At 42.3% G+C, this 72,089-nt stretch overlaps 2 protein-coding genes across 2 annotated transcripts; one reads left to right on the forward strand and one right to left on the reverse strand.

Moving 5' to 3' along the window:
- Positions 1-5,089: 5,089 nt before the first annotated feature.
- LOC139563496 (uncharacterized) lies at positions 5,090-5,737 on the reverse strand. The gene has a single exon (XM_071382208.1). The coding sequence runs from the start codon at positions 5,735-5,737 to the stop codon at positions 5,090-5,092; it is 648 nt and encodes a 215-aa protein (XP_071238309.1).
- Positions 5,738-17,752: 12,015 nt separating this feature from the next.
- LOC139563698 (thyrotropin receptor-like) lies at positions 17,753-59,340 on the forward strand. The gene is made up of 11 exons (XM_071382562.1): positions 17,753-18,009; positions 18,660-18,731; positions 18,966-19,040; positions 24,023-24,097; positions 30,352-30,426; positions 33,238-33,315; positions 33,671-33,739; positions 34,762-34,839; positions 36,127-36,315; positions 54,890-56,048; positions 56,551-59,340. The coding sequence occupies exons 1-11, from the start codon at positions 17,801-17,803 to the stop codon at positions 56,803-56,805; spliced, it is 2,334 nt and encodes a 777-aa protein (XP_071238663.1). The 5' UTR covers positions 17,753-17,800; the 3' UTR covers positions 56,806-59,340.
- The last annotated feature ends 12,749 nt before the right edge of the window (positions 59,341-72,089 follow it).

A 72,089-nucleotide genomic window follows, 5' to 3' on the forward strand; every position in this document is an offset into this window, starting at 1 on the left:
AGTGGTGGTCTGTGTTAGTGTAGTAGTGGTCTGTGTTAATGCAGTGGTGGTCTGTGTTACTGTAGTGGTGGTCTGTGTTAGTGTAGTGGTGGTCTGTGTTAGTGTAGTGGTGGTCTGTGAAATCTAGTGGTGGTCTGTGTTAATGCAGTAGTGGTCTGTGTTAATGCAGTGGTGGTCTGTGTTAGTGTAGTGGTGGTCTGTGTTAGTGTAGTGGTGGTCTGTGAAATCTAGTGGTGGTCTGTGTTAATTTAGTAGTGGTCTGTGTTAATGCAGTGGTGGTCTGTGTTAGTGTAGTGGTGGTCTGTGTTAGTGTAGTGGTGGTCTGTGTTAGTGTAGTGGTGGTCTGTGTTAGTGTAGTGGTGGTCTGTGTTAGTGCAGTGGTGGTCTGTGTTAGTGTAGTGGTGGTCTGTGTTAATGTAGTGGTGGTCTGTGTTAGTGTAGTGGTGGTCTGTGTTAGTGTAGTGGTGGTCTGTGTTAGTGTATTGGTGGTCTGTGTTAGTGTAGTGGTGGTCTGTGTTAGTGTAGTGGTGGTCTGTGTTAGTGTAGTGGTGGTCTGTGTTAGTGTAGTGGTGGCCTGTGTTAGTGTAGTGGTGGTCTGTGTTAGTGTAGTGGTGGTCTGTGTTAGTGCAGTGGTGGTCTGTGTTAATGTAGTGGTGGTCTGTGTTAGTGTAGTGGTGGTCTGTGTTAGTGCAGTGGTGGTCTGTGTTAGTGTAGTGGTGGTCTGTGTTAATGTAGTGGTGGTCTGTGTTAGTGTAGTGGTGGTCTGTGTTAGTGTAGTGGTGGTCTGTGTTAGTGTAGTGGTGGTCTGTGTTAGCGTAGTGGTGGTCTGTGTTAGTGTAGTGGTGGTCTGTGTTAGTGTAGTGGTGGTCTGTATTAGTGTAGTGGTGGTCTGTGTTAATGTAGTGGTGGTCTGTGTTAGTGTAGTGGTGGTCTGTTTTAGTGTAGTGGTGGTCTGTGTTAGTGTAGTGGTGGTCTGTGTTAATGTAGTGGTGGTCTGTGTTAGTGTAGTGGTGGTCTGTGTTAGTGTAGTGGTGGTCTGTGTTAATGTAGTGGTGGTCTGTGTTAGTGTAGTGGTGGTCTGTGTTAATGTAGTGGTGGTCTGTGTTAGTGTAGTGGTGGTCTGTGTTAGTGTAGTGGTGGTCTGTGTTAGTGCAGTGGTGGTCTGTGTTAATGTAGTGGTGGTCTGTGTTAGTGTAGTGGTGGTCTGTGTTAGTGTAGTGGTGGTCTGTGTTAGTGCAGTGGTGGTCTGTGTTAGTGTAGTGGTGGTCTGTGTTAGTGTAGTAGTGGTCTGTGTTAGTGCAGTGGTGGTCTGTGTTAGTGTAGTGGTGGTCTGTGTTAGTGTAGTGTTAGGTTCCTTCCTGTTTGGTTCCGTCTAGTTCTGTTTGGTTCCTAGTGAATACACCCCTTGTCATAGGAACAGCTCTAAGGCATCATAATTGCAGGGAGGATGATGAAGTTGCCTTTAGACATTAACACTGATCTAAGATCAGTTTGTGTTTCTCCATCTCGACCCAATGGTTATGATGGGAATATGGAACAGTAAAATGTATCCCAACTAGAATCTACTGGAATGGAGTAAGCTATACTGTCATAATACTGAACTATTAGAAATGGCATTGGAGGTTTTATAAAGAGAACAAAGCATTGGTTTCTAAAGAAATCCCTGGCTGACATGGAGGTGGTGGACAACTTTGTCTGTGGTCAGGTTACAGAGATCTTATAATAGATCTACTGGACTTGGTGAGTTCCTCACAGGACTGACCATTTGCTTGCTGACAGTTCCCTCTAGTGGCCAGGGCCTACTATTTTCTACATTGTAGAAAAGACATTGAAGACATCAATACTATGAAATAACACATATGGAATCATGTAGTAACCAAAAAAAGTGTTAAACAAATCAAAATATACTATATATTTGAGATTCTTCAAAGAAGCCTTTATGACAGCTTTGCATACTCTTGGCTCTGGCTGGGCCACTCAAGGTCATTCAGAGACTTGTCCTGAAGCCACTCCAGTGTTGTCTTGGCTGTGTGCTTAGGGTCATTTTTTTGTTGGAAGGTGAACTTTCGCCCTAGTCTAAAGTCCTGAGTCCATTGGAGCAGGTTTTCATCAAGGATCTCTCTGTACTTTGCTCCGTTCATCTTCGCCTCAATCCTGACTAGTCATTCCCACAGCATGATGCTACCAACACCATGCTTCACCGTAGAGATGGTGCCAGGTTTCCTCCAGATGTGACGCTTGGCATTCAGGCCAAAGAGTTCAATCTTGGTTTGATCAGACCAGAGAATCTTGTTTCTCATGGTCTGAGAGTCTTTAGGTGCCTTTTGACAAACTCCAAGCGGGCTGTCATGTGCCTTTTACTGAGGAGTGGCTTCCTTCTGGCCACTCTACCATAAAGACCTGATTGGTGGAGGGCTGCAGAGATGGTTTATCCTTCTGGAAGGTTCTCTCATCTCCAGAGAGGAACTGTAGAGCTCTGTTAAAGTGATCATCAGGTTCTTGGTCACCTCTCTGACCAAGGCCCTTCTCCACCGATTGCTCAGTTTGGCCGGGCAGCCAGCTCTAGGAAGAGTCTTGATGGTTCCAAAGTTCTTCCATTTAGGAATGATGGTGGCCACTGTGTACGTGGGGACCTTTAATGGTGTAGAAATGTTTTGGTACCCTTCTCTAGATCTGTGCCTTGACACAATCCTGTCTCAGAACAATTCCTTCGACCTCATAGCTTGGTTTTTTCTCTCACATACACTGTCAAGTCTGGGACCTTATATAGACAGGTGTGTGCCTTTCCAAATCATGTCCAATCAATTGAATTTACCACAGGTGGACTCAAGTTGTAGAAACATCTCAAGGATGATCAATGGAAACAGGACGCACCTGAGCTCAATGTCAAGTCCCATAGCAAAAGGGTCTGAAAACGTTAATTAATTAAGGTATTTCAGTTTTACATTTTTCATAAATTTGCTAAAATTTCTAAAAACGTGTTTTCGCTTTGTGATTTTGGGGTTTTGTGTGTAGATTGATGAGGGGAAAAAATCATTAAATCAATTTTAGAATGTGGAAAAAGTCAAGGGGTCTGAATACTTTCCGAAGGCACTGACTGAGCAAACAGTGGATTTGAAGTTTATTCATAAACAGTAACGTATTCATTTGTTTTCCATCAACCATGGATAGGGGTAAACCCGGATCCGGGAGCACCCCCATCAGTAAAAAAGCTGACTAGCATAGCCTAGCATAGCGTCACAAGTAAATACTAGCATCTAAATATCATTAAATCACAAGTCCAAGACACCAGATGAAAGATACACATCTTGTGAATCCAGCCATCATTTCTGATTTTTAAAATGTTTTACAGGGAAGACACAATATGTAAATCTATTAGCTAACCACGTTAGCAAAAGACACCACTTTTTTTACTCCACCAGTTTTTTACTCCATCAGTAGCTATCACAAATTCGACCAAATAAAGATATAAATAGCCACTAACCAAGAAACAACTTCATCAGATGACAGTCTGATAACATATTTATTGTATAGCATATGTTTTGTTAGAAAAATGTGCATATTTCAGGTATAAATCATAGTTTACCATTGCAGCCACCATCACAACTCTCACCAAAGCGACTAGAATAACTACAGAGAGCAACGTGTATTACCTAATTACTCATCATAAAACATTTCTTAAAAATACACAGCGTACAGCAAATGAAAGACACAGATCTTGTGAATCCAGACAATATTTCAGATTTTCTAAGTGTTTTACAGCGAAAACACAATATAGCGTTATATTAGCTTACCACAATAGCAAACATCACAACAGCATTGATTCAAGCTAAAAATAGCGATAACGTATAAACCACCAAAATATATTCATTTTTTCACTAACCTTCTCAGAATTCTTCCGATGACAGTCCTATAACATCATATTACACAATGCAGTCCTATAACATCATATTACACAATGCATATAGAGTTTGTTCGAAAATGTGCATATTTAGCGGCACAAATCGTGGTTATACAATGTGATTAGTGGCCAAAACTTCAAGCAATCTGTCCGGCGCCATCTTGGAGAGGCACCTAATCTAATCGAAAACTATTCATAAACTTGACTAAAAAATACAGATTGGACAGCAAATGAAAGATAAATTAGTTCTTAATGCAATCGCTGTGTTAGATTTTTAAAATTAACGTTACTGCGCAATACAGCGTGCGCTAAAGCGAGACCGCACCATAATTCATGGCGGAATTATTATTTGACATTTGTCAACATAAGTACGAATTAACAGCATAAAGACTGCTTACTATTAGCTGAGCTTCCATCAGAATCTTGGGCAAGGTGTCCTTTCTCCAGAACAATCGTCTTTTGGTTGAAAGATGTCCTCTTGTCCTGTCGAAATAGCCGCTAACGTTAGCCACCCACTGGAGAGGTGTCCAACTCGTGAAAGCGCATCACAAAGAAATCCAGGAAAATCGCAATAAACTGATAAAAACTGCTATAAATCGGTTTAAATTAACTACCTTATGATGTCTTTAGCAACTATAACGAATAAAAACATGACCGGAGATACAGAACTGCTAAAACTAAAGCTTTGCAGGAGGCCATTGTGATGTCCCTGATGCTCCAGGCGCACCGTTGAAAAGAACGGTACTTCCGCTCCACGGTCTTATAAAGGGTCCCAGATTGCGCAATCCACTCCATTCAAATTCTCCCCGCTTACTGACATCTAGAGGAAGACGTATGCAGTGCATGTAGCCCGATGGCTTACATGGGGACTTATAAACTGACCTCAGAACAGGGACCTCGATATCTGAAATCTCACTCCCTGACAGGAAATGTGCTGCAGAATGAGTTCTGTTTCACTCAGAGAAATAATTCAAACGGTTTTAGAAACTAGAGAGTGTTTTCTATCCAATAGTAATAATAATATGCATATTGTACGAGCAAGAATTGAGTACGAGGCAGTTTAATTTGGAAACGAAATTATTACAAAGTGCAAATAGCACCCCCTATTGCCAAGATTAAGTCTGACTGTTGTTAGCTTGCTAGTGTAGTATTGGGTCTGTTCTAGCCATCATGCCCAGCAGTCTCAATTTACCTGAGATGGGGAGAACAGTGCTTCATTTGGGGAAGTAGTGGAGAGGGGGGTTTCTCCGAGGAAGCAGTGGAGAGGGCGGGTTTCTCTGGGGAAGCAGTGGGGAGGGGGTTTCTCTGGGGAAGCAGTGGGGAGGGGGGTTTCTCTGGGGAAGCAGTGGAGAGGGGGGTTTCTCTGGGGAAGTAGTGGAGAGGGGGGGTTTCTCTGGGGAAGTAGTGGAGAGGGCGGGTTTCTCTGGGGAAGTAGTGGGGAGGGGGGGTTCTCTGGGGAAGCAGTGGGGAGGGGGGGTTCTCTGGGGAAGTAGTGGAGAGGGGGGTTTCTCTGGGGAAGCAGTGGGGAGGGGGGTTTCTCTGGGGAAGTAGTGGAGAGGGGGGTTTCTCTGGGGAAGTAGTGGGGAGGGGGGGTTTCTCTGGGGAAGCAGTGGGGAGGGGGGGTTTCTCTGGGGAAGTAGTGGTGAGGGGGGGTTTCTCTGGGGAAGCAGTGGGGAGGGGGGTTTCTCTGGGGAAGCAGTGGGGAGGGGGGGTTCTCTGTGGAAGTAGTGGGGAGGGGGGGTTCTCTGGGGAAGCAGTGGGGAGAGGGGGTTTCTCTGGGGAAGTAGTGGAGAGGGGGGTTTCTCTGGGGAAGCAGTGGGGAGGGGTGTACATCATAGTATCAGGGACCCACACAGTAGGTACATCATAGTGTCCGGGAACATTAATAACTCTTCCCCTATCACCCTATGGAAAGTCTATGGACCAAACATTGATGACCCACATTTCCATCATGTTTTTGATTGACTCCCAGATCAGAGTAGCACTAATCTAATAATCGATATAATCGTCGATTTTAGTTGTTACCATGATCCGTATCTTGACAGACTTTCCACACATACTGCACCAAATATCACCTCTGTCCAGGTTCTGAATAATCTAATCAAATCCAGGAATCTAATGGACATCTGGAGACTGCAACATCCCACAGACAAAGACTACTCATTCTACTCTCCTGTTCACATGTCTTATTCTAGAATCATCTACTTCCTTATAGATTCCAAATTGATACCCAATGTGCTCAATTCGAAATACCATAGCACCTTAATAACTGATCACAGTCCAATTATGCTGTCCCTAAATTTGTCTTTGCCAAAACAGAACTACAGTTGGTGTTTCAACCCCTCCTTGCTCCCAGACCAAGCATTCAATGACTGCATGACAGCCAAGTTGAATGAGTTCCTCGAGACTAATGACACAGGAGTGGTATCTGATTCTACACTATGGGAAACGTTAAAGTGGTTATGAGAAGTCATATTATTTCATATGAGTCTGCCATTAAAAAAAATGGAATCGCATGCAAGTCAAGTCAAGCGCAGAGAGCAGGGTTTCAAGAAAGTGGATTTATTTTCCAGTTGACAGGGAAAACGATCATGCCCTAAACACACGGGCGCATGAAAAAACGAGTCCAAAAACACCGGACTAAGCTGTCCAGAAAAATAATAAATCCAGGTAACAATCCAACACCAAAATAACAGATAAACAAGCCCGCACAAAAGCCAGCGGGCTTACTGCCCTAAAATAGCCTACCCACCAAACTAAACTCAAAACAGGTGCACCCAATCAGCCCAAACTAACAGAAACAAAAAGAAAGGAATCGATGGCAGCTAGTAGGCCGGTGAAGACGACGACCGCCGAGCGCCGCCCGAACAGGAAGAGGCACCATCTTCGGAGGGATTTGTGACACACACTCTCAGGTTGACTACAACAATATTTTGAAATTGAAATATGAATACAATTCTCAGGTCAGTAACCTCCTATTAAAGCTAAGACAAAAACTATTTGAACTAGGGGACAACCTGGAAAGGTTTTCAATCTTGCAACCTTTCGGTTACAAGTCCAACACTCTAACCACTAGGCAACCTGAACAACTGCTTCAAAGAATTGTACTCATAGTTATAGTCTTCCAGATCCAATGGTTCTGGTTCTGATCCGATGCTTCTGGTTCTGATCCGATGCTTCTGGTGGTTCTGATCCGATGCTTCTGGTTCTGATCCGATGCTTCTGGTGGTTCTGATCCGATGCTTCTGGTTCTGATCCGATGCTTCTGGTGGTTCTGATCCGATAGTTATGGTTCTGATCCGATGCTTCTGGTGGTTCTGATCCGATAGTTATGGTTCTGATCCGATGCTTCTGGTTCTGATCCGATGCTTCTGGTTCTGATCCGATGCTTCTGGTGGTTCTGATCCGATGCTTCTGGTTCTGATCCGATGCTTCTGGTGGTTCTGATCTGATAGTTATGGTTCTGATCCGATGCTTCTGGTGGTTCTGATCCGATGCTGCTGGTTCTGATCCGATGCTTATGGTGGTTCTGATCCGATAGTTATGGTTCTGATCCGATGCTTCTGGTTCTGATCCGATGCTTCTGGTGGTTCTGATCCGATGCTTCTGGTGGTTCTGATCCGATAGTTATGGTTCTGATCCAATGCTTCTGGTGGTTCTGATCCGATGCTTCTGGTTCTGATCCGATGCGTCTGGTGGTTCTGATCCGATAGTTATGGTTCTGATCCAATGCTTCTGGTGAATCTGATCCGATGCTTCTGGTTCTGATCCGATGCTTCTGGTGGTTCTGATCCGATGCTTCTGGTTCTGATCCGATGCTTCTCGTGGTTCTGATCCGATGCTTCTGGTTCTGACCCGATGCTTCTGGTGGTTCTGATCCGATAGTTATGGTTCTGATCCGATGCTTCTGGTGGTTCTGATCCGATGCTTCTGGTTCTGATCCGATGCTGCTGGTTCTGATCTGATGCTTCTGCTGGTTCTGATCCGATGCTTCTGGTTCTGATGTATCAGCCTTCTTTTATTCCATCAGCCTGCCAAAACTTGATGATAGCGCCAAAAAAGAATTGAACTCAAATTTCACAACAGAGGAAATAATTGAGGCAGTAAAAGCTTTGCCACCTGGAAAGGCTGCAGGCCCTCATAGTTTCAGCTGTGATTTTTATAAAACATCCAGTGAAGCTCTCACTCAGCTCTTACTCGGGATGATCACTGATTCAACAGAAAATTATATTTTGCCGAAATCATTGTATGAAGCCAATATTTGCCTTATGTTAAAAAAAAAAGGCAGAGAAGTAACAGATACTGCAAATTATAGACCAATAGCATTGCTTCATTTCGATACTAAAAGAATCACCAAAGTGCTTGCTAATAGGATGAACAAACATGTAACAACCATTATTCATCCGGATCAGACAGGGTTTATCCCTGGCAGATTATCTTTTTCTAATGTGCGCAGGCTGCTTAACATTCTATATGCAAATCATGGAAACGGTTCCAAGGTTGCTATTACATCGCTAGATGGTCAAAAAAGCGTTTGACCAAATAGAATGGTCATACATGTTCGAAGCACTGGCGACTCATTTATCGTCTGGGTCAAAATGCTCTACGCCTACCCAACATCCTCTATTCTGACCATCAGCGACACATCCAGTCCCCTTGGAACTACACAGATCTGTCCGGCAGATCTATCCAGTCCTCTGTTCTTTGCTGTCGTCCTTCAACCCCTGGAGATAGAAATAAGGGATCATCCTCATATCCAAGGCCATAAAGTAGGAAACATAGAAAGCCGCATTTCGTTATATGCAGACGATGTGCTTCTATACCTCTCGGACTCAGTACCCTCTGTCCCTAGCCTGCTAGTCCCTAGCAAACTATCTGGCTATTCAATCAGTTGGGGAAAAAGTGATCACGTGTATCTCAGATACTATTGCATCTAGAGAGGATACCATTTAAAGTGAGCCAGAGAGGATACCATTTATAGATGTGCATGACCACTTAACTTACCTGGGACTAAAAATACCTAGAAATCCGAAGCTCATCTTAAAGTTTAACTACAGTGAGTTCAAACAAAACATAGAGAACTGGAGAGTATTCCCTCTTTCTCTCTATTAATACAATAAAAATGGTTTATCTTCCCAGGATCTTTTTTCTTTGCCAGAATCTTCTAACCCATCGTATTTGTAAGGTCCCGTGTGGCTCAGTTGGTAGAGCATGGCGCTTGCAACGCCAGGGTTGTGGGTTTGATTCCGACGGGGGGCCAGTACAAAAAAAAGTATGAATGTATGTACTTGTAAGTCGCTCTGGATAAAAGTGTCTGCTAAATGACTTAAATGTAAATGTAAATGTAAAGCCCACTTGCAAATGCCCAAGGAAAGTGGTGGTTTAGGCCTACCCATCTTCAGGCATTATTACTGGGGACGGCAAATGCCAGGGCATTAGCATACTGTCAACTGGCTTTCCCTGATACATTGGACATGGTTGCCCCCCTGAGGCTAATTATGGAAGTCAGGTCAGTAACAAATGCCTCTCTTCCAACCGTGCTTTTCTCCAAAGCAGTTCCCAAACAAACTGAGCAACAACTTTCTTTGGAGAATTAAACAAAATATATGTATTAAACCAGATTAAGCATGTTTATATGGTGCCTGATATGCTTTAATCCCCGATATGCTTAAATACCCGATATGCTTTAATCCCAGATATGCTTTAATCCCCGATATGCTTTCATCCCCGATGTGATTTAATCCCCGATATGCTTTAATCCCCGATATGCTTTAATCATTATTTTGTTTTATCTCGGTCTGGGTGTTTAATGAATGGAGGGAGAAGGGACTGGCCTCAACTGAAGATTTATACATAGTTAAGCAGTTAGAACCATTCATACAATTAAATAATACATTCAAATTCTCCCATTCACATTCTTCCCATTATTTAGAAGTCAGACACTATATCAAAGGTAAAATTCTAAATGTTGATACCCTCCCTGTATAACAATAGTTTAATGATCTCACTCTCCCAACTCAAAACACCTCATCTCACCGTTTGTCTCCTTTTTCTCCAACTACACAGAGACCTCTCCTGGTCATCTCAAGGACACCTGGGGTAAAGAGTTCCTTATAGACATATCCGATCATCTATATGGAGAAGCTCTGTCTACAATTCACTCCTGTTCCATCAATGCCATACTGTATATTAATTGATAGAACACAAAGACATGCATAGACTTCATTACTCCAAAACCAAATTAAATATACTTTACCCCCAGGTCTCCCCACTGTGTGACAGATGTAAACCCTCAGAGGGTTTATTAACTCAGAACTTTTTTGGCTCTGCCCTCTAATAATCATTTTTCAGAGGAACACCTTTTATTGGAATTCAAAGATATATGAGAGGGCCATTTGAACCTGACCCAGAACTTGCTCTCTTTGGCTGTTCAGAGACAGTTCTAAGATCGTCCTACGAGGAACAACAGGCTCTGATGTTTGGAATGGTGTCTGAAAAAAAATCCTCACAGAATGAAAGTCACCCACCCTCCCTTGCTACCGTAGATGGCTAGCAGAAACTCGTCCAGCAGATAACTCCTCCAGGACTAACTCCTAACTCCTCCAGGACTAACTGCTACAGCATTAACTCCTAACCCCTCCAGGACTAACTCCTCCAGGACTAACTCCTATCTCCTCCAGGACTAACTCCTCCAGCACTAACTCCTAACTCCTCCAGGACTAACTCCTCCAGCAGATGAATTCCTCCAGCACTATCTCCTCCAGCACTAACTCCTAACTCCTCCAGGACTAACTCCTCCAGCATTAACTCCTAACCCCTCCAGGACTAACTCCTCCAGGACTAACTCCATCTCCTCCAGGACTAACTCCTCCAGCACTAACTCCTAATTCCTCCAGGACTAACTCCTCCAGCAGATGAACCCCTCCAGGACGAACTCCTCCCGGACTCACTCACCCAGCAGATTAACTCCTCCAGCACTAACTCCTATCTCCTCCAGGACTAACTCCTCCAGCACTAACTCCTAACTCCTCCAGGACTAACTCCTCCAGCACTAACTCCTAACTCCTAACTCTTCCAGCACTAACTCCTAACTCCTCCAGGACTAACTCCTCCAGCACTAACTCCTAACTCCTCCAGGACTAACTCCTCCAGCACTAACCCCTCCAGCACTAACTCGAAAATCCTCCAGGACTAACTCCTCCAGCAGATTAACTCCTCCAGCACTAACTCCTAACTCCTCCAGGACTAACTCCTCCAGCACTAACTCCTCCAGCACTAACTCCTAACTCCTACAGGACTAACTCCTCCAGCACTAACTCCTAACTCCTCCAGGACTAACTCCTCCAGCACTAACTCCTAACTCCTCCAGGACTAACTCCTCCAGCACTAATCCCTCCAGCACTAACTCGAAAATCCTCCAGGACTAACTCCTCCAGCAGATTAACTCCTCCAGCACTAACTCCTGACTCCTCCAGCACTAACTCCTCCAGCACTAACTCCTAACTCCTCCAGGACTATCTCCTCCAGCACTAACTCCTAACTCCTCCAGGACTAACTCCTCCAGCAGATGAATTCCTCCAGCACTAACTCCTCCAGCACTAACTCCTAACTCCTCCAGGACTAACTCCTCCAGCATTAACTCCTAACCCCTCCAGGACTAACTCCTCCAGGACTAACTCCTATCTCCTCCAGGACTAACTCCTCCAGCACTAACTCCTAATTCCTCCAGGACTAACTCCTCCAGCAGATTAACCCCTCCAGGACGAACTCCTCCCGGACTCACTCACCCAGCAGATTAACTCCTCCAGCACTAACTCCTAACTCCTCCAGCACTATCTCCTCCAGCACTAACTCCTAACTCATCCAGGACTAACTCCTCCAGCACTAACTCCTCCAGCACTAACTCCTAACTCCTCCAGGACTAACTCCTCCAGCACTAACCCCTCCAGCACTAACTCGAAAATCCTCCAGGACTAACTCCTCCAGCAGATTAACTCCTCCAGCACTAACTCCTAACTCCTCCAGGACTAACTCCTCCAGCACTAACTCCTCCAGCACTAACTCCTAACTCCTACAGGACTAACTCCTCCAGCAGATTAACTCCTCCAGCACTATCTCCTAACTCCTGACTCCTCCAGCACTAACTCCTCCAGCACTAACTCCTGACTCCTCCAGCACTAACTCCTCCAGCACTAACTCCTAACTCCTCCAGGACTAACTCCTCCAGCATTAACTCCTCCAGCACTAACTCCTAACTCCTCCAGCACTAACTCCTCCAGCACTAACTCCTAACCCCTCCAGGACTAACTCCTCCAGCACTAACTCCTCCAGCACTAACTCCTAACCCCTACAGGACTAACTCCTCCAGCAGATTAACTGCTCCAGCACTATCTCCTAATTCCTCCAGCACTAACTCCTCCAGCACTAACTCCTAACTCCAGGACTAAATCCTCCAGCACTAACTCCTCCAGCACTAATTCCTCCAGCACTAACTCCTAACTCCTACAGGACTAACTCCTCCAGCAGATTAACTCCTCCAGCACTAACTCCTCCAGCACTAACTCCTAACTCCTCCAGCAGATTAACTCCTCCAGCACTAACTCTTCCAGCACTAACTCCTAAATCCTCCAGGACTAACTCCTCCAGCAGATTAACTCCTCCAGCACTAACTCCTAACTCCTCCAGGACTAACTCCTAACTCCTCCAGGACTAACTCCTCCAGCAGATTAACTCCTCCAGCAGATTTGTCAAGATTGTGGGTCCCTTTCTGGACCTTCTGGACAGAGATTGTGAACACCAACTAGGAACGCTTATTGTTGTTGTAAATGTCATTGTTCCTCTATTCTTGTCCCATGTCCAAGATTTTTTTCATATATACAGTACCAGTCAAAAGGTGGGACACAACTACTCATTCCTGGGTCTTTCTTTATTTTTAATATGTTCTACATTGTAGAATAATAGCGAAGAAATCAAACTATGAAATAACACATATGGAATCATGTAGTAACCAAAAAAGTGTTAAACAAATCAAAATATATTTTATATTTGAGATTCTTCAAAGTAGCCACGCTTTGCCTTGATAACAGCTTTCTCTCAACCAGCTTCATGAGGTAGTCACCTGGAATGCTTTCCCAACAGTCTTGAAGGAGTTCCCACATATGCTAAGTACTTGTTGGCTGCTTTTCCTTCAATCTGCGGTCCAACTCATCCCAAACCATCTCAATTGGGTTGAGATCGGGTGATTGTGGAGGCCAGGTCATCTGATGCAGCACCCCATCACTCTCCTTCTTGGTCAAACAGCCTTACACAGCCTGGAGGTGTGTTGGGTCATTGTCCTGTTGAAAAACAAATTATAGTCCCACTAAGCACAAACCAGATGGGATGGCGTATAGCTGCAGAATGCTGTGGTAGCCATGCTGGTTAAGTGTGCCTTGAATTCTAAAGAAATTACCGACAGTATCACCAGCAAAGCACCCCCACACCATCACACCTCCTCCTCCATGCTTCACATGGGAACCACCAATGCAGAGATCATCCGTTCACCTACTCTGCACCTCACAAAGACACCGCGGTTGGAACCAAAAATCTCACATTTGGACTCATCAGACCAAAGGACAGATTTCCACCAGTCGAATGTCTATTTCCCGTGTTTCATGGCCAAAGCAAGTCTCTTCTTATTATTGGTGTCCATTAGTAGTGGTTTCTTTTCAGCAATTTAACTATGAAGGCCTGATTCACTCAGTCTCCTCTGAACAGTTAATGTTGAGATGTATCCCACTAGAGGGATATCTTCAACCACCAACCTACTACCTTGAGACAAGGCCAAGTATAGGCCACAAAGATCTCCCCCACAGCACAACCCAAGGGGGGGCACCAACCCGGACAGGAAGATCACGTCAGTGACTCAACCCACTCAAGTGACGCACCCCTCCTAGGGACAGCATGGACGAGCACCAGTAAGCCAAACCCTGTAATAGGGTTTGAGGCAGAGAATCCCAGTGGAGAGAGGGGAACCGGACAGGCAGAGACAACATGCTCAGAATGTGATCTGTAGCTTGAGAAAGGTGTTTCCAGAGGGGCGGGGCGGGAGCGGACGCGAAACTCAGTATTCACAGTCACGGGCTTAGCTATATTCTTGGGGTGGCAGGAAGCCTAGTGGTTAGAGCGTTGGGCTAGTAACCAAAAGGTTGCACGATCAAATCCCTGAGCTGACAAGGTAGAAATCTGTCATTCTGCCCATGAACAAGGCAGTTAACACACTGTTCCTAGGCCATCATTGAAAATAAGAATTTGTTCTTAACTGACTTGCCTCGTTAAATAAAGGTAAAATACTTTATTTTAATTCTTCAAGAATCAATATAATTAATAATGAATCCAAACATCGATGTAACTACTGCATATGGCATGTAAATGTCGTTAAAGGGGCAATAGGCCACCCGATTTAATCAGGAGACATTATTCATATTGTTGGATGATCTCTACCAACCCCAAAAAATACCCCCTGGGTTGACTACTTTGAAATGGTGGAAGCCCTCAATGGCAAGGTGTATTCTAAAATGGGTTATATGCGTCTGGAGCCCTCTTTCTACCTCTATGGGACAAACCTCTGGCAAAACAGAATGTCACCTTGTGATATCTGGGCCCCGGTTTCCCAAAAGCATCTTTCTAAGTTTATCAATTGAACCTTCATAAGAGCATCTTTAACTTTCCGAGCCATTTCCCAAAACCATCTTTATTAACATTGCACTTGAAATCTCTTCTTATCTAATGCCTGCCTCAGACCACTAATAGAACTGCTAAGTGTGTCCTTGGATCATCGTTTACCCTCCCACGTCAATGTACACACAAAAGACAGAATGAAGATGTTTATCTCTCTGAAACCAGTGAACCTAGAAGACTTCTTATAAATAGCCTAAATGTTTTGCAATGTTATAAACAAACGAAGCTAGGAAGCATTTAATTAAATCCGAAATAACCAAATTATAATAGCTAGATTATTAGGCTAAATATTGACATCACTTTCAAATACACTACATATGTGGAGAACTGCTCGTCGAACATCTCATTCCAAAATCATGGGTATTAACATGGAGTTGGTCCCCCCCTTTGTTGCTATAACAGCCTCTACTCTTCTGGGAAGGCTTTTCACTAGATGTTGGAACATTGCTGCGGGAACTTGCTTCCAGTCAGCCACAAGAGCATTAGTGAGGTCAGGCACTGATGTTGGGCGACTAGGCCTGGCTCGCAGGCGGCGTTCCAATTCATCCCAAAGGTGTTCGATGGAGTTGGGGTCAGGGCTCTGTGAAAGCCAGTCAAGTTCTTCCACACTGATCTCGACAAACCATTTCTGTATAGACCTTGCGTTGTGCACGGGGAAATTGTCATGCTGAAACAGGAAAGGGCCTTTCCCAAACCGTTGCCACAAAGTTGGAAGCACAGAATCATCTAGAATGTCATTGTATGCTGTAGCATTAAGATTCCCCTTCACTAGAACTAAGAGGCCTAGCCCAAACCATGAAAAACAGCCCCAGACCATTATTGCTCATCCACCATACTTTACAGTTGGCACTATACATTCTGGCAGGTAGCGTTCTCCTGGCATCCGCCAAGCCCAGATTTGTCAGTTGGACTGCCAGATGGTGGAGCAGGATTCATCACTCCAGTAACGCGTTTCCATTGCTCCAGAGTCCAACGGTGGCGAGCTTTACACCATTCCAGACGATGCTTGGCATTGCGCATGGTGATCTTAGGCTTTTGTGCGGAAACCCATTTCATGAAGCTCCCGACGGACAGTTCTTGTTCTGACATTGCTTTCAGAGACAGTTTGGAACTCGGAAATGAGTATTGCAACCAGGTGTAACAGTATAACTTTAGACCGTCCCCTCGCCCCGACACGGGCGCGAACCAGGGACCCTCTGCACACATCAACAACAGTCACCCACGAAGCGTCGTTACCCATCGCTCCACAAAAGCCACGGCCCTTGCAGAGCAAGGGGCAACACTACTTCTAGGTTTCAGAGCAAGTGACGTAACTGATTGAAATGCTAGTAGCGCGTACCCGCTAACTAGCTAGCCATTTCACATCCGTTACACTCACCCCCCTTTCAACCTCCTCCTTTTCCGCAGCAACCAGTGATCCGGGTCAACAGCATCAATGTAACAGTATAACTTTAAACCGTCCCCTCACCCCGACACGGGCGCAAACCAGGGACCTTCTGCACACATCAACAACGGTCGCCCACCAAGCATCGTTACCCATCGCTCCACAAAGGCCACGGCCCTTGCAGAGCAAGGGGCAACACTACTTCTAGGTTTCAGAGCAAGTGACGTAACTGATTGAAACACTACTAGCGCGTACCCGCTAACTAGCTAGCCATTTCACATCCGTTACACAGGGACAGACGAGCTTCACACGCTATGCTCTTTAGCAGTCGGCGGTCCTGTTCCGTGAGCTTGTGTGGCCTACCACTTCGTGGCTGAGGTGCTGTTGTTCTTAGACGTTTCCACTTCACAATAACAGCACTTACAGTTGACCAGGGCCGCTCTAGCTGGACAGAAATTTGACCAACTGCCTTGTTGGAAAGGTGGCATCCTTTCACTGAGCTCTTCAGTAAGGCCATTCTACTGCCAATGTTTGTCTATGGAGATTGCATGGCTGTGTAGTCGATTTTATACATCTGTCAGCAACGGGTGTGGCTGAAATAGCCGAATCCACTAATTTTATGGGGCGTCCACATACTTTTGTATATATATTTTATGTGCAATCGATAGACCAACCTAGTATTAGGTCATAAGGCTATATCAGCCGCTTCAATATGTGTATCTATTGGGCTTATAGGCTACTATCATCTAAAAGCTCACCCATTTCACTGTAGCCTAACCAGTAACTTAAAGGTCAACATATTAGTTTTCATGCAACACGCAACTTGCTACTTCATGTTTACTCATTTAGTATGACTCAATTGTATAATATCTGTAGGCCTACATACGGCTCAATTCCTGCCTGCCATTAGGCTACAATGATTTGTTGATCAATTACGAAAACCGCTGTCATCAGATTCTAGTTTAATCTCATGTTGATGTTTTCGATTTCGATTTTATTCATTCTTGCTCACAGTTTACATAAACTGAAGAAATTCAGAGTTAACATCAATCAAACATTGCACAGAAAATAGCACGAGAAAATACTTAGAATTCATAACACATGGCAAACATATAGAACAGACAGATACATAACAGGCTACAGAACATTTCTTCTGTGTAAAAAAAATAACAAATATTTTAAAAAAGATCACTTTGAATAGGTATCCTCTAAAGAGCTACAGCTAACTCTTTAGCCTTTATTCTGGAATCATTGTCAGCATTTGACAACTCTTGTAACGACACAGGAAAATGTCAGTTTGTATCGAGTGCACTACGTGGTGTTTTGGGAAACGTGTGTGACGTCTACAGCCGTTATTTTGTACAATGCATTGCCATCGGGAAACGGGCCCTGGATGGTTCGTATGAATCTACAAATCTCCTGGCCCCAGATCCTACAATCTGTCCAATATGAAAATATTATTGGAACTGTATATTCCCAATAAATAACCTACAGTACAACGCATTATGCTTACACATCCTGAAAAGTCAGAATGCAACGTAACAGGCTATGTAGACTGTTAAAATACCTCCCCAGCCCCATGCCGTGTGAATCAGCCTTGTTCAACGCACGCAAATTTCAGATGAAAGGAACGCCCCCGTACCGCATCTCTGTCAATTTTGACATCGACTTAACTTGGGAGTACATGTCTACATGAGATGCTATACGGGCGAATACAACTTTAATATACCTTGTCATTGGAAATTATACTTTAATGTGCCGAATATGCGTTCATAGGCTTCACGCAATACCAAATAATGAGTGAGGATATCCATTCAGTAATATATCTGAAAATGAATCTGATTATTCGTATGTTTATACTTTTCATCGCTTCATCGGTCGATTCAACTGATAACATCGACGTTTGCCCAACTTTTTGCGACTGCACCAAATGGGACAGTACGAAAACAGTGTCATGCTTCGAAATTGACGTCCTACCTGCATTCCATCCCAGCACTAAAGAGTTGTAAGTACATTCGTTTCCGTATCTTTCTACAGTTTATTTTTACCGGCCATGTCAGTCAGTCGAAGTGATGCTGATGTAAAGGAATAACTCCGCAAAAGAGAAGTTCACTTAATTGACATACGACGAATATTACCTGGTAGTGGGGTTTAGTTTTAAGCTACAGTCTGGGATTCAAGAAATCTGTTCAACTGGGGATTTGAATTCTGTATATTTACCTATTGATTCTTACCTCATGGGTTTAACACAGCTGTTTTGTTTTTATCATTACCCAACATACCAAGAAGCTATTCTCATCTTGTAAATGTGTATAATCTAATAATAATAATCAGCTTCTATTGGATACTATGTCGACAGAACAATCCCTCTCTCTTTCTGCAGATCTACACTGACCAGTAACCATCATCCCATAGCCTCAAAATATGTTTATATTATCTATATAATGTCTATGGATATGACAGGTCAGACAATAGTTACTTTGTATTTGCAGATAACTAAATTAGAAGGAGAAAAAACAGCTAATGAGTATAATAATGTGTTGTAGGGATATTATAGAGATGTGAAAACTAGAATGGATACCATTACACGCACAACACAAATGAAATGAAAAGCACTATACAATGCAATGGACTATCGATGTATTATCACAACAGGTGGCTTGTGGAGACAAGACTGACCTCCATATCTCAGGATGCCTTCGCCAACTTGATCAACATCTCTCACATGTAGGTTATTGTTTGTAACATATGCTACTATGTTATATCTGTAGTGGTAAAAGTATAATATCATAGAACTGAACAGCCCGTCATTGATTATCTCACTTCCATACACTTCCATAGGGCCTACAGGGGAACAGCCTGGATGTAGATGTAGCTCAGGACTGTATACAATGTACTACTATCCAATCTGTTCTTGCAGTGAAAAAGTTACACATTTCCATTCTATATTTTCCCAATCAGTTACATCTCAGATGATGAAAGTCTGAGGAGTCTGGAGAGACATTCCTTTCACAAGCTGCCCAAGGCTATTCACATGTAAGTACAGTAGATTAGGCGGCCCCGCCACAGTCCCTCTTCTTTCTTCGGAAACCCTTCTCTCTTTTATCTCATATATCTATCTACCTCAGCTCAGGGTTGCAGCACATATAGAGCCCCCAATCTACCATCCAGAGTTTGTGTTTTTGCCCAACGGCAGCCCCGCCATGTGGTTTGGAATTGTAACAGGAGGTGCCTGAATCGTTGTTTAGCCTAAAAGGTTTAGTCAAAGAAATATCAATTACATGACCAAACAAGAGACTGAATAAATATTGGAAAATAACATGCATTTACATGAGTTCTCAACGGCTGGCACAGAGGCAGGGCCTGGATTACCGACCGGGGCACATGCCCCGGGGCTCCAGGTGACATCCACTGATTTTGTCATAATGTTTGAGTCACTCAGATAACATAAGAAAAAGGCATAAGCCATGTCGAAATGTGTAAATCTACAGGAAATATAAGCACATTTTTCTCTCAGCCCAAAGGCAAAATGTGTAGAATTGCAGGAATTCAGTTTTAAAACAGCAAACTTTTCTTTCTGCCACCAAGAGTACAGGGTTCTAAAATGTTATTGCCCAGGGCCCCAGATTTGGTTAGTCCGGCCCTGCATAGATGCTGTTTTTGTTGTGGTTTGAATGGTTGCAGTCTCCCAGACAGCCATGGTAGACATGCACAGACTCTGGGTTGTGGCTTAAGGAAAGGGAAAGAGGATACCTACTCAGTTGCACAACTGACTACATTCGACTGAAATGTGTCTTCTCAAGAGGCAATATACAGCTGCTACATCCTTTCTTTGACTTATAAGTTAATGATATGTAGCCATTGATTCTTCATGAATAGAACTTATAAATGTGTCATGAGCTTAGTTCAGCTGTTGTACCCGATCAGAACCCAAAATATAAGCTTGTTTTACTCCAATGTTTGTAAACATATTAAATGTAAACAAACGCTATATAGCCTCAAAACATGGTTATAACTATACTTTGTATATCATGGACGGTCAGTCCTTGCATCCGTAGCTCTGTCTATGAATTTGAGAGTGTGTACATTTCTCCAGCCCCATCCCTCAGCTTTTTACCAAAACAGGGGCGAGGATTACTGTTCCAACCCAATCTTTTCACTTCCTGGGTGATTATGATTATGTTCCAGTATGGTAGAAATGTGTTTGGCACTGACAACATGGTAACATAGAACATGGTAACATGGCAATATAGAACATGGTAACATAGAACGTGGTAACATGGCAACATGGTAACATAGAACATGGTAACATGGTAACATAGAACATGGTGACATGGTAACATGGTAACATAGAACATGGTGACATGGTAACATAGAACATGGTAACATTGTAACATAGAACATGGTGACATGGAAACATGGTAACATAGAACAGGGTGACATGGCGACATAGACAAAGGTGACATGGTAACATAGAACATGGCAACATGGTAACATAGAACATGGTATCATGGTAACATATAACATGGTAGTATAGAACATGGTAACATAGAACATGGTAAGATAGAACATGGTGACATGGTAACATAGAACATGGTAACATAGAACATGGTAACATGGTAATATAGAACATGGTAACATAGAACGTGGTAACATGGCAACATGGTAACATAGAACATGGTAAAATGTTAACATAGAACATGGTAACATAGAACATGGTGACATGGTAACATAGAACATGGTGACATGGTAACATAGAACATGGTAACATAGAACATGGTGACATGGAAACATGGTAACATAGAACAGGGTAACATGGTAACATAGAACATGGTGACATGGTAACATAGAATATTTTAACATAGAAAATGGTAACATGGTAACATAGAACATGGTGACATGGTGACATAGACAAAGGTGACATGGTAACATAGAACATGGCAACATGGTAACATAGAACATGGTATCATGGTAACATATAACATGGTAGCATATAACATGGTAACATGGTAACATAGAACATGGTAAGATAGAACATGGTGACATGGTAACATAGAACATGGTAACATGGTAGCATAGAACATGGTAACATGGTAACATAGATCATGGTAACATGGTAACATAGAACATGGTAACATGGCAGCATGGCAACATGGTAACATTGAACATGGTAGCATAGAACATGGTAACATAGAGCATGGTAACATGGTAACATAGAACATGGTAACATAGAATGTGGTAACATAGAATGTGGTAACATGGTAACGTGGTAACATAGAACAGGGCAACATGGTAACTTAGAACATGGTGACATGGTAACATGGTAACATTGTAACATGGTAAGATAGAACATGGTGACATGGTAACATAGAACATGGTAAAGTAGAATGTAGCATGGTAACATAGAACATGGCCACATTGTAAAATAGAACATGGTAACATAGAACATGGTAACATAGAACATGGTTACATGGTAACATAGAACATGGTAACATGGTAACATAGAACATGGTAACATGGCAGCATAGACCATGGTGACATGGCACTATGGCAACATGGTAATATTGAACATTGTAGCATAGAACATGGTAACATGGTAACATAGAACATGGTAACATGGCAACATGCTAACATAGAACATGGCAACATGGTAACATTGAACATGGTAACATATAACATGGTAGCATAGAACATGGTAACATGGTAACATAGAACATGGTAACATGGTAGCATGGCAACATGGTAACATTGAACATGGTAGTATAGAACATGGTAACATAGAACATGGTAACATGGTAACATAGAATGTGGTAACATGGTAACATAGAACATGGTAACATGGTAACATGGCAACATGGTAACATGGTAACATAGAACAGGACAACATGGTAACTTAGAACATGGTGACATGGTAACATAGAACATTGTAACATGGTAACATAGAACATGGTGATATGGTAACATAGAACATGGTAAAGTAGAATGTGACATGGTAACATGTAACATTGTAAAATAGAACATGGCAATATAGAACATGGTAACATGGTAACATAGAACATGGTAACATAGATTATGGTAACATGGCAACATAGAACATGGTGACATGGCAGCATGGCAACATGGTAACATTGAACGTTGTAACATTGTAGCATAGAACATGGTAACATAGAACATGGCAACATGGTAACATTGAACATGGTAACATGGTAACATAGAACATGGTGACATGGTAATATAGAACATGGCAACATGGTAACATGGTAACATAGAGCATGGTAACATGGCAGCATGGTAACATAGAACATGACAACATGGTAACATTGAACATGGTAAAATGGTAACATAGAGCATGGTAACATTGCCCCATGGTAACATGGTAACATGGTAACATGGCAACATGGTAACATGACAACATGGTAACAAGGTAACATAGAACATGTTAACATAGAACATGGCAACTTAGAACTTTAGTAACATTGAACATGGTAGCATAGAACATGGCAACATGGTAACAAAGAACATGGTAACATGGTAACATAGAACATGGTAACATAGAACATGGTAACATAGAATGTGGGAACATGGTAACATGGCATATGGTAGCATGGCAACATGGTAACATTAAACATGGTAAAAAATTAACATAGAGCATGGTAACATTGCAACATGGTAACTTGGTAACATAGAACATGGTAACATAGAACATGGTAGCATAGAACATGGTAACATAGAACATGGTAACATTGAACATGGTAACATAGAACATGGTAACATGGTAATATAGAACATTGTAACATAGAACATGGTAACATAGAACATTGTAACATGGTAACATTGAACATGGTAAAATGGTAACATAGAGCATGGTAACATTGCAACATGGTAACTTGGTAATATGGCAACATGGTAACATAGAACATGGTAAAATGGTAACATTGAGCATGGTAAAATGGTAACATAGAGCATTGTAACATTGCAACATAGAACATGGTAAAATGGTAACATTGAGCATGGTAAAATGGTAACATAGAGCATTGTAACATTGCAACACGGTAACTTGGTAATATGGCAACATGGTAACATAGGACTCGTTAACATGGTAACATAGAACATGGCAACATGGTAACAATGTAACATAGAACATGGTAACATAGAACATGGTAACATAGAACATGGCAACATGGTAACATGGTACCATAACATGGTAACATGGTAGCATAGAACATGGCAAAATGGTAACATGGCAACATAGAGCATGGTGACATGGTAATATAGAACATGGCAAGATGGTAACATAAAACATGGTAACATAGAGCATGGTAACATGGCAACATGGTAACATAGAACATGGCAACATGGTAAAATGGTAACATAGAGCATGGTAACATTGCAACATGGCAACATGGTAACATAGAACATGGTAACATGGTAACATGGCAACATGGTAACATAGAACATGGTAACATAGAACATGGCAACATAGAACATGGTAGCATAGAACATGGCAACATGGTAACATAGAACATGGTAACATGGCAACATAGAACATGGTAACATAGAATGTGGTAACATGGTATATGGTAACATCGAACATGGTAAAATGTTAACATAGAGCATGGTAACATGGTAACATTGAACATGGTAACAAGGTAACATAGAACATGGTAACATAGAACATGGTAACATGAACATGGCAACATCGTAACATGGTAACATAACATGGTAACATGGTAGCATAGAACATGGTAACATGGTAACATAGAGCATGGCAACATAGAACATGGTAACATGGTAACATAGAACATGGTAACATGATAACTTAGAACATGATAACGTGGTAACATAGAACATTGTAACATTGTAACATGGTAACATAGAACATGGTAACATTGTAACATTATGGACATTTTGGACTTTGTGCTGTGGTGTTGGTTGTTGTTCAATTGTGTGCGCATCACATTAATTTACTGTGTGTGTGTGTGTCTGTGTTTGTGTGTCTGTGTTTGTGTGTGTCACAGAGAAATAAGGAGTATCAGGAGCCTGTCTTACATTGACCCAGAGGCATTCAAGGACCTCACAAACTTAAAGTACCTGTAAGTGGGGGAAATTATTTCATTTAATTTATTTACTCTTATTTTACCAGGTAAGTTGACTAAGAACCTATTTTGATGCAACCATTAACTGTCATGGCAGCTTCGGACCTTATTCACACAAACACATTTCTACGTTCATCATTTTTAATGGGGTAAGAATCAAAGTGATCCCATGCATAAACCTTGCAGATCGAAAACCGCTTCACACCGCAACGATTATTATTTGTATTTGGATACTCACAAACATTCTAGTCTGTGATGGTTTTAAAAAGACCCAACCGTTTATCAGCTACCCACACCAGCTGTTTATGGTAGAACATTCTGCTGTGAATAAGGTAGAAGAATAGAAGTCAAGTAAAAACTTCCACACATGTTCAAGAAACGGAAGAAGCAGAGAACTGTGAAATGGCTAAAATAATCAGTGGTTCAGTCACTTAGTGAATATGTCTCCCAGGAGCCCTTTCAGCGATGAAGTGTTGTCTTGTTCATGATGGTATTCTCCTGTCCTTTTAGAGGACGATGCATTCGTTTTGGGCTTTACTTAGGCTACCTAATTTATAATAATTGTATTTAATCATTTATGCCATTTAGCAGACACTTTTAACCCAAGCAATTTACTTTCATGTGCGCACCATGCTCCATGCTCTACCAACTGACCTACCTGGTCCCATGGGTGTCTTGGCAGCACCTCTATACATAAAGTAAATTATACTTTATCATATATAATTTACCGGTTAGTATAAGTGGCTGAATGACAAATTGTTGATTATAATGGTGTGCAGGAATTACTTGAATGCTGCAGTTACTTCATGTCTCCCCGACAATATCTAGAATGGAAATCCATTATAGACCGTCTGATTGGTCCCAGAAACCGATGGGATGGGCCAGAGCCAAAACGTACGTGGGTAAAACACTGTTTTAGAAATGTGTCATTGGCTTTGATACTCTAATGGGTTAGAAATGATCCAATCGCTGATGACTTTGTTTTGTACATCCATAGAGATCCTAATCAATTACTCATTATTAGTATTCTAATTCCTAATCCTATTTGTACAACGCCCCTTATTCTGACGTCACCACAAACAACTGCAATGATGTCTGCCTCAGACTGAAGTATGTAGCGGATGATAGAGCAGCAGATTAATTCAGTTTGAGTCGTCAGGCAATGCGGGTCCCCTTCCAACAACGCAGAGTTAAAGATAAAGATGAAACAATTAAAAATAGAAACACCAGGAATAAATACACAGTGAATAACAATAACGAGGAAAAATAACATGGCTATATACAAGGAGTACCAGGTAATAACATGGCTATATACAGTGAGTACCAGGTAATAACATGGCTATATACAGGGTGTACCAGGTAATAACATGGCTATATACAGGGAGTACCAGGAAATAACATGGCTATATATAGCGAGTACCAGTACTGAGACGATGTGCAGGTATACAAGGTAATACCATGGCTATATACAGGGAGTACCAGGTAATAACATGGTTATATACAATGAGTACCAGGTAATAACATGGCTATATACAGTGAGTACGAGGTAATAACATGGCTATATACAAGGAGTACCAGGTAATAACATGGCTATATAGAGGGAGTACCAGGTAATAACATGGCTATATACAGGGAGTACCAGGTAATAACATGGATATATACAGGGAGTACCAGGCAATAACATGGCTATATACAGGGAGTACCAGGCAATAACATGGATATATACAGGGAGTACCAGGCAATAACATGGCTATATACAGGGAGTACCAGGTAATAACATGGCTATATATAGGGAGTACCAGGTAATAAAATTGATATATACAAGGAGTACCAGGTAATAACATCGCTATATACAGGGAGTACCAGGCAATAACATGGCTATATACAGGGAGTACCAGGTAATAACATGGCTATATACAATGAGTACCAGGTAATAACATGGCTATATACAATGAGTACCAGGTAATAACATGGCTATATACAGGGAGTACCAGGTAATAACATGGTTATATACAATGAGTACCAGGTAATAACATGGCTATATACAGCGAGTACCAGTATTGAGACGATGTGCAGGTATACAAGGTAATACCATGGCTATATACAGGGAGTACCAGGTAATAACATGGTTATATACAATGAGTACCAGGTAATAACATGGTTATATACAGGGAGTACGAGGTAATAACATGGCTATATACAAGGAGTACCAGGTAATAACATGGCTATATACAGGGAGTACCAGGCAATAACATGGTTATATACAGGGAGTACGAGGTAATAACATGGCTATATACAAGGAGTACCAGGTAATAACATGGCTATATACAGGGAGTACCAGGTAATAACATGGCTATATACAAGGAGTACCAGGTAATAACATGGCTATATACAGGGAGTACCAGGTAATAACATGGCTATATACAGGGGGTACCAGGTAATAACATGGCTATATACAGGGAGTACCAGGCAATAACATGGTTATATACAGGGAGTACGAGGTAATAACATGGCTATATACAAGGAGTACCAGGTAATAACATGGCTATATACAGGGAGTACCAGGTAATAACATGGCTATATACAGGGAGTACCAGGTAATAACATGGCTATATACAGGGAGTACCAGGCAATAACATGGCTATATACAGGGAGTACCAGGCAATAACATGGTTATATACAGGGAGTACGAGGTAATAACATGGCTATATACAAGGAGTACCAGGTAATAACATGGCTATATACAGGGAGTACCAGGTAATAACATGGCTATATACAAGGAGTACCAGGTAATAACATGGCTATATACAGGGAGTACCAGGTAATAACATGGCTATATACAGGGAGTACCAGGCAATAACATGGCTATATACAGGGAGTACCAGGCAATAACATGGTTATATACAGGGAGTACGAGGTAATAACATGGCTATATACAAGGAGTACCAGGTAATAAAATTGATATATACAAGGAGTACCAGGTAATAACATCGCTATATACAGGGAGTACCAGGTAATAACATGGCTATATACAGGGGGTACCAGTACTGAGTCGATGTGCAGGGATACGAGGTAATAACATGGCTATATACAAGGAGTACCAGGTAATAACATGGCTATATACAAGGAGTACCAGTACCAAGTCAACAGTGGTGTAGAGTACTTAAGTAAAAATACATTAAAGTACTACTTAAGTGTTTTTTGGGGGTATCTGTACTTTACTATTTATATTTTTGACAACTTTTACTCCACTACATTCCAAAATAAAATAATGTACTTTTTACTCCTTTAATTTTCCCTGACACCCAAAAGTACTTGTTACATTTTGAATGCTTAGCAGGACAGGAAAATGGTCTAATTCACACACTTATCAAGAGCACATCCCTGGTCGTCCCTACTGCCTCTGATCTGGCAGACTCACTAAACACAAATGCTTCGTTTGTAAATGATGTCTGACTGTTGAAGTGTGTCCCTGGCTTGCAGCTGTAATTGCTGCAAAAGGTGGCTCTACAAATTATTGTCTTTGTGGGGTGAATAGTTATGAACACTCAAGTTTTCCGTTTTTTTGTCTTATTTCTTGTTTGTTTCACAAAAAAAAAAATGTTGCATCTTCAAAGTGGTTTTCATGTTGTGTAAATCAAATGATTCAAACCCCCCAAAAATCCATTTTATTTCCAGGCTGTAAGGCAACAAAATAGGAAAATTGCCAAGGGCGGTGAATACTTTCGCAAGGCACTGTATGTGGTGAATGTGAGTGTGAAAGTATGTGTGAGTGTTTGTGTTTGTCATCAGTATGCATGCATGTGTGTGTGTGTGTGTGTGTGTGTGTGTGTGTGTGTGTGTGTGTGTGTGTGTGTGTGTGTGTGTGTGTGTGTGTGTGTGTGTGTGTGTGTGTGTGTGTGTGTGTGTGTATATGTGTATTGGGGTGTCAGTGTAAGCATGTGTGATAGTATGGGTAGAGACCAGTGTGTGTGCATAGAGTCAGTGCAAGAGAGTGTTAAAACTTCTTCTGGCTGCAGGGGGAGTATTGAGTAGCCAGATAAAAGGTGCCCATTTCAAACGGCCTCGTACTCAATTCTTGCTCGTACAATATGCATATTATTATTACTATTGGATAGAAAACACTCTCTAGTTTCTAAAACCGTTTGAATTATATCTGTGAGTCAAACAGAACTCATTTGGCACAAACTTCCTGACCAGGAAGTGGAAAGTCTGAAATCGAGGCTCCGTTCTACTTCCTGCCTATAAATGGGCATGATACGTATTAGTATACATGCACTTCAGAGACCTTCCCCTGGATGTCAAGAGGCAGTGAGAGAAGAAATGTAGTGTTTATCTTGGTCTGAAGTGGAATACAAGCTCTTTGTATGACGTGTACCCCATTTCCTGTTTCCTGGAGAGCGCGTCAAGGGACCTGGATTTGCCTTCTGTTTAGCTGTCGTTATAGGCGACTACTATCTCCGGCTTTGATTTTATTTGATACATGTGACCATATCACCGTAAAGTATGTTTTTTCAATATAGTTTAATCAGATTATTGAAATTTTTTCGGGAGTTTTGCCGTGTTCCGTTCTCTGACTTTGTTGACGATGGAGAGATTCGTGCCACTTGGCTAGTGCGCTTGCTAATTCAAGAGGGAAAGAGTCCGTTCTAAATCCAAACAACGATTGTTCTGGACAAAGGACCCCTTGTCCAACATTCTGATGAAAGATCAGCAAAAGTAAGAAACATTTTATGATGCTATTTCATATATCTGTCGTACATGTGAACTAGTCGTGGGCGCCCAACTTTTGGGTACTCTAGCTATACCGAAGCTGGATGTCGTAATGAAGTTATTTTTTTTAATTCTAACACTGCGATTTCATTAAGAACTAATGGATCTATCATTTCCTATACAACATGTATTTTTTAGTTATGTTTATGAATAGCTATTTGGTCAGAATATGTGTGTCAGAAAAAGTGTACGAAAAATATCCGGGCGTTGTGGGAAAAAGTAGCTAAGTTAGCACAATGTATAACCATTGATTTCAGCTCTAAATATGCACATTTTCGAACAAAACATAAGTGTATGTATAACCTGATGTTATAGGACTGTCATCTGATGAAGAAAATCAAGGTTAGTCAAAAATTATATATATTTTACTGGTTCGTTACGATCGCTAACCTTTTGCTACTGGGAAATGGCATGTGTTTCTGGCTATTGTGGTAAGCTAATATAACGCTATATTGTGTTTTCGCTGTAAAACACTTAATAAATCGGAAATATTGGCTGGAATCACAAGATGCCTGTCTTTAATTTGCTGTACACTATGTATTTTTCAGAAATGTTTTATGATGAGTAATTAGGTATTTGACGTTGGTGTCTGTAATTATTATGGCTGCTTTCGGTGCAATTTCCGATTGTAGCTGCAATGTAAACTATGATTTATACCTGAAATATGCAAATTTTTCGAACAAAACATAGATTTATTGAATAACATGTTATAAGACTGTCATCTGATGAAGTTGTTTGTTGGTTAGTTTGGTTGGTTCTTGGTTAGTTAGGTTGGCTTTGTGCATGCTACCTGTGCTGTGAAAAATGGCTGTCCTTTTTTGTATTTGGTGGTGAGCTAACATAAATATACATGGTGTTTTCGCTGTAAAACATTTTAAAAATCGGACTTGTTGGCTGGATTCACAAGATGTGTACCTTTCATATGCTGTATTGGACTTGTTAATGTGTGAAAGTTAAATATTTCAAAAATATATATTTTGAATCTCGCGCCCTGCACTTGAGCTGGCTGTTGTCATAAGTGTACCGACGTCGGGCTTGCAGCCAGAAGAAGTAAAAAAAAAAAAATTGTTTCGCAGTCTTATCGCTTCTTTTTTTTTTGTACATAATGTAGAAAATCACTTATTTTATCAATGAGAAACTGGGTATATGGTGCTGGAAATAATGAATGTGAAGTTATTAGCTTGAGCTTGCATGCCCAGTTAGGTAGAATTTAGCCAATCACAGATGTTGATCAATTAGCTCAGTTGGTAAGTCATTAGCAGAGTTACGTGTGCATGGTGCTCGTTTGTAAATAAACCCTGCCTTGTCACTCCAAGACCGTGGTCATGCCTGCAGGGTTGACACACATAACACTAGATAAAACCCTAGAATGGAAAGTGTCATCCCGGCGACTACACCACGGCCATCTTGGTTAATATTGTATCTCTATGGGTAGCCTAGCCCTGATGGAGACTGAAACAGTATGTGTTCCACTGCAGGGGTATCTTCAACACCGGCCTGGCATCCTTCCCTGCTCTGGGCCAGATCCGTTCCAGCCAGGACGACTTCATCTTGTAAGTGTGTTCGCTTGTTGTCTCCTTCTGGTTGGGCTTTTCTATTATATCGCCCCCACACCACCACCCCAATTATCATCACCACCACCACGACCACCACCAACACCACCACCACCACCACCACCACCACCATCACCACCAAATTGACATCTAATTGCCCAGCCTTTGTGCCGCTGTTTTTTCCCTTAATGTGAGTGTGTGTGTGTGTGTGTGTGTGTGTGTGTGTGTGTGTGTGTGTGTGTGTGTGTGTGTGTGTGTGTGTGTGTGTGTGTGTGTGTGTGTGTGTGTGTGTGTGCGTGCGTGCGTGCGTGCGTGCGTGCGTGCGTGCGTGAACCGCATACAGACAGAGATAGGAAGAGTGCTGCGATGAGACAAATGATGGGGATCAGATGAAAGGGTTATTTATAGGAAATGAATTATAAATAAAAAGTTTCATCTTGTTATTATAGTACAGTCCTCATCACCTAACAGTACAATCCCCATCACCTAACAGTACGGTCCCCATCACCTACCAGTACAGTCCCCATCACCTAACAGTACAGTCCCCGTCACCTAACAGTACAATCCCCATCACCTAACAGTATGGTCCCCATCACCTAACAGTATGGTCCCCATCACCTAACAGTACAATCCCCATCACCTAACAGTATGGTCCCCATCACCTAACAGTATGGTCCCATCCGTGTGAAGTTTTAGATTCAAGATCGGGACAGGAGATGGCAGGATCAACAGTCCACAGTAATGGGCAGTACAGGAATAGTTATAAACTTGTAATGTAAAATGTAAACTGAGGGGGGGGGGGGGGGGGGGGGGTTCGAAATACGGTATGGGGGGTGTAGAAATACTGTATGGGGGTGTAGAAATACTGTATGGGGGTGTAGAAATACTGTATGGGGGTGTAGAAATACTGTATGTGATGTGTGGAGCATTCTTTGAAACATATTAACTGTGTAGGCCTAATATAGTGGATTTAATAAAAATCGGAAAAAATATTAATGGTAATTTCCCCCTCCCCTTCCGTCGGCTCACTCTCGCTCCTCACTAGCCAGTCACTAATTTACGTCAGTGAATGTCGCAGCCAAGGACCCATCAATAACATTAAAGCCATTTAAAAGAAAGAGTATTGTTGTAACAAAATGTATTAGAGTTGTCTTTGGCATGAAGGAACCGAGTACGCACCAGCGGTTTAATCAAATAACAACCGGAGAGCGGGACAAGCGCCCTGAAGCGGCATAGCTAGCTGTTCTAATACCAACAACGTTGCCGGTCAAGCCTAATTGTTCCTTTGAAATGCACTCGGAGACAATTGCACATGTCCATATCATGAGTTCATCTGACTCTGAGTAAGTAGAAGAGGGCTGCCTTCATTGCCAAAAGCTGGTAATGTATTTATTATCAGCGGTGTGTGCAGGGCAGGCTACTGTCTTGTGAGCACTGAACAGCAGCCAAACAGAGCAGTTGCTATGGTTACTCACAATTCTGTCAGGGCAGGTCTGCCGGTTTTGTTTAGCATCTTGCTAGCAGGTTAGGAGAACATACGCAGCAGGTTAGGATCATTAGGTTAAGGTTAAGAAAAGGGTTATGGTTAGGGTTAGCTAAAATGCCAAAATTGTCCACGACGCCACTTAATGTAACTAGCTACAACCAGATCTGCTCTGAGAACTGTCTTGGTTCTTGATTCTGCACGCAGAGCGGGGACAGAGGAGCAGCTGCAGAGGAAGTTATTTCTGATGGGATGGGAGTGATTTTTATCCGGACGGAGAAGAAAGTATAGACCTGTTGCGGGATCATGACCATACGGGATTTTTGTTTGACAAGAATTCTATTTTTACTCCCTTTGTGTCAACCTCTAGACCCGATGTCTTAATGTCTTGCTACTCCAGCCACTTAAGCCAATTGTAGACAGGTACTGTAAAATAAAGGCCGTGGTGCTGAGACCCAGGAGTATCTCTATCCCGTAGAGCTCCTATTAAATTACTAGAGGGGCTATGTCATAAACCCTCATATTGGTCAGGGAGAAATCCAAACCGGTCAAGTTGGAATGAATGGCAGCAGAGGCATAATCCTGATTTTACTGATGCAGGAGAATACAAGTGATGTATTAGAAATGGTATAATATAATTATCGTCAACTTAATATTGTCATATAATATAAATATAGTTTATACAGGTTTTATTTAAAAAATCTGTATAAGAACATACACTTTGAGCTAATTGAAGCAAAGGTAGCCTACTCTTTTCACACGTGCAAAATGTTATGATCCTATAACGGTCTGGCAAGCTAGCTAACAAACATAGAGTGCATTTGAAAAAACCATGGTTTACCAATATGGCTGACCTTTACTTACACTTTAGTCATTTAGCAGACGCTCTTATCCAGAGCGACTAACAGGAGAGATTTTTTACCTAGTCGGCTTGGGGATTCGAGACAACGACCTGTGTTTTACTGGCCCAACGCTCGTAGCAGCTAGGCTACCTGCCGCCACATTTATCCCGTCATAAGAAGGTTGATGATCATTCTACTATTCTAATTCCAAGCTCTATCCCCACCTCTGTTCACCGTCCACCATGGAATTTCTCCTCTTTGTGAAAGAATAGGATCTGTAGTTGAGGCAGTGATATACAACAATGTTTCCAGTCATTGCATCAATAACATTGTTGCATTACTAGCTCAATAAAGATTGGCCATTGGGACTGGTAGATAATAATCAGAACAGACATTCACCAACAGACATTGATTGTATGTCATATTTCTCTCTCTCTCTCTCTCTCTCTCTCTCTCTCTCTCTCTCTCTCTCTCTCTCTCTCTCAGGGAAATTGTGGATAACCTCTTCATCAGAGAAATTCCTGCCAACTCATTCAATGGGATCTCAGAGAATGAAATCACCCTGTAAGTGAACTGTGGATTGTTTCATCTGGTTCTGAGTCTGCTGTACATACTATGTGTATGATTGGAGCTTGGCCTATTTGATGATCCATTTCCTCTGGTCGTTAACATACTAACTCAACAGCTCTGTCCTAGTAGGTGGTATCACACATGTTCTCTCAGAAAATTACTATTACATCATGTCAGGGTTTAACAGGTCAGTGCAACCTAGCTACAGTATACCTCTTAGGCCAGATGGCTGTGTATGTAACAGAAGAAACTAGGAAGATGAAAGACGATGCTGTAACTCTGTAACTCTAGTGAACACCTGTATTTGTATTTATTATGGATCCCCATTAGCTGCTGTGTTGTTTGGCAGGATGTTGAACAGCAACGGTCTGACGGACATCCATCCCTACGCCTTCAATGGAACCAGACTGGAGGAAGTGTATGTAGTAACAGTAGTAATGGATGTATATAGCGCCTTTCAACCAACTGTGCTTTAAATAGTAACCGTGAATCTCACCTCATCCACCATCCATTTTGTGTGGCACCCACCTGGGTGATGCATGGCAACTATTATTGTGCCAGAGCGCTCAGCACACGTCAGCTAGCATGGTGAAGAGGTGAGTATTGACAATGTGATTTGCGGAAGGGGGTGGGACTATAAACAAGAATATCTGGAGGTCTCTTTAGACTATTTGCCTGAGTATTTTACTGACAGAAACTCTTACTGGCAGAAATAAAACTATTGGTGCAAAGGCAGGGGTTATAAAGCATTATCATGGCAGGGGTTATAAAGCATTATCATGGCAGGGGTTATAAAGCATTATAACTGCAGGGGTTATAAAGCATTATAACGGCAGGGGTTACAAAGCATTATAACTGCAGGGGTTATAAAGCATTACCATGGCAGGGGTTATAAAACATTATAACGGCAGGGGTTATAAAGCATTACAATGGCAGTGGTTATAAAGCATTATAACTGCAGGAGTTATAAAGCATTATCATGGCAGGGGTTATAAAGCATTATAAAGGCAGGGGTTATAAAGCATTATAACGGCAGGGGTTATAAAGCATTATAACTGCAGGGGTTATAAAGCATTATAACTGCAGGAGTTATAAAGCATTATAATGGCAGGGGTTATACATTATTATAACTGCAGGCTTTAAGTAAAGTGTGACCCAACTGTTTACCCAACCTTCCTCTCACTGTCTTTGTGAAGCCGGCATCAGTGTGCTAACTTAGCAGTATTAGCTTAACAGTATTAGCTTAACAGTATTAGCTTAGCAGTATTAGCTTAACAGTATTAGCTTAGCAGTATTAGCTTAACAGTATTAGCTTAACAGTATTAGCTTAGCAGTATTAGCTTAGCAGAAGCTGTTCTTCTCTCCGTTACATTAATAACCCTTTCTTCCATTCTACACTCTTCTCCTCTCTTTCTCATTCTGTCCATCTTTTCTATTTAGGTACCTCTATAGGAATGTGGATCTGGTGCGGTTGGACGAGAAGACATTTTCTGGCGTGATCAGCGGGCCAACTCTTCTGTGAGTGAAAGGCTTTTACTCTTGACCTCTTAAGGATCCGACCATTTTTTACAATTTTCGCCTAAAATGACCTGAAGCAAGAATATGCATATTGTTGATACCATTTGAAAGGAACCAATTTGAAGTTTGTGGAAATGTGAAATGAATGTAGGAGAATATAACACATTAGATCTGGTACCATCATCTTTGATGAGCCCAGGTGCAATTTCTATTTTGGCCACTAGATGGCAGCAGTGTATGTGCAAAGTTTTAGACTGATCCAATGAAACATTGCATATCTGTTCAAAATGGTGTATCAAGACTGCCCAAATATGCCTAATTGGTTTATTAATATATTTTCAAGTTCATAACTGTGCACTCTCCTCAAACAATAGCATTGTGTTCTTTCATTGTAATAGCTACTGTAAATTGGACAGTGCAGTTAGATTAACAAGAATTTATGCTTTCTGCCCATATCAGATATGTCTCTGTCCTGGGAATTTGTTTGTTACTTACAACCTCATGCTAATCACATTTGCCTACGTTAGCTCAACCGTCCCGCAGGGGGGACACCGATCCCGTAGAGGTTTTAAGAAATCGGAAAGATGTTGGAAAGACATCAAGCCATGCAACTGTGCCAAAGTCCCATAATCCCTTTCAGGAGCCTTTTTATTCAACTTTGTCTGAAAAGTTTTCCATTCAAAAGTGCAGGAAGTGGCCTCCCAAGTGGCGCGGTGGTCTAAGGCACTGCATCGCAGTGCTAGACTTGTCACCACAGATCCGGGTTTAATCCCGGGCTGTGTTGCAGGCGGCCGCGACAGGGAGACCCATGAGGCGTCACACATTCGGCCCAGCGTCGTCTCGGAGGGTTTGACTGGCTGGGATGTCCTTGTCCCATCGTGCTCTAGCTACTCCTGCGCGCTGACTTCGGTTGCCAGTTGTACGGTGTTTCTTCCTACAAATTGGTGCAGGCTGGCTTCCGGGTTAAGCGAGCAGTGTGTCAAGAAGCAGTGAGGCTTGTCAGGGTCATGTTTCGGAGGATGCAAGGCTCTCGACCTTCGCCTCTCCCAAGTCCGTATGGGAGTTGCAGTGATGGGACAAGACTGTAACTACCAATTGGATGTCACGCAATTGGGGAACAAAAATGGGTAAAATGTACAACAATAGAAAATTAAAATAATAAAGTGCAGGAAAACACAGGAGATTTCACATTCAAACTGGAAACAACCAAACACATCATTGTTGTTGGGTTTTGTTGTGAGCTGAGAATAGAAAGTGAATTCCGCTCCCCTCTTCTGTCCCCCCCAGAGACGTTTCCGAATCAAGGGTGAATTCCTTACCCACAATGGGTCTGGAGGCTGTTCAGAAACTGAAAGCTAAAAACACTTGGGCCCTCAAGAAACTACCCCCCCTGAGGGCCTTCCAGCATCTGCAGAGTGCTGAGCTCACCTACCCCAGTCACTGCTGTGGACTGAGCAAAGTGAAGAGGAGGAGAGGGTAAGAAATAAATAACTTTTATACAACAGACCGGTTTCCCACGCTCCTGTTTACCGCTTCTTTCATCGATGTGTGTACATGTGTGTGTGCACGTGTCTGTGTGTGTGTGTCTGTGTGTGTACACGTGTGTGTGCACGTGTCTGTGTGTACATGTGTGTGTGCACGTGTCTGTGTGTGTGTGTGTCTGTGTGTGTGTGTGTGTGTGGGGGAAGCTGAATTGAGTACTCAGAATAGGGAGAACAAAATAACTCTTCACACACGACGATCTACAGATGCTGCCAAGTGTGGTTTAAACAACGTTACAAAACACTTTTTTTGTAAAACACACATGGGAACATGTGTGAAAAAGTGTATAAAAGTCCTCTTTTATATTTTTGCCGTACATATTATTTGACCTTTGAAATCAGTGGATGTGTGGATATCATATTTTGTTAGTTGCTTTAATTCAGGATTTCCCAACCCTGTTTCCTGGAGAGCTGCACTCCTGTAGATTTTAAATCCAGCTTCAGTAATAACTAACCTGATTCAGTTTATCAACCAGTTAAACATCAGAATCAGGTGTGCTAGATAAGGTTTGGAACAACAAAACGAAGTGACAATATCTCTCCAGGAAAAGGGTTGTGCAGCCCTGCTCTAACTAAACATTAAATCCCAGTGTCCATGGATGAATTATTTATCCCGACCTTACATTATGCAGGAAGGTGTCATCAAGCAACATGTATCCGGCTCATTGACTACTATAGAGCCAGCTTCTCCATATCCATATACCGCTCCTCTTTTCCTATACATTAAGAATGAGGAGTCATTTGTGGTGGAATTATTGTAATGAAGAAAGATAGACTTTTAACATTTCTTCAAAACAATCAAACTGTATGTAGTGCAGTAATGGAGCTGGTCGGTAATCACCCCTGGAGGTGATCACTGAGAACTCAACCAGCTGGTCGGTAATCACCCCTGGAGGTGATCACTGAGAACTCAACCAGCTGGTCGGTAATCACCCCTGGAGGTGATCACTGAGAACTCAACCAGCTGGTCGGTAATCACCCCTGGAGGTGATCACTGAGAACTCAACCAGCTGGTCGGTAATCACCCCTGGAGGTGATCACTGAGAACTCAACCAGCTGGTCGGTCATCACCCCTGGAGGTGATCACTGAGAACTCAACCAGCTGGTCGGTAATCACCCCTGGAGGTGATCACTGAGAACTCAACCAGCTGGTCGGTAATCACCCCTGGAGGTGATCACTGAGAACTCAACCAGCTGGTCGGTAATCACCCCTGGAGGTGATCACTGAGAACTCAACCAGCTGGTCGGTAATCACCCCTGGAGGTGATCACTGAGAACTCAACCAGCTGGTCGGTCATCACCCCTGGAGGTGATCACTGAGAACTCAACCAGCTGGTCGGTAATCACCCCTGGAGGTGATCACTGAGAACTCAACCAGCTGGTCGGTAATCACCCCTGGAGGTGATCACTGAGAACTCAACCAGCTGGTCGGTCATCACCCCTGGAGGTGATCACTGAGAACTCAACCAGCTGGTCGGTAATCACCCCTGGAGGTGATCACTGAGAACTCAACCAGCTGGTCGGTCATCACCCCTGGAGGTGATCACTGAGAACTCAACCAGCTGGTCGGTCATCACCCCTGGAGGTGATCACTGAGAACTCAACCAGCTGGTCGGTAATCACCCCTGGAGGTGATCACTGAGAACTCAACCAGCTGGTCGGTAATCACCCCTGGAGGTGATCACTGAGAACTCAACCAGCTGGTCGGTAATCACCCCTGGGGGTGATCACTGAGAACTCAACCAGCTGGTCGGTCATCACCCCTGGAGGTGATCACTGAGAACTCAACCAGCTGGTCGGTCATCACCCCTGGAGGTGATCACTGAGAACTCAACCAGCTGGTCGGTCATCACCCCTGGAGGTTTTCACTGAGAACTCAACCAGCTGGTCAGTAATCACCCCTGGAGGTGATCACTGAGAACTCAACCAGCTGGTCGGTCATCACCCCTGGAGGTGATCACTGAGAACTCAACCAGCTGGTCAGTAATCACCCCTGGAGGTGATCACTGAGAACTCAACCAGCTGGTCGGTCATCACCCCTGGAGGTGATCACTGAGAACTCAACCAGCTGGTCAGTAATCACCCCTGGAGGTGATCACTGAGAACTCAACCAGCTGGTCGGTCATCACCCCTGGAGGTGATCACTGAGAACTCAACCAGCTGGTTTGAGCCACAGCATTTTATAGCAAAGTCCATCCTCCTTCAGTTTACATGACACAACAACGTGTATGGAATGGGTCACAAGGTTAAGATTTGTATAAAAGATACTAATAATTCACAGCAGACAGAATCTGCTGTAAAAATCATGAGAACTCATTGTGTAGAGACCAGTGTCTGCCCCCCCAACTCCATACTGGAGCCATCTCTCCCTGATTACCGTATAGAACAGAAACATTAACTCATGCACCGGAATGCGGTCTCCCCAAAGACGTGGTAAATCTCCCAGAGGCCCATCCTCCGTAGAACACACACAGATGAGCTTTCTAACAACCCCTTATTCTGTTGCAATTAAACAACCATTTGATGCAATAAAAGTATTATAACATAATCTTGCAATTTTGCTCTCAGTCCTCTCAACTTAAAAGAATATTTCAAGATTTAAGAACATTCATTCACATGTAGAAAGTGCATATATTCTACGTAAACCAAGAAGCATAAAAGCAATAACTCATTGCATGTGTTCCTTCACGTGACTGGCTGCTATAGCACTGGCTCAGCTTCCTCCCAAGAAACTCAGCACTGTCTCCCATTTCATCCGCCAACACGTATTCTAAGCACTCTACCAATTTGTCTGGGGAGGTTATGATACACAGTCACTTGCACAAACCCATGAAGAAAAACTAAAGATGCATACAGTTTATGAGATTCAAAGCTATATCTTCATAGACAGTGAAAAGCACATATTTAATGCATAATGCAGTGCATGCAACAATGGAGTTTAATAAAATAAGCCTTAGTTATCTATCACACTCCAATGGATCAGCATGGTGAACATAACTATTTCCATCCCAGAAACTAACATTAGCATATCTTGTTGGACATATCCAGGTAATGACTCATAGTTAAAATAAAATGTATTCCGTTGGTGCCGAATGAACATGACCCAGGATAAGCATCATGATTCCACTATTTATATGGCAATGCCTATAGATCAAATAGATTAGGATCAGTTTCACTCTCCGTGTCAGAGTTCATCCTCTCCATTCACCAGGACACGCTGAGAATAGTGTCAACATGTTCATAACAACAATCAAAACACTCAATCCATAATAAATGAATTGCTTCACTCAATGTCACAGCCGTCAAAAGGAGGAGACCAAGGCGCAGCGTGGCATGCGTACATTCTTCTTTAATATAAGAAATGAACACTGAACAAAACTAACAAAATAAAAAAAACGAACCGTGAAGCTATACAAATGAGTGCTGACAGGCAACTACACATAGACAAGAACCCACAAATACCCAAGGGAAAATGGCTACCTAAATATGGTCCCCAATCAGAGACAACGATAAACAGCTGCCTCTGATTGGGAATCATATCAGGCCACCATAGACATATCTCTACCTAGACCTACAAAAAACCCTAGATATACAAAACCCTAGACAAGACAAAACTAGCATACCCATCCTAGTCACACCCTGACCTAACCAAAATAATAAAGAAAACATAGATAACTAAGGCCAGGGCGTGACAGTACCCCCCCTCCAAAGGTGCAGACTCCCGACCGCAAACCTGAACTTATAGGGGAGGGTCCGGGTGGGCATCTACCCTCGGTACCGGCTCTGGTTCTGGATGCCGCCCCCCCTCTTTACACTGATCCCTCCGCCTTTGTAGATCTGGACTGCGGATCATCGAGGCCCCGGACCTTGGAACCTCGCTGGAGACCCCGGGCTGGGAACCGTCGCTGGAGACCCCGGGCTGGGGACCTTCGCTGGAGACCCCGGGCTGGGGACCTTCGCTGGAGACCCCGGGCTGGGGACCTTCGCTGGAGACCCCGGGCTGGGAACCGTCGCTGGAGACCCCGGGCTGGGGACCGTCGCTGGAGACCCCGGGTTGGGGACCGTCACTGGAGACCCCGGGCTGGGGATCGTCGCTGGAGGCCCCGGACTGGGGATTGTCGCTGGAGGCTCAGGACTGGGGATCGTCGCTGGAGGCTCCGGACTGGGGATCGTCGCTGGAGGCTCCTGACTGTGGCCCGCAGTTGGAGGTTCCGGACTGTGGCCCGTCATAGGAGGTTCCGAAATGTGGCCCGTCATAGGAGGTTGCGGATTGTGGCCCGTCATAGGAGGTTCTGGACTGTGGCCCGTCCTTGGAGGTTCCGAACTGTGGCCCGTCATAGGAGGTTCCGGGCTGTGGCCCGTTGTTGGAGGTTCCGGGCTGTGGCCCGTCGTTGGAGGTTCCGGACTGTGGCCCGTCGTTGAAGGTTCCGCACTGTGGCCCGTCGCCAGAAGCTCTGGACTGGGTACTGTCGCCGGAAGCTCTGGCCTATGGAAGCGCACTGGAAGCCTGATGTGTGGTGCCGGAACTGGTGGTACCGGGCTGAGGACACGCACCTCAAGGCGAGTGCGGGGAAGAGGCACAGGCCGTACTGGACTCTGGAGGCGCACTGGAGGCCTGGTGCGTTGTGCCGGCACTGGTGGTACCGGGCTCGGGACACGCACCTCAGGGTGAGTGCGGTGAGGAGGCACAGGATACACATGGCCATGGAGACGCATTGGAGATCTGGAACGTAGAGCTGGCTCAATGCGTCCTGGCTGGATGCCCATTCTAGCCCGGCAAATGCGAGGAGCTGGAATAGAGCGCACCGGGCTATGGATGCGAACTGGAAACACTGTGAGCATTTCTGCATAAAACGGTGCCTGACCAGTCACACACTCCCCACGGTAAGCACGAGGAGTTGGCTCATGTCTCCAACCTGACTCCAAACTATTTCTCCTCATAATTTCGCCGTTCCGCTTTTGCTTCCTCTATTTCCACCTTCGGAAGGCGATACTCCCCAGCCTGCGTCCAGGGTCCTGCTACGTCCAAAATCTCCTCCCAGGTCCATTTCTCCATAAAACGCTGCTCCTCCTTTTCACGCTGCTTGGTACTTTTGTGGTGGGTTCTTCTGTCACGGCAGTCAAAAGGAGGAGACCAAGGTGCAGCGTGGCATGCGTACATTCTTCTTTAATATAAGAAATGAACACTGAACAAAACTAACAAAATAACAAAACGAACCGTGAAGCTATACAAATGAGTGCTGACAGGCAACTACACATAGACAAGAACCCACAAATACCCAAGGGAAAATGGCTACCTAAATATGGTCCCCAATCAGAGACAACGATAAACAGCTGCCTCTGATTGGGAACCATATCAGGCGACCATAGACATACAGTGGGGAGAACAAGTATTTGATACACTGCCGATTTTGCAGGTTTTCCTACTTACAAAGCATGTAGAGGTCTGTCATTTTTATCATAGGTACATTTCAACTGCGAGAGACGGAATCTAAAACAAAAATCCAGAAAATCACATTGTATGATTTTTAAGTAATTCATTTGCATTTTATTGCATGACATAAGTATTTGATCACCTACCAACCAGTAAGAATTCCGGCTCTCACAGACCTGTTAGTTTTTCTTTAAGAAGCCCTCCTGTTCTCCACTCATTACCTGTATTAACTGCACCTGTTTGAACTCGTTACCTGTATAAAAGACACCTGTCCACACACTCAATCAAACAGACTCCAACCTCTCCACAATGGCCAAGACCAGAGAGCTGTGTAAGGACATCAGGGATAAATTGTAGACCTGTACAAGGCTGGGATGGGCTACAGGACAATAGGCAAGCAGCTTGGTGAGAAGGCAACAACTGTTGGCACAATTATTAGAAAATGGAAGAAGTTCAAGATGACGGTCAATCACCCTCGGTCTGGGGCTCCATGCAAGATCTCACCTCGTGGGGCATCAATGATCATGAGGAATGTGAGGGATCAGCCCAGAACTACACGGCAGGACCTGGTCAATGACCTGAAGAGAGCTGGGACCACAGTCTCAAAGAAAACCATTAGTAACACACTACGCCGTCATGGATTAAAATCCTGCAGCGCACGCAAGGTCCCCCTGCTCAAGCCAGCGCATGTCCAGGCCCGTCTGAAGTTTGCCAATGACCATCTGGATGATCCAGAGGAGGAATGGGAGAAGGTCATGTGGTCTGATGAGACAAAAATAGAGCTTTTTGCTCTAAACTCCACTCGCCGTGTTTGGAGGAATAGAAGGATGAGTACAACCCCAAGAACACCATCCCAACCGTGAAGCATGGAGGTGGAAACATCATTCTTTGGGGATGCTTTTCTGCAAAGGGGACAGGACGACTGCACCGTATTGAGGGGAGGATGGATGGGGCCATGTATCGCGAGATCTTGACCAACAACCTCCTTCCCTCAGTAAGAGCATTGAAGATGGGTCGTGGCTGGGTCTTCCAGCATGACAACGACCCGAAACACACAGCCAGGGCAACTAAGGAGTGGCTCCGTAAGAGGCATCTCAAGGTCCTGGAGTGGCCTAGCCAGTCTCCAGACCTGAACCCAATAGAAAATCTTTGGAGGGAGCCAAAAGTCCGTATTGCCCAGCGACAGCCCCGAAACCTGAAGGATCTGGAGAAGGTCTGTATGGAGGAGTGGGCCAAAATCCCTGCTGCAGTGTGTGCAAACCTGGTCAAGAACTACAGGAAACGTATGATCTCTGTAATTGCAAACTAAGGTTTCTGTACCAAATATTCAGTTCTGCTTTTCTGATGTATCAAATACTTATGTCATGCAATAAAATGCAAATTAATTACTTAAAAATCATACACTGTGATTTTCTGGATTTTTGTTTTAGATTCCGTCTCTCACAGTTGAAGTGTACCTATGATAAAAATTACAGACCTGTACATGCTTTGTAAGTAGGAAAACCTGCAAAATCGGCAGTGTATCAAATACTTGTTCTCCCCACTGTATATATACCTAGACCTACAAAAAAACCTAGATATACAAAACCCTAGACAAGACAAAACTAGCATACCCACCCTAGTCACACCCTGACCTAACCAAAATAATAAAGAAAACATAGATAACTAAGGTCAGGGCGTGACACTCATATAGTTATTAACATACTAAACTCAAATCAATCCTTCAGTTTTAAAAATCCTTCAGGTTCCAAATTATAATCAAAACCCAATTAATAATTTTGAATGACATTGCTCAGTGATTCAAATTGGTCCTATCACTCAAAGTCAAAATCTCTCAAATTAACACACATCAACATTGGCAGAATGTACATTTATATTAACATCCAGTATAATTATCCTATAATTCTACTATTAACTTTCTTATCACGATTATAATACAGATCAGTATCCTAATGCATTCATAATCTAAATGACTATAATTGTATGTAGTATGTAGACCTCAACAATCAACCTGATATCTCCCCTTCAGACACTCAATCTTCTGGCATCTTCATTGTCTTCTTCTGATAGCTTTACTGTTCAAAGTGGATGGCCCATGATAATGTCCCAATTTCAATGTCTCACCTGGGCCGCCACCACCCATTATGTCTTGGCCATTCGTCAACCAGTAATACCAGCAATTTAAGAGACGTTTGTAACAGATTTCTCCCCATGCTCACTCCACGTGGACTCCTGTCACACTCCTGAGAGAAAAGACATGAGAGAAAAGCAGTTGATAGCTTCGATCGGATGCTGTACACTGGTTGCTGGCTCAGGACTCCGGTCTCTTGGTAGAAGTGGTGCGGACAGGGCCGTATTGAACGCCTTTGTCGCTTTTCTTCAGCCAGTTAGAGTTTTTTTTTAGGTACACACACTCTTCGGTCCAATTATCTCTTCCATGCATTAACACACCAACTGACATCACCTCTCATGATAACCTCGAGAGGACAGATCAGAACAACTGTTCAGTTCAGTTACATTTTAATTCAGGAAATCCAGACAAGCATTAACTATATGATAAATTATTACTTTTACCAATTATTCTTAATACCAATGTCTAAACATGTGTCAAAGAGAATAACAACACATTCTATTGAAATGTATTTTTTCAAGATGGTTTATACTCCCCATCACACTGTCAACTTCATCGCAGAGCCACATGATCAGGAAGTTAGACCTATAACCTGTTTATACTCCCCATCACACTGTCAACTTCATCGCAGAGCCACAGGATCAGGAAGTTAGACCTATAACCTGTTTATACTCCCCATCACACTGTCAACTTCATCGCAGAGCCACAGGATCAGGAAGTTAGACCTATAACCTGTTTATACTCCCCATCACACTGTCAACTTCATCGCAGAGCCACAGGATCAGGAAGTTAGACCTATAACCTGTTTATACTCCCCATCACACTGTCAACTTCATCGCAGAGCCACAGGATCAGGAAGTTAGACCTATAACCTGTTTATACTCCCCATCACACTGTCAACTTCATCGCAGAGCCACAGGATCAGGAAGTTAGACCTATAACCTGTTTATACTCCCCATCACACTGTCAACTTCATCGCAGAGCCACAGGATCAGGAAGTTAGACCTATAACCTGTTTATACTCCCCATCACACTGTCAACTTCATCGCAGAGCTACAGGATCAGGAAGTTAGACCTATAACCTGTTTATACTCCCCATCACACTGTCAACTTCATCGCAGAGCTACAGGATCAGGAAGTTAGACCTATAACCCAACGGGAGAAATCCCAACAATCCAGCAGACCTAATCTGGTGAAATTTGTATCAAAACAGAACAGAACAAACAATACAACAATACACTTCTTCACATATCACTCAATACACTCCTATATATCACTCGGCGTGTAAACTTCAATCCAAAACCTCAGAGGACAGTTCCCTCCCCCATTTTGACACATAACTCCCCATGTGAGTAATGTGTAAAAAAAAAGAAGAAAAAACACTACTACTGGTCAGAAAATAAACAACATAATTTAAAATAACAAAACCAAATTAAAATCACTACCCTTAAGAACTTCATAAAGAAAAAGTATTGTATCCATACGGTCGTAGGAAAATAGAGTTAAGGCAGCCTACCCTTAGTCAAAGGCAACGCCTTCTCCTTCTTCACATTGGTCCAAATCACAAACATGGCTAAGAACTATAAACTTCATCATAATTATTAATATTACAAATGATCTTCAAATCAGTATTACAAATGACCATAAACTCATTATCCAAATGGCTTTCCAATGAGGGTGATCAAACCACACTGGAAAGTCAGGACAGAGGTCAGAGGTCATACAAACCCTTCAAAGAAGTGTTTCTTACTATATTAGACATAAAGTTAAACAGTCAAACATTTCATACATTTCATACATCTCGTATCCCAGGTTTCCAGTACATTTCTTTATGAAAATAATTCACGTGTTTAATTAAAACTCAGAAAATAAAAACTTCAGAAAATTCCCCGTGTGTGTGTGCTCCTTTAAGATACCTTGGCACTAAGACAAATGGAAACTCATTAAACCCAAGGGAAATAGAACACACAGTAAATCAAACATAGTATTTTAAAAACACCAACAAATAGTCATATCAAGTGTGTTGTGTGTGGGTATTTGCAAACCTTAAGGTAAAAACACACAAAAATGGCCAGGCCTTATTTCATTTGGTAGTTTACGGCCTCAATCTCACTCTCCGCTCTTTCCAAGACCATAGCCCCGGGAAACATTTCAAAGAGAGACAATGAAACCCCCATTTTCCCGTGAAAAAAAAACACCAAACATTTCGTTAGCATTCACTATGCTACACCGATTCAGCAACCCAAAGTTTCAACTACAAACAAAACCTGATAATAATGATAAATCCACTGTATTCCCTCGAATCATTAATTGTTTGTTTTAATCTAACTCAATGTTTATGTGCTCTTAATTTAGCACGTGCTACCCTTAGACACGTGCTATCTCGCCACCGAGTCTAACCATTCACTCCCATATTATACTATATGACGGGTCTCTCTTTTCCATAACCATATACAATTATCCTGGTACCATTACTAAATGTAATACTTAATTATTTTCTGTCGCAAATTTAGTCAATTTCTCAGCGTAAGGAATCAGTGATATTTGATCCCAGGCATTTAATAAAAAGTTGTTTGAGACGTGCTCTCCTATGTCTTCCTTAACATACATAGTGTAGGGGACATCCATCAGTCCCGGAAGGAAGTATCCTACTCAAAACACATCAGATACTACAGTGTTTCATTAAGTGAAATCGGCACCTAAAATAAACATTAAACACACCCGTAACCCCTTTCCAGTAATCTAATCATTTTAATCTGTTGCATTCATTTAGTAAAAATATAAACCTGTTGTTTAACAAATCTAGAACCTTCAAAAAGTTGGTGCTGTCTCATCAGCGTAATAGTCCAAATGAACTGTTTCCCACTCTTAGCAATGATGTGAGCGTGTCCCAAGGGTCAATACTGTTCAGCCTGTACATTAATGATCTGCCTTCTGTCTGTACTGGGTCTGAAGTTCAAATGTATGCAGATGATACAGTGATATATGTGCATGCAAAGAGCAAACAACAAGCTGCACAAGAACTCACTACTGTAATGGTCCAGGTTACAAAGTGGCTCAGTGACTCACTACTGTAATGGTCCAGGTTACAAAGTGGCTCAGTGACTCACTACTGTAATGGTCCAGGTTACAAAGTGGCTCAGTGACTCACTACTGTAATGGTCCAGGTTACAAAGTGGCTCAGTGACTCACTACTGTAATGGTCCAGGTTACAAAGTGGCTCAGTGACTCACTACTGTAATGGTCCAGGTTACAAAGTGGCTCAGTGACTCACTACTGTAATGGTCCAGGTTACAAAGTGGCTCAGTGACTCACTACTGTAATGGTCCAGGTTACAAAGTGGCTCAGTGACTCACTACTGTAATGGTCCAGGTTACAAAGTGGCTCAGTGACTCACTACTGTAATGGTCCAGGTTACAAAGTGGCTCAGTGACTCACTACTGTAATGGTCCAGGTTACAAAGTGGCTCAGTGACTCACTACTGTAATGGTCCAGGTTACAAAGTGGCTCAGTGACTCACTACTGTAATGGTCCAGGTTACAAAGTGGCTCAGTGACTCACTACTGTAATGGTCCAGGTTACAAAGTGGCTCAGTGACTCACTACTGTAATGGTCCAGGTTACAAAGTGGCTCAGTGACTCACTACTGTAATGGTCCAGGTTACAAAGTGGCTCAGTGACTCACTACTGTAATGGTCCAGGTTACAAAGTGGCTCAGTGACTCACTACTGTAATGGTCCAGGTTACAAAGTGGCTCAGTGACTCACTACTGTAATGGTCCAGGTTACAAAGTGGCTCAGTGACTCACTACTGTAATGGTCCAGGTTACAAAGTGGCTCAGTGACTCACTACTGTAATGGTCCAGGTTACAAAGTGGCTCAGTGACTCACTACTGTAATGGTCCAGGTTACAAAGTGGCTCAGTGACTCACTACTGTAATGGTCCAGGTTACAAAGTGGCTCAGTGACTCACTACTGTAATGGTCCAGGTTACAAAGTGGCTCAGTGACTCACTACTGTAATGGTCCAGGTTACAAAGTGGCTCAGTGACTCACTACTGTAATGGTCCAGGTTACAAAGTGGCTCAGTGACTCACTACTGTAATGGTCCAGGTTACAAAGTGGCTCAGTGACTCACTACTGTAATGGTCCAGGTTACAAAGTGGCTCAGTGACTCACTACTGTAATGGTCCAGGTTACAAAGTGGCTCAGTGACTCACTACTGTAATGGTCCAGGTTACAAAGTGGCTCAGTGACTCACTACTGTAATGGTCCAGGTTACAAAGTGGCTCAGTGACTCACTACTGTAATGGTCCAGGTTACAAAGTGGCTCAGTGACTCACTACTGTAATGGTCCAGGTTACAAAGTGGCTCAGTGACTCACTACTGTAATGGTCCAGGTTACAAAGTGGCTCAGTGACTCACTACTGTAATGGTCCAGGTTACAAAGTGGCTCAGTGACTCACTACTGTAATGGTCCAGGTTACAAAGTGGCTCAGTGACTCACTACTGTAATGGTCCAGGTTACAAAGTGGCTCAGTGACTCACTACTGTAATGGTCCAGGTTACAAAGTGGCTCAGTGACTCACTACTGTAATGGTCCAGGTTACAAAGTGGCTCAGTGACTCACTACTGTAATGTGTCCAGGTTACAAAGTGGCTCAGTGACTCACTACTGTAATGGTCCAGGTTACAAAGTGGCTCAGTGACTCACTACTGTAATGGTCCAGGTTACAAAGTGGCTCAGTGACTCACTACTGTAATGGTCCAGGTTACAAAGTGGCTCAGTGACTCACTACTGTAATGGTCCAGGTTACAAAGTGGCTCAGTGACTCACTACTGTAATGGTCCAGGTTACAAAGTGGCTCAGTGACTCACTACTGTAATGGTCCAGGTTACAAAGTGGCTCAGTGACTCACTACTGTAATGTTCCAGGTTACAAAGTGGCTCAGTGACTCACTACTGTAATGGTCCAGGTTACAAAGTGGCTCAGTGACTCACTACTGTAATGGTCCAGGTTACAAAGTGGCTCAGTGACTCACTACTGTAATGGTCCAGGTTACAAAGTGGCTCAGTGACTCACTACTGTAATGGTCCAGGTTACAAAGTGGCTCAGTGACTCACTACTGTAATGGTCCAGGTTACAAAGTGGCTCAGTGACTCACTACTGTAATGGTCCAGGTTACAAAGTGGCTCAGTGACTCACTACTGTAATGGTCCAGGTTACAAAGTGGCTCAGTGACTCACTACTGTAATGGTCCAGGTTACAAAGTGGCTCAGTGACTCACTACTGTAATGGTCCAGGTTACAAAGTGGCTCAGTGACTCACTACTGTAATGGTCCAGGTTACAAAGTGTCTCTCAGGGACTCATGTTTGCATCTCAATGTAAAAAAAAAAAAACAGTTTGCATGTTCCTCACAAAGAGGACAGTTGATGCCAGATGTCTATGTGTCAGGGGAGAAGCTCCAGGTAGAATCCGATTTTAAGTACCTTGGCATCATACTTGATACTAATTTCCAATACATACGAAATTGTTTGACCACAGAGGTAGCAAAACTGTACTTCAAATCTATGATACTCCCCCACTTAACATACTGCTTGACTAATTGGTCCCAAGCTTGTGGTACAACATTAAAACCTGCAAACAGGCTCTCAAAGTGCTTGATAGGAAGCCCAGTAGCCATCATCACTGTTACATTCTCAGAAAGCATGAAGTCCTGAGTTGGAAAGTACACGTTTGCATGTCTTGTATTCAAGATCCTAAATGGCCTGGTTCCCCCTCCACTCAGTAGTTTTGTTAAACAGAAAACCCAAACATATGGGGAGCAGGTCCACAAGGTCTGCCATGAGAGGTGACTGTATAGTCCCTTTAAGTAAAAGCACCTTTGGTCAATATACTTTCTCTGTGAGAAGTTCCCATGTCTGGAATACCCTGCCATCAGACTCACACAACTGTGATTAATGTGCACTGTCCCTGTAAAAATACAAATAAACTCAAAGTCAATCCAATCTAATGAAAGGATATTGTTTCACGTAATGGATTATAATGTTAGAATACATGAACTTCCTGCTCAAAATCACTGGTGTTACCTAAACTATAAAACCAAGCAACAATAATCAGCAACCGTCAAAGAATGTTTCTCATACCTCTAGTTCAAATGTCCCACTGCCTGCTCGCTTTCAACCGCAGCTAATCTTTTTTACAATCTCAAGGCTCAATCCCTTTACTCATCATTTAACCTTGTATTGATACCTCAGCTTTTCAAATGACTAAAATATCGCATCATTAGAGCGCTATAAAAGAAAAACACTAATAACATATCACCATTTACATACTGTCAGCACTCGTTAATTTTACATCAATCCTCCTTATCAATATGACTATATTTGTATCACTAACCACTAATTCACACTTATGAAATGTCCAAGACTTTAAAAATAACATCTAATGCGCCAAATCTATAAACTACATCAGTCAATCGATAAAAATAAAATAAAACACATTTCGGTGGGCACAGCTCTATCGCAATTCCCTTTCCGCTATTATTAGAATTCATTCGATTTAGTTAACTTTCTCTTCTTTGATTCAGTTATGTCAATACGACTCCATTCTCAATATGTTATTCCAGCAGACCATTTAGGCAACAGACAACGTATTACATCGAAAATCGCCTTGCTATTTATGTTGAATAAATTAGCAAGTTGTTGAAACGTTCAGTTTATATCTTAATCAAACACTGGCGGCCGCATCTGTCCAAGCAAAACATACCAATAGTTGAATTACAATCTTTAACCCAGATTGTAGTAAGTACCATAGACCCAAAGCATTTGAAATGACGAAGAAATCCCGCAAATAACCCAATTTACAATTGTCTGTAGTCGTAACGTCAGGGACATTGTAACGACACAATTCCCAGAAAAATAGCCTTAATTAAAGGTCCAAGCGTTTATCCGCAGAGATTCTCACATGCGCAAAAGGAATAGATTAGAAGTCAAACAAATTAAATCAACATCCATTGTGTCACGTTCCTGACCTGTTTTCTCTTATTTTTGTATGTGTTTAGTTGGTCAGGGCGTGAGTTGGGGTGGGCATTCTATGTGTTGTGTTTCTATGTTGGGTTTAATGTGTTGCCTGATATGGTTCTCAATTAGAGGCAGGTGTTTGACATTTCCTCTGATTGAGAACCATATTAAGGTAGGATGTTCTCACTGTTTGTTTGTGGGTGATTGTATCTCGTGTCTGTATGTGTTACCACACGGGACTGTTTCATTTGTGTAGTCTGTTCCTGTTCGTGTTCCTGTTCGCACATTCAGTTTTCTCTAAATGTAATACCTGGACGGAAAATAATCCCATAAGTATTTAGACAGTCACATAACGCGTTAACCTTATCTCTTATCAAATGATCCATGAAGGGGACCAACTCAGAAAACGTGTATTTATTATTTTCTATGTCTGGGTGCACAAGTTAGTACATTATTAATCATTTAGTTCCATCATTACTTAATCAAATCTCTAGTAATCGATTATACAGTTGAAGTCAGAAGTTTACATACACCTACATACATACCTACACCTACATACATACCCTACATTACTCATCTCATATGTATATACTGTACTCTATACCATCTACTGCATCTTGCCTATGCCGTTCTGTACCATCACTCATTCATATATCTTTATGTTCATATTCTTTATCCCTTTACACTTGTGTGTATAAGGTAGTAGTTGTGGAATTGTTAGGTTAGATTACTTGTTGGTTATTACTGCATTGTCGGAACTAGAAGCACAAGCATTTCGCTACACTCGCATTAACATCTGCTAACCATGTGTATGTGACAAATAAAATTTGATTTGATTTGATTTTACCTTAGCCAAATACATTTAAACTCAGTTTTCACAATTCCTGACATTTAGTCCTAGTAAAAATTCCCTGTCTTAGGTCAGTTAGGATCACCACTTTTTTTTTAAGAATGTGAAATGTCAGAATAATAGTAGAGAGAATGATTTATTTCTGCTTTTATTTCTTTCATCACATTCCCAGTGGGTCAGAAGTTTACATACAGTCAATTAATATTTGGTAGTGTTGCCTTTAAATTGTTTAACTTGGGTCAAACGTTTCGGGTAGCCTTCCACAAGCTTCCCACAATAAGTTGGGTGAATTTTGGCCCATTCCTCCTGACAGAGCTGGTGTAACTGAGTCAGGTTTGTAGGCCTCCTTGCTCGCACAGGCTTTTTCAGTTCTGCCCACAAATCTTCTATAGGATTGAGGCAGGGCTTTGTGATTGTCACTTCAATACCTTGACATTGTTGTCCTTAAGCCATTTTGCCACATCTGTTGAAGTTTGCTTGGGGTCATTGTCCATTTGGAAGACCCATTTGCGACCAAGCTTTAACTTCCTGACTGATGTCTTGAGATGTTGCTTCAATATATCCATATCATTTTCCAACCTCATGATGACATCTTTTTTGTGAAGTGCACCAGTCCCTCCTGCAGCAAAGCACCCCCACAACATGATGCTGCCACCCCCGAGCTTCACGGTTGAGATTGTGTTCTTTGGCATGCAAGCCACCCCCTTTTTCCTCCAAACATAATGATGATCCTTATGGCCAAACAGTTCTATTTCTGTTTCATCAGACCAGAGGACATTTCTGCAATAAGTACGATCTTTGTCCCCATGTGCAGTTGCAAACCGTAGTCTGTCTTTTTTGTGTGGTTTTGAAGCAGTGGCTTCTTCCTTGCTGAGTGGCCTTTCTGGCTATGTCGATATAGGACTCGTTTTACTGTGGACTTTTGTACCTGTTTCCTCCAGCATCTTCACAAGGTCCTTTGCTGTTGTTCTGGGATTGATTTGCAGTTTTTGCACCAAAGTACATTCATCTCTCAGAGACAGAACGCGTCTCCTTCCTGAGCGGTATGAAAGCTGTGTGGTCCCATGGTGTTTATACTTGAGTACTGTTGTTTGTACAGATGAACGTGGTACCTTCAGGTGTTTGGAAATTGCTCCCAAGGATGAACCAGACTTTCTGAGGTCTTGGCTGGTTTCTTTTGATTTTCCCATGATGTCAAGCGAAGAGGCACTGAGTTTGAAGGTATTACGTCCACAGGTACACCTCCAATTGACTCAATTTATGTCAATTAGCCTATCAGAAGCTTCTAAAGCCATGATATAATTTTCTTGATTTTTCCAAGCTGTTTAAAGGCACAGTCAACTTAGTGTATGTAAACTTCTGACGCACTGGAATTGTGATACAGTGAATTATATGTGATAAAGTCCGTCTGTAAACAATTGTTGGAAAAATGTAATGTGTCATGCACAAATTAGATGTCCTAACCAATTTGCCAAAACGGTAGTTTGTTAACAAGACATTTGTGGAGTGGTTGAAAAATGAGTTTTACTGTCTCCAACCTAAGTGTATGTAAACTTCCGACATCAACTGTACACTGGTTTTTGGAGAGGTGCAGGGAGCTGCCACACTGGGCACTGGCAGCTTTGTTGTGGGGGGTTAAGTGCCTTGCTCATGTGAACAACAGTAAGCAATGACAGCTAGGATTTGATACCAGCATCCCTTTGGTTGCCAGCTCATTTCCTGCCAGATTTGGTGGCTCTCGTGTTGAGTGAATGCCACAAGTGTGCAAAGCTGTCATCAAGGCAAAGGGTGGCTACCTTGAAGAATCTAACATATAAAATATATTTTGATTTGTTTAACACTTTTTTGGTTACTACATGATTCCATATGCCTTATTTCATAGTGTTGATGTCTTCACTATAATTCTACAATGTAGAAAATAGTACAAATTAAGAAAAACCCTTGAATGAGCATGTGTATTCAAACTTTTGACTGGTACTGTATAACGAGAGACAATTCTTTATGTAGTAAAAAACGGGATAGCATGACTAATTTTGTAATTTAAGTCTGAGGGTCTTCAATGGTTCAATTTTGTAATTTGTCTCTGAGGGTCTTCAATGGTTAAAGCCCCAAATGCTGTATAGTGTTTTGCTGCTGATAATGGTATTGGGTTGGGTTTAATGTTAAATGTCACTAATCAAACAACATATAGAGACTGCTGTGTAATTGTATTAATTTATTAGGGTACTCACAACATTTTAGTCACTAGCCATCACATTTTTGGGCTTGTAGCAAAAGTCTTCATATGAGAATTGCACCATAGGAATAGCCCTCTCAGAGAGCTGCCATTTGTTGGACTAATCAAGAGGAGTTGGATTAAAGCTTTCGGTTGCTAAGAGATGTACAAACTGAGTTGCTTTCATGGCGGCCCGACTTGTGAGGATGAGCACACTATTTGTTTTCATCATGAGCAAAAGACATTGGTTTTCTACCCAAAGTTAGAAAAAAAATGTGTGATCCATTTAATAAAACACAAGAGACCAGAGAAATGGATGAAAGGGTGTGGCTGTAAAAGCAAGAGCAGTGGCATCTAGTGGACAAAACCTGGTACTTTCATACTGTATGGGGGAGAAATGCAAGGATCTTCAATGGCTAATTTCTCTGAACAGGAAAAAATAAATTGCATAGTATGAATTAACAATACTCCAAGCCACAGCTTCATACTACTTGTCAAACATAGAGAACTGATACTGTATACCGGCCGTTGGGGTGGGCTTGGGTTGGGCTTGGTGTGGTCCATGGGTGGCTTTTGACCGTTAACCATTGTTAAGGAAAGGTTTGGTCCAAATCGGAAGATGTGTACCGTATTGAATAAGCTTAATTTCTCACATTTCAAATAATCTTTCAACAAAATAAGGTTTCAGGATTGTTAATCTTATCTGTTTCTAACTACAGAAACGATTTCAGAACAATCTTAGATGATGGGTGTCGGAAACCTCCTTCTTGCGCTTTTTGAGGTGGAACGATTCTATACTTATTTAACTTATTAACCTTATTGTATTGGCCCATGCTCATGTAGATATTTCATTTTCTAGACACGTGGAGTCCGTCATTTGCAACCTGACCAGCTCTACAAGACGACAGCGATCAACTAGGCCCTCTGGAAACCCCTCTGAGGCCTACGAGAGGCAGCACCCCGAACACCCTCATCCCACCAGCAGCAACCCCTCCCCCCGAGACAGCCAGCACCTCCATCCCACCAGCAGCAGCCCCTCCCCCCGAGACCCCCAGCACCTCCATCCCACCAGCAGCAGCCCCTACCCCTACGACTACCAGTACTACTACGATAACTACAGCTGTCCCCCCTCCGGTAAGTGCTTCTACATAGTGTTCCCTACGGAGGGCCCAGACGAAGGCTTTGACTACACCGTGTGCGATGATGACAGGGAGGACCAGGGGGTCCCCTGCACCCCTCTGCCCGATGCCTTCAACCCCTGTGAGGACGTGATGAGCCTGGGCTTCCTGCGGGTGTCTGTTTGGCTGGTTAGCTTGCTAGCCGTTCTGGCTAACCTCTTGGTCCTGTTCATCCTGCTGACCAGCCACTACAAACTGACCATCACCCGCTTCCTCCTGTGCAACCTGGCCATGGCAGATCTCTTCATGGGCGTGTACCTCTTGCTTATCGCGTCTGTGGACCTCTACACGCGCTCCCAGTACCACCACTACGCCATTGACTGGCAGACTGGTGCCGGATGCCAACTGGCTGGGGTGCTCACAGTGTTCGCCAGTGAGCTGTCAGTCTACACGTTGACCGCCATTACTCTTCAGCGCTGGCACGCCATCACCTTCGCCATGAGGCCCGAGAGGAAAGTGCGACTACGCCACATAGTGGTGCTAATGCTAGCCGGATGGCTGCTGTGCCTGGTGTTAGCTGTGCTACCGCTAGCTGGCGTTAGCAGCTACCAGAGGGTTAGCATCTGCTTGCCCATGGACACAGACTCAACCGCGGCCATGGTCTACGTGGTCACCCTGCTAATGCTGAACGTGCTCGCATTCGTGTTGGTGAGCGTGTGCTACGTACACATCTACTGCATGGTGCACAACCCACAGCACCCGTCGAGTCGAGGGGACGCCAGCATGGCCAAACGCATGGCCGTGCTTATCTTCACCAATTTCCTGTGTCTGGCACCCATCTCCTTCTATGGCCTGTCTGCTGCGCTGCACCACCCACTCATCACCGTCACCGACTCCAAGGTCCTCCACATCACTCCTCTTTTTATCCATTTATTCATCCTATCATCATCATCCATCCATCCTCTCATCATCATCATCCATCCTCTCACCATCCATCCATTCTCTCATCATCCATCCATCCTATCACCCATCCATCCTCTCATCATCCGTCCATCCTCTCGTCATCATCCATCCTATCATTATCCATCCTATCATCATCCATCCTCTCATCATCCGTCCATCCTCTCGTCATCATCCATCCTATCATCATCCATCCATCCATCCTCTCATCATCGTCATCATTTTCCATCCTCTCTTTACCATCATCCTCTGATCATCATCATCCATCATCATCATCCATCCATTCTCTCATCATCATCATCATCATCATCAACCTCTCATCATCATCATCATCATCAATCCTCTCATCATTCATCCTCTCATCTTCATCATCAACTTAATAAATCTGCTCATCATCATCCTCATTTATTGACTCTTCTTTTTATCTGTCTATCTCTTCCAGGTGCTGCTGGTGCTATTTTACCCTTTGAACTCGTGTGCCAACCCCTTCCTGTACGGTATCCTGACGCGAGCCTTCCACGGGGACGTTCTGATTCTGCTGAGCCGCTTGGGGCTGTGTCAACGTCAGGCCCAGCTCTACCGAGGAGCGCAGTCCGACGTGGGCAGCCCCACTGGGGGCAAGATGCGCAAAGGGGTTCCCCGTCTTGCTGCCCACATACCCCAGATCCTGGAGCTCCGCAAGAGGCAGAGACCGTAAAGACACCAAGGAGCAGGTCATCGAACTGGAGGGTCCCAACGTGATGCCAAGCACCAGGGAGAATTACAACCACCAGCTGAGAGGCTGGATTTTGTTGGTTCTCCAGTTGAATGCTGGTTCCCGTACCTTTCAGACAGACAAAACCATGTTTCAGGTCCCAATTAAGGGCTGGATTCAATCCATATTGCGGAAGTATCACGGAAGGTCTGCTATCAAATGTAAAGGTAATTTTTGTATGAGCCGACATATGCAGCGTTTATAGTGAATGCAGTCTCTGTGAACGCGGGAACATTGCCTTTAAATTTCAATGTGTATCTTCCGCAATACGGATTGAATTGAGCCCTTAGTCTTGATCCGTGATCCAAGCTTGACTGGTCATGATGACCAACCAGGAATTGGACATGGAATGGAAATGCCCCAACTAGAGGTGTGTAGTAGAGAACCAACTAGAGTTGTGTAGTAGAGAACCAACTAGAGGTGTGTAGTAGAGAACCAACTAGAGGTGTGTAGTAGAGAACCAACTAGAGGTGTGTAGTAGAGAACCTACTAGAGGTGTGTAGTAGAGAACCAACTAGAGGTGTGTAGTAGAGAACCAACTAGAGGTGTGTAGTAGAGAATCAACTAGAGATGTGTAGTAGAGAACCAACTAGAGGTGTGTAGTAGAGAACCAACTAGAGGTGTGTAGTAGAGAACCAACTAGAGGTGTGTAGTAGAGAACCAACTAGAGGTGTGTAGTAGAGAACCAACTAGAGGTGTGTAGTAGAGAACCAACTAGAGGTGTGTAGTAGAGAACCAACTAGAGGTGTGTAGTAGAGAATCAGAGTGTATCCTCGGACTGTCTGAGTGTGTTAGATATTGTGTTTTTGCAGGGGCTTTACGGGGGCTCTTTTAACACGTGGAATTTGAATTGTGTGCCCTCATAATTTACATGGATGAAATTGACAGCGAAGCTATATGCTTCTGTTGGGCTGAACCTGCGGAGTCTGTGTATGCGCTTTAGAACGTTTTAATTATAGCCTATGCCCAGGCTTTTTTCCCGTTTTTGTTTTACAATTTTTGACATGTTAAATATTGGCCACTCTCAGGAGCCACCCTCAGTAATACCCACATACATTTATAACGGTCACTTTACTTACATTTACATTTTAGTCATTTATCAGACGCTCTTATCAAGAGCTACTTACAGTTAGTGCATTCATCTTAAGATAGCTAGGTGGGACAACCACATACATATCACAGGCATAGGAAGTACATTTTTACTCAATAACATAGCTATCAGTAGAGTCAGAGCTAGCAGGTCTTGTAGTGGATACGAGCTTCGACTGGAAGCCAGTGGAGTGTGCGGAGGAGCAGGGTGACATGAGAGAACTTGAGAAAGTTGAAAACCAGGGGTTTGATGGCACAAGCAGGGAGCCCAGCCAACAGAGAGTTGCAGTAGTCCAGACGGGAGAGGACAAGTGCCTGGATTAGGACCTATGCCGCTTCCTGTCTGAGGTAGGGTCGTACTCTACGGATGTTGTAGAGCACGAATCTGCAGTAGCGAGTCACTGCTTTGATGTTTTACAGAGAACGACACGGTGTTGTCCAGGGTCACGCCAAGGTTCTTTGCACCCTGGGAGGGTGACACTGGAGTTGTCTACCGGGATGAAGAGGTCTTCTTCAATTTGTACCTTACATTTAGCATCATTCCAGTTACCTTTCGTTCCTCTGTCACATCCGTGTCGTTGTTCCTGAGGGTCACTAGTGGATTATATTAGGCTAACGTTGTGTAGTAATTTAGGACATGTAGCCCATTTTGGATCAGTATGGAACTCAGACCACCACATAGCAGGTTAAACCTGGAACTTGGCTAACGGTTCACAACAACTGGAGCGTTGCCATACAGGTCCATGATTGGTGAGAATTAGGGGAGATTTATAGGACTATTGTTCAACCCCTATTTACATTTTTTATCCACCTTCCAATATTATATGGATTGAATTTGAATATGATAACTTTCAGGATGAATCAAACCACTGTATTTTTTATTCATCAATATATTTCTTGCGTAAATGATTTCAAAACCAGTTTTATTTCATGAATCATACATACTATCCTAACCCTAAAACGTCCCTAAATAATCCTACAAAATCAGAGTATCTACGGAGACGAATATGCATAGATGGCATTCTTTCATTGATCCCTATTTTCTGAACCCATTCTCCCCCAAAATGTTGTGTGTGTTGACAAAAGTCAAATTAAAAGGTATACCGTATTTAAAGGGATGGCTTAAAATAAATGTACTGAAATCCCTACTGAATGAAAACTCCAAAATCGGTTGGCCAGCAAGTGGGATGGTTTTCAGCAGTTGAATTCCATTTATTCAGCATGCAAAATGGAACCACGCCTGCAAAACCTGTTATGTACCTTCATAATGTAAGTCTCAATACAAACTACTGAGAAGTGCGTAAGACATTTCCCAAGTCCCAATCAGGCACTTTATGAACACAGGTGAGAACGTGAGGTTCAAAAATCATATCCCCCCCAAGACATGTGTTTTGTATGGTCTTTATTCTAAACAAGACATGTGTGTTGTATGGTCTTTATTCTATACAAGACATGTTTTGTATGGTCTTTGTTCTATACAAGACATGATTTGTATGGTCTTTATTCTATACAAGACATGTGTTTTGTATGGTCTTTATTCTAAACAAGACATGTGTGTTGTATGGTCTTTATTCTATACAAGACACGTGTTTTGTATGGTCTTTATTCTATACAAGACATGTGTTTTGTATGATCTTTATTCTATACAAGACATGTATTTTGTATGGTCTTTATTCTATACAAGACATGTGTTTTGTATGGTCTTTATTCTATACAAGACATGTTTTGTATGGTCTTTATTCTATACAAGACATGTGTTTTGTATGGTCTTTATTCTATACAAGACATGTGTTTTGTATGGTCTTTATTCTATACAAGACATGTGTTTTGTATGGTCTTTATTCTATACAAGACATGTGTTTTGTATGGTCTTTATTCTATACAAGACATGTGTTTTGTATGGTCTTTATTCTATACAAGACATGTGTTTTGTATGGTCTTTATTCTATACAAGATATGTGTTTTGTATGGTCTTTATTCTAAACAAGACATGTGTTTTGTATGGTCTTTATTCTATACAAGACATGTGTTTTGTATGATCTTTATTCTATACAAGACATGTATTTTGTATGGTCTTTATTCTATACAAGACATGTGTTTTGTATGATCTTTATTCTATACAAGACACGTGTTTTGTATGGTCTTTATTCTATACAAGACATGTGTTTTGTATGGTCTTTATTCTATACAAGACATGTGTTTTGGTATGGTCTTTATTCTATACAAGACATGTGTTTTGTATGGTCTTTATTCTATACAAGACATGTGTTTTGTATGGTCTTTATTCTATACAAGAGCGAGGTAATGTTGATTACCATCACTGTGTAGCATGCATACATCTGCATTCAGTGCATAGTAAGTAATGCCTAACTTGGCTCACTCGTACTATATGGTATCACACTCAGATACACATATCAGCGGCGCCATCTATTGGCTTGGCAACATCTCATAACGTCTTCCTTCACACAACAAATTAAGATAACTCCTCATAGACACATAAACAGGAGAACGGGGGTTAGACCCTTGCCAGTGAAAACATTACACTGTTAACAAAAACATATACCTGTGTTCTTATTTAAAGTACTTTCAATGAGCATCAACTTTAAAGTCAATAAGTAGGCTTCCCTCTTACAAAAAAAAAAATCTATATATATAGAATCTTTTAGATTAAACAACAGTCTCTGGAGTATCTCACAGGCAGCCTGATATTTGCCCTGGTGCTGGTGTGTCTCAGAGTAACACTACCGTTCAAAGGTTTGGGGTCACTTAGAAATGTCCTTGTTTTCGAAAGAAAAGCAAACATTTTTGTCCATTAAAATAACATCAAATTGATCAGAAATACAGCATAGACATTGTTAATGTTGTAAATGACTATTGTAGCTGGAAACGGCCAATTTTTTTATGGAATATCTACATAGGCGTACAGAGGCCCATTATCAGCAACCATCACTCCTGTGTTCCAATGGCATGTTGTGTTAGCTAATCCAAGTTTATCATTTCAAAAGGCAAATTGGTCATTAGAAAACCCTTTTGCAATTATGCTAGCACAGCTGAAAACTATTGATATGAATGAAGAAGCAATAAAACTGGCCTTCTTTAGACTAGTTGAGTATCTGGTGCATCAGCATTTGTGGGTTCGATTACAGCCTCAAATTGATGACCTCAGTGGATGTGGTGCTTGGGGTGTCGACGCGATGTAACACATGGCTGTGGTTCACATGTAGGCTGAGCTGTTCACACGTGTCAGGTAACAGCAGAGGAAGCTGGGATATCTCCATGACCTGACATTTTATATGAAACATTTTTCCATCATTATCTGATTTGAGATTGCATTCTCCTACATTTACATTTAAGTCATTTAGCAGACGCTCTTATCCAGAGCGACTTACAAATTGGTGCATTCACCTTATGATATCCAGTGGAACAACCACTTTACAATAGTGCATCTAGCTCTTTTAAGGGGGTAGAAGGATTACTTTATCCTATCCTAGGTATTCCTGTTGGCTTTATCAGTGTGCCGTCATATAGCTTGAGTGTAACTTTGCTGGGTTGGAGAACTGGATTGTCGTCTTGCATGACTCGCTGTACTGTAGGTCCCCATAGCTTATGACATTCACTGTTGATCCTGTGTCTAGTTGACATTTAATTGTATGGCTGGGGTCATATGTCAATGGCTCATCACTGAGTGGAGCTAGCTTAAGGTTAATAAAAAAATAAATGTTTTGCCTGGTCTCTCACAGAGTTAACCTGTGAGATGTAACACAGTATTGTTCAACCTTCTATTGCATCTGTTGTTTGGTCATCTGACTCATCATCTTCCTCTACATCAGTGGCTCCCAAACGTTTTATAGTCCCGTACCCCTTCAAACATTCTACCTCCAGCTGCGTAGGACCAGAGCCAGCGCACTCTCAAATGATGTTTTTTGGCATCGTTGTATGCCTGCCTCGCACACACTATACGATACGTTTGTGTGAGTTTTTGAGTGTGAGTTTTTGTCACAACCCGGCTCGTGAGAAGTGACAAAGAGCTCTTATAGGACCAGAGCATAAATAATAATAATAATCAATAATTTAGCTCTTTATTTAGCCATCTTACATATAAAACCTTATTTGTTCATCGAACATTGTGAATAACTCACCACAGGTTAATGAGAATGGTGTGCTTGAAAGGATGCAGATAACTCTGCAATGTTGGGTTGTATTGGAGAGAGTCTCAGTCTTAAATCATTTTCCACACACAGTCTGTGCCTGTATTTAGTTTTCATGCTAGTGAGGGCCGAGAATCCACTCTCAAAGGGCATCAGTGTCTTAAAAGCGCGATTTGCTAAGGCAAGAAACTCTGAGCGCAGCCCAATCCAGGAATCTGGCAGTGGCTTCTAATTAAATTAAATTTTCATAGAACAGCTTGTTGTAATTTAGATGAGGTTCTCTTGTTCAGATATCAGTAAGTGGACTGGAGGCAGGGCATGAAAGGGATAATGAATCCAGTTGTTTGTATCGTCCATTTCGGGAAAGTACCTGCATAATTGCGCACCCAACTTACTCAGGTTCTTTCCTATATCACATTTGACATTGTCCGTAAGCTTGAGTTCATTTGCATACAAAAAATCATACAATGATGGAAAGACCTGTGTGTTGTCCTTGTTAATGCAGACAAAAAAGAGCTCCAACTTCTTAATCATAGCCTCAATTTTGTCCCGCATATTGAATATAGTTGCGGAGAGTCCCTGTAATCCTAGATTCCGATCATTCAGGTGAGAAAAAACATCACCCAGATAGGCCAGTCGTGTTAGAAACTCAACATCATGCAAGTGGTCAGACAAGTGAAAATTATGGTCAGTAAAGAAAACTTTAGTCTTGTCTCTCAATTAAAAAGAAACGTGTTAATACTTTGACCCTTGATAACCAGCACACTTCTGTGAAGCTGGAGTCTCATATCTCCCTCACTAGCTTTATGCACCAGCTGTCAGAGCAGCTCACAGATCACTGCACCTGTACATAGCCCATCTGTAAATAGCCCATCCAACTACCTCATCCCCATACTGTATTTATTTATTTATCTTGCTCCTTGGCACCCCAGTATCTCTACTTGTACATTCATCTTCTGCACATATATCACTCCAGTGTTTATTTTGCTATATTGTAGTTACTTCGCCACTACGGCCGATTTATTGCCTTACCTCCCTTATCTTACCTCATTTGCACACACTGTATATATACTTTTTCTACTGTATTATTGACTGTATGTTTGTTTATTCCATGTGTAACTCTGTGTTGTTGAATGTGTCTAACTACTTTGCTTTATTCTTGGCCAGGTCGAAGTTGTAAATGATAACTTGTTCTCAACTAGCCTACCTGGTTAAATAAAGGTTAAATAAAAAATACAAAATGTTGTAAAAACGTTACATGGTCGCTGCATAATGCAGAAAATACACGAGAGTTCAGCGGCCTTGCTTTAACAAAGTTAACTATTTTCACTGTAGTGTCCAAAAAGTATTTCAAGTTGTCAGGAATTCCTTTGGCAGCAAGAGCCTCTCGGTGGATGCTGCACCCAAGTGGCGTTGTACCCAAGTGGCGTAGGGAGCAACAGCTTGCACGCGCATTACCACTCCACCATGTCTCCCTGTCATGGCTTTTGCGCCGTCAGTACAGATACCAACACATCTTGACCACCAAAGTCCATTTGATGTCACAAAGCTGTCCAGTACTTAAAAAATATCCTCTCATGTTCCCTGGTTTCCAGTGGTTTGCAGAAGAGGATGTATTCCTTAATTGACCCCCCACAAACGTAACGGACATATACCAGGAGCTGTGCCAGGTCCGCCACGTCTGTTGACTCATCCAGCTGTAACATATAATTCACTGGCTTGTATGCGAAGCAGTAATTGTTTCAAAACATCTCCTGCCATGTCACTGATGTGTCGTGAAACAGTGTTGTTTGATGAAGGCATTGTCAGTATAGTTTTTTTTGGCCTTTCCTCCCAGCATTGTCCAAGCCAGCAGGAAGAATTAAGTCCTCCACAATAGTATGTGGCTTGTCTGTCCTAGCCACCCGGTAGCTCACCATGTAAGACGCTTCTAGTCCCTTCCTATTAATGGTATCTGTTGCTTTTATACATGTCTTAATACTCAAAAGTCTTCTTTATTCTCGCTCAAAAAACTCCTGTAGCTTATTTTTCAAATGATCATGTTTCGTTTTTAAATGTCTCCCACAAGAGAGTAACGGTTAATGTGATTGGATGTTAATTATTTGACTAGGTTACCTGTATTTGACATTGTGTTGTTATTTCGCTGAACACTAGATGGTAACAAAAAAAAATTGGCAGTGAAACGAGGCTACTCAGGCGAGAAAAAAACCTCACCAAAATGTACAGCCCCTTTGGAAAACTGTTTGAAAATGTGAAGATATTTTTTTTAATGCGAATCACATTTTTATTTGGCATACCCCCGACGGCATTTCGCGTACCCCCCCAGTTTGGGAATACCTGCTCTAATAGATTGAGTTGAGGTTTGTGTTGTGCTTGTTTACAAACTCTGGCAAAATGTTTTAATTTGCCACATGCTTTACAGGTGACACCGTATGCTAGGCATTTGGGTTTGGCATGTACTTAACCACAGTAATGACAGGTGAAGTCGTTTGGCATTCTATGTTTGTTATTATCCCCTGTCTATGACAGACAGATACACATAACAGCAGCGCCATCTATTGGCTTGGCGACATCTCGTAACAACATGTTAACCTCTCGCCCTTTCCAATAACAGGAGGTTAGCATGTCATGGCTGTATGATCTTTGACCCCTTTATCACGCATCATTATTCATGATTTATTCTGGATTATCAGTAATCATAGTAGCATCCAAATTAATGTAGTATTTTGAACCATTATATACTTATTTACAATAAAAGTGACTCCAAAATGACACAATACATTTTACCATGCATTTCTATTGGGCACAAAACTATTCTGAAACAACCAAAACGAACTGTGTTCTGCATTCAAAAAACTTTGTCGTCGCAAGTTGGATGTAGTCATTGCGTGCTAGGGATATGGGATCAAATAAACTTTTGACTATTGTATTTATAAGAATATTTAGGGTTGTCAATAATTTTGACCTCTACCTTTTTCAGAAAAAAATGTATTACTTGTTTAACAACATCCCTTTATCTGAGGCAATTATATTAGTATAAAATATATATAATTTCCCCATGCATTTGAACAAACAGTATTGATCAGTATTATTGCTCATCTTTACTTAGGGTGTCAATAGTTGTCAATAATTTCAGAAAACACTGTATTTTAATACACAGCAAAACAACTTGTGGAGAGTTCAAAAATCTGAAAAAAAGCAATACTAAAAATACAAATATATATATTTAGTTGATTTTTTCCAGTTTGAACACGTTCATCAAATATGCTGTACCTCTTTAGCGGTCTTGAGTTCTCCAGTTGGGTCTGTGGAGAGGAACAGATTATATCTTCATTGTGTTGCATGGGGGGGATTATTATTGGAACAATTTACAGAGTTCTCTGAAATGAGATGTTCTGTCCCCCCTCGGTCAGTTCAGAGTAGTGATCAGAGACCTCTATGTTGATAAATGTGTCTGTTTTTCTTCATATAATTTGTAATTTTGTATATGTTTGATGTATTTATGCAGGGCTCTTCTATAAAACAGATCCTAGTCTCAGTATTAATTCCCTGTCAAAATAAATGTTGAATAAACAAATAGAATGTACAGGTTGCAACTACTAATATAAACAGTTGCAAATTACAAAACACAAAACCTTGTTAGTATGACAGACTGATCCCAAGTCCCTGAATATATCTCTTCAGGGTACAAGTACACAAAAGCAGAGCACAATCAATTACAGTACCTATAATGAAGTTGTCATGAAGACAACTTCCATAGATTTCCAGACTGCATCAGTTGTATAAGCGAAACCATTGACATGTACTTCGCTTATACAACAGGCTTTTGTTAGAAAATCAACCTTCGAGGTTTCAAAAGAGTGGAACAATTTGAAATATAAGGATTAAAAATGCTCTATTTGTACATCATTCTCCGGACTCATTTCCATCCAGATCAAATCAAATGTATTTATATAGCCCTTCTTACATCAGCTGATATCTCAAAGTGCTGTACAGAAACCCAGCCCAAAACCCCAAACAGCAAGCAATGCAGGTGTAGAAGCACGATGGCTAGGAAAAACTCCCTAGAAAGGCCAAAACCTAGGAAGAAACCTAGAGAGGAACCAGGCTATGGACCAGGACTGGTGGCCAGTCCTCTTCTGGCTGTGCCGGGTGGAGATTATAACAGAACATGGCCAAGATGTTCAAATGTTCATAAATGACCAGCATGGTCAAATAATAATAATCACAGTAGTTATCGAGGGTGCAACAAGTTAGCACCTCAGGAGAAAATGTCAGTTGGCTTTTCATAGCCGATCATTAAGAGTATCTCTACCGCTCCTGCTGTCTCTAGAGAGTTGAAAACAGCAGGTCTGGGACAGGTAGCACGTCGGGTGAACAGGTCAGGGTTCCATAGCCGCAGGCAGAACAGTTGAAACTGGAGCAGCAGCACGGCCAGGTGGACTGGGGACAGCAAGGAGTCATCATGCCAGGTAGTCCTGAGGCATGGTCCTAGGGCTAAGGTCCTCCGAGAGAGAGAAAGAAAGAAAGAGAGAAAGAGAGAATTAGAGAGAGCATACTTAAATTCACACAGGACACCGTATAAGACAGGAGAAGTACTCCAGATATAACACTGACCCTAGCCCCCCGACACATAAGCTACTGCAGCATAAATACTGGAGGCTGAGACAGGAGGGGTCAGGAGACACTGTTGCCCCATCCAATGATACCCCCGGACAGGGCCAAACAGGCAGGATATAACCCCACCCACTTTGCCAAAGCACAGCCCCCACACCACTAGAGATATACCTTCAACCACCAACTTACCATCCTGAGACAAGGCCGAGTATAGCCCACAAAGATCTCTGCCACGGCACAACCCAAGGGGGGGCGCCAACCCAGACAGGATGATCACGTCAGTGACTCAACCCACTCAAGTGACGCACCCCTCCTAGGGACGGCATGGAAGAGCACCAATAAGCCAGTGACTCAGCCCCTGTAATAGGGTTAGAGGCAGAGAATCCCAGTGGAGAGAGGGGAACCGGCCAGGCAGAGACGGCAAGGTGGTTCGTTGCTCCAGAGCCTTTCCGTTCACTTTCACACTCCCGGGCCAGACTACACTCAATCATATGACCTACTGAAGAGATGAGTCTTCAGTAAAGACTTAAAGGTTGAGACCAAGTCTGCGTCTCTCACATGGGTAGACAGACCATTCCATAAAAATGGAGCTCTGTAGGAGAAAACCCTGCCTCCAGCTGTTTGCTTAGAAATTCTAGGGACAATTAGGAGGCCTGCGTCTTGTGACCGTAGCGTACGTGTAGGTATGTACGGCAGGACCAAATCGTAAAGATAGGTAGGAGCAAGCCCATGTGATGCTTTGTAGGTCAGCAGTAAAACCTTGAAATCAGCCCTTGCCTTAACAGGAAGCCAGTGTAGAGAGGCTAGCACTGGAGTAATATGATACATTTTTTTGGTTCTAGTCAGGATTCTAGCAGCCGTATTTAGCACTAACTGAAGTTTATTTAGTGCTTTATCCGGGTAGCCTGAAAGTAGAGCGTTGCAGTAGTCTAACCTAGAAGTAACAAAAGCATGGATACATTTTTCTGCATCATTTTTGGACAGAAAGTTTCTGATTTTTGCAATGTTACGTAGATGGAAAAAAGCTGTCCTTGAAACAGTCTTGATATGTTCGTCAAAAGAGAGATCAGGGTCCAGAGTAAAGCCGAGGTCCTTCACAGTTTTATTTGAGACGACTGTACAACCATCAAGATTAATTGTCAGATTCAACAGAAGATCTCTTTGTTTCTTGGGACCTAGAACAAGCATCTCTGTTTTGTCCGAGTTTAAAAGTAGAAAGTTTGCAGCCATCCACTTCCTTATGTCTGAAACACAGGCTTCTAGCGATGGCAATTTTGGGGCTTCACCATGTTTCATTGAAATGTTCAGCTGTGTGTCATCCGCATAGCAGTGAAAGTTAACATTATGTTTTCGAATGACATCCCCAAGAGGTAAAATATATAGTGAAAACAATAGTGGTCCTAAAACGGAACCTTGAGGAACACTGAATTGTACAGTTGATTTGTCAGAGGACAAACCATTCACAGAGACAAACTGATATCTTTCCGACAGATAAGATCTAAACCAGGCCAGAACTTGTCCGTGTAGACCAATTTGGGTTTCCAATCTCTCCAAAAGAATGTGGTGATCGATGGTGTCAAAAGCAGCACCAAGGTCTAGGAGCACGAGGACAGATGCAGAGCCTCGGTCCGACGCCATTAAAAGGTCATTTACCACCTTCACAAGTGCAGTCTCAGTGCTATGATGGGGTCTAAAACCAGACTGAAGCATTTCGTATACATTGTTTGTCTTTATGGTTTAAAATTGTCTCAGAAACATAACACTCTTACAAGAACTTGTGAATTCAATATAGGCTTTTAAAACAGATTAGCAGAAGCCGTGCTAGTCTGCGGAACAGCCGACCCTCCTTAGCACTGGTTCTGCTTTTATACATACATAGCATTTGTGTACATCCCATATGTAAATTAAGTTACTCCCCCTTAGTACGTCTGCCACCATTATATTTTTAGTCTGAGTTCTTTGCTTGTTCACGCCCACTAACGCTCATATCTGCTTTCGGTTAGGTTATAATGATGGCAGAACCCTTTTCACGTCTTAAAAATAATGCATTCATTGCATGCTTATGTTTCACGTGTTAGTCATCAGTTATTTTGCTACCATCCTCCTTCCTGTATCCTTCTGACCATAGTACGTCCAGCTGTCATAAATGTACGTATGGCCTTGGTTAATGTACTCTTTGGAATGTTACCCTTTCAGAAATAGAGTATGGCCTGGGTGTCATCTTCTCTTAATGTGCATCTCCTTGCTACTTTATCATGGCAACTGCACCTATTTATATTTAATGCTTAGCTCTCCTTAATGCTTAGCTCCCTCATCTTCAGGAAGGGAGTGAGTTGCTGCGCAACAGCTCTTTCAACATTTTTTGAGAGGAATGGAAGATTCAATATAGGCCGATCGTTTTTTTATATTTTCTGGGTCAAGGTTGGGCTTTTTCAAGAGAGGCTTTATTACTGCCACTGTTAGTGAGTTTGGTACACATCCGGTGGATAGAGAGCCGTTTATTATGTTCAACATAGGAGGGCCAAGCACAGGAAGCAGCTCTTTCAGTAGTTTAGTTGGAATAGGGTTCAGTATGCAGCTTGAAGGTTTAGAGGCCATGATTATTTTCATCATTTGCGTCAAGAGATATAGTACTAAAACACTTGAGTGTCTCTCTTGATCCTAGGTCCTGGCAGAGTTGTGCCGACTCAGGACAACTGAGCTTTGGAGGAATACGCAGATTTAAAGAGGAGTCCGTAATTTGCTTTCTAATGATCATGATCTTTTCCTCAAAGAAGTTCTTGAATTTATTACTGCTGAAGTGAAATCCATCCTCTCTTGGGGAATGATCCTTTTTAGTTAGCTTTGCGACAGTATCAAAAAAAAAATTGGATTGTTCTTATTTTCCTGAATTAAGTTGGAATAGGATGATCGAGCAGCAGTGAGGGCTCTTCGATACTGCACGGTACTGCAGTACCTTCCAATTTTCTGGAAGCTTGCTTCAGAGCTCGGGTATTTTCTGTATACCAGGGAGCTAGTTTCTTATGACAAATGTTTTTAGTTTTTAGGGGTGCAACTGCATCTAGGGTATTGCGCAAGGTTAAATTGAGTTCCTCAGTTAGGTGGTTAACTGATTTTTGTCCTCTGACGTCCTTGGGTAGGCAGAGGGAGTCTGGAAGGGCATCAAGGAATCTTTGGGTTGTCTGAGAATTTATAGCACGACTTTTGATGCTCCTTGGTTGGTGTCTGAGCAGATTATTTGTTGCGATTGCAAACGTAATAAAATGGTGGTCCGATAGTCCAGGATTATGAGGAAAAACATTAAGATCCACAACCTTTGATCTGTATTTACCCAAAAATAAGATATTTTTTTACTGTTTCAGAGACAGTTAAAACAGACATTCTATTTTCTAACTTTCTACGCAGGACTTACTCTATTGTATAGGTACAAAATGTAATGAATTGTCTCATACGGTTATGAACAAAACCTTTTTTAGAAAACCACTTTATAATCTAGAAGAAAAAAAACAATCCTAGTAGAAAAGCTATTAACAGTATATAATAATTCATGTTTTATCGTAACAAGAACACATTGCGCCCAACCTAAACAGCAACAATCCCCCTTATCGATACATTTGTCGAGTTTGATTTATCGCGCTGTTGAGAACCAAATTCCCTCTGCGAGAGATGTTGTTTCGAGATGCTTAAACTAGGGCTCACAAAACACTTTTTTTTTGCACACAATGTACCATCTGAAAGATGAAAGTAACCTACTAACAGCAGGTGAAAACAGTTCACATCTGTGTGTAGACCTGTAGACAATGTCCAGTGCAGCATATACAGTATTTAAATTGTTGTTCACACAGTATCTCGTTCACAATGAGTCAATGAGTCAATATTAGTAGTATGGTTGCACATTCTACATGTAAAACAAAAAATGTACTTTACAAAGCATGATCCCTAAAAGGAGATGAATTGATACAACAACAAAAATCAGCAATTTTCATTATATTACCAAGTATAGCCAAAAGAAAAACGATGTTCTAATCAGCGTATTACAACTCTGTCTGCAGCGTAACGCTGGGACAATAAACCGAAAATGATCAAGACCATACCAATCACTTACCACAGGCATTTTGCTTATATTGTTCATTATGAGAAGTAGCCTATACTAGAACAATGTGAAGTTAGAAATGAAATAGGTTTTCTAATGTGGCTGATTGTTAATGGGACAATTTATGGCTATAACCATCAAATTAGTTGTAGTTTAAAGAATAGCAGTTTTATAGCTCATCTCATGTCACACATTTTGCAATGAGGCTGAGAGAATGTATCATTTTTAAAGCTACACTGAACAAAAATATAGACGCAACATGTAAAGTGTTGGTCCCATGTTTCAAGAGCTGAAATTAAAGATTGCATATATTTTCCATGAGCACAAAAAATCTTTTCCCCTCAAATGTTGTGCACACATTGTTTGCATCCCTGTTAGTGAGCATTTCTCCTTTGCCAAGATAATCCAACCACCTGACAGGTGTGGCATATCAAGAAGCTGATTAAACAGCATGATCATTACACAGGTGCACCTTGTGCTGGGGACAATAAAAAGCCACTAAAGTGTGCAGTTTTGTCACACAACACAATGCTACAGATGTCTCAAGTTGAGGGAGCGTTCCAATTGGAACGTTGACTACAGGAATGTCCACCAGAGCTGTTGTCAGATAATTTAATGTTAATTTCTCTACCACAAGCCACCTCCATCGTCGTTTTAGTGAATTTTGCAGTACGTCCAACCGGTCTCACATCCGCAGACCACGTGTAACCACGCCAGCCCAGGACCTCCACATCTGCGGGATTGTCTGAGACCAGCCACCCGGACAGCTGATGAAACTGTGTGTTTGCACAACCGAAGAATTTCTCCACGAACTGTCAGAAACAGTCTCAGGGAAGCTCATCTGCATGTAGAGAAGGAGGGCACCTCCAAGAAAATATAGATTTTTTTTTTAATAGCAGTTATCGCCCAGCTCTACTGCATCGTCACCAATAGCAGTATTGACTATTTTTAACTCACGTTTAGACTATCATTTGAAATGACAGGACCTAAGTACATAATGCTAAGGCCTTCTGGAAGAACAGACTTTGCGAGAGAGAAAGGCAGAGGGCATGTATGCTTTCCTTACCTCTTGACTGAACACAAAAGTGCATTCAGAAGAATACTGAATAGTGAAGCAACACTGTGACAATGAAAATAAGACTGTTAGAAACATAAAGCAAGTAGGTTTCAAGGTCTACTCTGCATGAAAGGAGCCCCACTTGGGCTCTTCCAAATAACACTTTGATAAAAGATCCTTTTAGATCTTTTTAAAAATATCCTTTTATCAATGTGTTATATTG

The sequence above is a fragment of the Salvelinus alpinus genome, chromosome 34, assembly GCF_045679555.1.
Source record: "Salvelinus alpinus chromosome 34, SLU_Salpinus.1, whole genome shotgun sequence".
Taxonomy (NCBI): domain Eukaryota; kingdom Metazoa; phylum Chordata; class Actinopteri; order Salmoniformes; family Salmonidae; genus Salvelinus; species Salvelinus alpinus.

Excerpts from the sequence above, each read along its gene's own strand:
- LOC139563698 (XM_071382562.1), top strand. The coding sequence starts at position 17,801 with ATGAGTGAGGATATCCATTCAGTAATATATCTGAAAATGAATCTGATT. Across the intron at positions 30,427-33,237 it reads AGCCAGGACGACTTCATCTT|GGAAATTGTGGATAACCTCT; the intron begins GTAAGTGTGTTC and ends TCTCTCTCTCAG. Across the intron at positions 34,840-36,126 it reads ATCAGCGGGCCAACTCTTCT|AGACGTTTCCGAATCAAGGG; the intron begins GTGAGTGAAAGG and ends TGTCCCCCCCAG.
- LOC139563496 (XM_071382208.1), bottom strand. The coding sequence starts at position 5,737 with ATGATGTACACCCCTCCCCACTGCTTCCCCAGAGAAACCCCCCTCTCC.